The 67,163-nt window shown below is 40.5% G+C and overlaps 1 protein-coding gene across 1 annotated transcript; it reads right to left on the bottom strand.

Moving 5' to 3' along the window:
- Nucleotides 1-34,734: 34,734 nt before the first annotated feature.
- On the bottom strand, nt 34,735-36,384 carry LOC147887263 (polyphenol oxidase, chloroplastic-like). Its single transcript, XM_087394261.1, has one exon. It carries the CDS (start codon nt 36,382-36,384, stop codon nt 34,735-34,737), a length of 1,650 nt encoding a protein of 549 aa, XP_087250387.1.
- Between the last annotated feature and the right edge of the window lie 30,779 nt (nt 36,385-67,163).

Genomic DNA, 67,163 nt, shown 5'->3' with positions numbered 1-67,163 from the left:
ATGGAGAGTGGAAGCATGATTGACAATGTCCATTTTTGTAACTTAGCTCATTTGCCCTAGAGTTATGGCCAAATTGTGGTCAAAATACCTTTGAATAGAGGCTATGGACTATTAAGGTTTGAATATAAAGCAAGGCTATATTGCAAACTTATTATTTTAAAAAAAAAAGATCTTTAATAAATGATAGTGGTAGTTTTAGTTCCAATGCTAACAATGTAGCTAATATTATATGTAAAGAGTATCATTAGTACTATCTTAATGTGGAAACTATTAGAATAGCTTAACAATTTACTCGAACATTTTTGAATGTGTGCCCGAATGTAAGACACATGTGATATATAGGCATTGAGCCAAACTCTACAATCCAACAATGACCAACTTTATTTAATAGTCTTGTCTTAGTTCTCAAACCAAACTTTCTCAAGCGCCTCCATAAAAACAAGCACACTAGCAACATATGGGGTGATTTTCAACACTAATACCAGTGGAATTTGTGAATAATTTATTTTTTTCCAAATGTAGAAGCTCAAGATATCCATCATTGAGGAATTATAGGTATAGGCATTGGGCAATGGTGCAAAATACACAAAAAAATACTATTCGTATATTCATTGGGTACCGATGCTGTGGAATGTAAATTTTTGGTAGGGTAGAATGGAGATTTGGTACCCCCATTCTATTAACGTAAAATAAATAACAAATTATAAGAAGAACCCTCAAGGGGCATGAATATATATTGCAAAATGAGTTAGAAAAATTCCCTCGAAGGGGTATGAACATATAGTGCTCCAAGGCATGAGTACAAAAATTCCCTCTAGGGGGCATATATGTATAAGGCTACAAGAACAATTACTAGAAACCCCAAAAAGGGTTGCAAACTCATACTCTATACAAAAAAAGAGAGACATTCTTAGCTCCAATTTGGAGCCCTCATTAATCTCCTCAATCTGCATCATTCTTAGAGGTAGAAACTAGCCTCCACCTCCACTAACTCTAGATCACTCACACACTCCAAATCCCTCACCCACTCAAGATCCCTCTTCCTCTCTAGATCCCTTGTCCTCTTTAGAACTACGTGAATAGAAAATTTTATTATCATTATATAACTTTAAAGAAGCTAGTTATATTACGAAACTAAGAGTGGCCAAAGATCACCTTGAATGCATTTGCATCCTAATAGAGATGTAATCCCTTGCTCTCAAGCTTGTGAACAAGACCTTGAGTATTAACTGCATAAGCATAGGTATACTTGCCTTGGTTGGCATATGACCAACCATAGGAGTCTACAACCGCAAGGGTTGTCCATGAGAAAAAACAAGGGCAAGAATATGTATTAAAAAATGCACGTGCCATATGTTAGTGCTAGTTCCACCTCTCATGTCTCTCCTATTCTCATTCTTTGTCGAGTGTAAATCTTAATGACATACATGAGGAGGTTGTGGTAGTCTATCTTTAATTGCATCTCAAATCCCCAATTTGAGGTCATCACTCGTTGGATGTGGTCTAGCCTCCATAGAACGCTCTCTATGGAGTGCATCTATGACATAGTCCTTCTTATCAACAAGTTGATTTATCCAATCTTTAAATATATTCTTCTCAAAGAAACACTCACAATCTTTTGCATCCATGACATGCCATGAGACCCTCTATCATCCTCTATAATCTGCCTCATGTCATCCATAAAATATGTGGGACCCTTGCAAGAAGGGTGCCCGAAATGGTGTCCCCAGAACCATACTCAAGTTTTTGATGGATTTTGGGTGCCTTTTGGGTCATGATGTGCGACAGTCCCAAGGTCATGATGCATCAAGGGGTAGAGATGGGTGGCTATGTTAGTGGTGGCATGGCCATCTCACTTGTTGGTTGTGTATCATGGCCACTAAAATGCACATGTTCAACAAACCTAGTGGCCCCTTTGCAACAAGTGCAGGCCCTAGCTGTACTAGTCATCCTCTCATTTTCTCTATGATGACAATGTGGAGCACTCATGGATGACATCTTAGACAGAGGCATCTGACGATGGCAACCAACTCCTGTGACTTGAAGTGCCAATTCATTACTATAGAGATGCACAAGCTACTCAAGACTCATTTGAGACACACTGGATTGAATAGACAAAGAGGAGGACTCGGACTTAGATGACCTACAGGACGACATAGCTACACGTGGAAAAAATTAAAAAGACCCTAAATTAGCGTGTCTTTCTAGTGACAGAAACTTGATATGAGCTCAAGGAAATAAGCTAAAAAGGGAATCTGCACTTGCCGGAGAGTGAATATGAAGAGCCTCTTGAAACTGTGATAGAGAAATAGATTGAGATGCTTACAAAAGTACACAAAGGCATCCTTGCATTTATATAATGCAAAGAAGAAGGGAGGAGCATAGAAGAGCAAGCAAACCATGAATTGAAAGGAAAAAGGTAAGGCCTAAGCAATCTCCCTCTTCCTCCATCTCTTTTTCTCGTCCATATGTGGTTGTCTTAATGATTGTTTCTTTTACTATTTCATGAAGTACACAAAGATGTCCTTACATTTATATAATGCAAAGAAGAAGAGAGGAGCAATTGAGAAAGGTAAGGCGGCCTAAACAATCTCCCTCTTTCTCCATCTCATTCTCTCAGCCATATGTTCTTGTCCTAATGATTGTTTCTTTTACTATTTCATGAAGTACACAGATACGTCCTTACATTTATATAATGCAAAGAAGAAGGGAGGAGCATAGAAGAGAAAGCAAACCACAAATTGAAAGGAAAAAGATAAGGCCTAAGAAATCTCCCTCTTTCTACATCTCTTTCTCTCTTCCATATGTGGTTGTCCTAATGATTGTCTCTTTTACTATTTCATGAAGTACAAAGATGAGGGTAGCTCTCAAAGACAAAAGAAGAGATTCAAGATACGCAAGGTTCCTCTTTCTCCATCTTTTTTTCTCATTCTTGCATGGGAAGAGAAGAGTAGAGAAGCATGAAAAGGGAAAAGAAAGGACCTTTTTCACTAGTTTGTATTAAATGAAAAAAGGAGAGTAGATCAGAGATGTAGGGGGCATGGAAAGATTGGACAGCACCTCCTTACATTCTCTTTAAGAAGAAACCATAAAACCTTTACAAAACTTAAAAAATTCAAACAAAAAGAAAGTCCTTGAACCAAGCTCTAATCTTCTAAAAGTGAGTATTTTAAGGGTGGGGAAAGCTGAAGAAAACATGCGAGGGAGGAGAGCTATCAAAAGTGATATCTTTTTTCTATTGAAATCTTTGTCAAAATTCCTAGTAGATCTATTGATGTTTGTGTTAGTATATCCATAAAAAGACCTATATGCCGAAACTTGTACCAATGGAACATAACATTTGCTCTATTATTGTTGTTTTAAGGTGTCATTTCAAATGTTGACATATTTTTGGAATTGTGGCAGATTGTGTGTAGATGGATAGACAAAGTTCATCATCTTTATAGATTACAGTAGTCCAATTCAGTATGGGATACAATAGCAGATAGATACTGCCTCATAAAAACCCCCAGGGCGAAGAATATAGTGCATGGGAGCTTCATGAGAGGGTTGCATCTTTGTGCACACAATGTAGGCTACAAATTTGATGCGAGCATTATTTTGTCATTAAACACATCCGAGATTGTGGGAATTTTTGAGTGATGATTTTCAATGTTCGAAATGGTACTTTGGCAATAAGTGAGTTTCAAATTGCTGTCTAAATGCATACAGTTCCCATCTACATGCGTACTTATTTCCATCCTCTCTTTAACATGATATATCTTGTATGTTCCTCATTGTGGCACCTGATACACTCGTGTAGTCACATAGATTTAGGTAAGCTTTTAAGGATGTTGCTCGATTGTTGGGGATGGAGGGAGATCATGGCTGGAGCTAAACAAGGGAGATGACATCCTTTAGGACACACATGACGATAGTGTTTTTTATATTAGAGATGAGGGGGTGGAGGACATGATGGATGCAATCTTTAGTGGCACGAGTGTGCATGTACGTCATGCCTAGGTGGGAGTCCATGATGAGGGGGTTACAATCAACCCCCTTGTATGAGGTGCACCTATGTCAAAGCTATAGGCTTACCTAAACTTACCTTGTATGAGGTGCACCTATGTTGAAGCTACGGGCTTACCTTTTGATCTTGAACTTGCAAGCGACTTATCGGTGGTCATAGACTAGTGTCTCATCTTTATTGATGTAAGTTTTGAGTTTTGAGTTTACAACTTAGGATTTAGGGTTAAGATTTTACCAATCATTATCATCACATTACTAACATTGTGTGAGATTATGATTTGGTACGAGTTGCTCCAAAAGATGTTGCCAAACCAAATACTATGCAGTCAACAAGAGAAAGTAAAGAAGGCATTGGCAAGTATTGGCATGAGCTACAGGGGAGCTACAATACTATCCATGCCTTTCTAATGATTGCATGCTCTTTTAGCATGAGTTTGGGCATTTCGTGAGTTGTCCGGATTGTGGGGCTCTTCATTATAGGCATGACTTACAGGGCCAAACCATTCCAATAAAGGCATTGAGCACTTTCCTATCATTGATAGGAACCACCATATGTCCAAGTGCAATTACATAATAGAATTAATGGTATGGCATGCTACACATAGTTCCATCAATGATACTTTGAGGATTCCTACTAATTTTGCTGCATGAAAGCACATAGAAAACATATGGTTAGACTTTGCAAAGGAGCTATGTACTTGCATCTCAAGGTCACCATGGACTAACGTATACTCAACATCTTGGTCCAAAAGTCCTGTAGTTTTGGTGAACTACAACATCCCTCCATGGTGGATCATAAAGAAGGGATACCTTAAGCTTGTGCCTCGTATCCTAGGTCTATATGGCACCAGTATTAGAGGATACCCAAGCCCTAGGGAGAGGGATTCATGTCTTTCATAATCTCTAAAGATCCTTTCCAAGGCATGGTCATTATGTTTTGATTAGGGGAACTTGTGTATCATCATGCATGACTCCTAGGATATGGAGAGTGCTCAAGTGAGATTGCCTCCCCTTTTCATGCATGTGGTTATTATCATGGACCTCTCTCTCTCTCTCTCTATATATATATATATATATATATATATATATCTCTGTGTGTGTGTGTGTGTGTCTCTCTCTCTCTCTCTACCTCTCTCTCTCTCTCTCTCTCTCTCTCTCTCTCTCTCTCTCTCTCTCTCTATCTCTCTCACACACACACACACACACACACACACACACACACACACACACATGGACGCATGCACATGCACACACGTGCATGCATGCGTGCACACACACACACACACACACACACACACACACACTTGCTTCTCTTTAAGAGTGACAAACATAATGTATTGGGCATACAAATTAACCTTGAGGTATGTCGGGAAATATGAGTCAGAAAACACATTAAGCATAAAATTTGTCTCTTAGATTTACCTAAAGGATTAGACATACCCCTAAATTAATAAGGTATTCTATGTTGGGATTTGCACAAAATATTTGGAAGAACATAGATTAAAACCCTTGGCACATGGCTAGGGATTGCCTAAAAGGATTGATACACAAAGGAACCTCTGGACAATATGGAATGAAAGGCAACATTGCCAATGTAGTAGTTGGCATCAATAAGATCCAACACATACTTCATGTTTTATAAACGATAAATAGGCTTCACCTATTCTTTTGTACTAAGAGAGTTCTTTTGGCTTTCACAACTAAGAAGAGGAAAATTGCTTTTCAGCCTCCACCTTTTGTGTATATTCCCCCTTTGTGTATGTGAGAAAGTCGCAAGTGACACTCCTTCCTTCTCTCCCACTCTCTTCACAAGGAGGAGGGAGAGGGAGGGAGGGAGAGGGAGAGGGAGGAGGACGGAGGGAGGGAGAGAGGGAGGGAGATTCGAAATTTGAAATTCAAATTTTAAAAAGTGGCCCCCTCCCCTCATTGATGGGGGGAGAGGTAGGCTCAAATGTGGGCTTAACCCTTATGGGAGATTTGTGGTCTACAAAGGACCTCTTAAGGCAACTAGTTATAAAAGTTCATTAAAATTTGATGGGCATTTTGGACGGAAACTTTTGTAGCCATGGAGAACCTATTCCTAGAATCACCCAAATTTGTCAAACTTTATATTTTTAGAAGCGATAACATGTATTAGAGTTCTAATTTGAATCTTGATTTTGTGTGAAAGTCTATAACTTGTTCCACACAAGGTAAATTTTGCATCAATGTATCAATTTCAACGTCCTCATTTTCATTGTTTACATTTGGTATTTTATCGACTCTATTTTTATTTCTTTCTTTTAATTCTTTTAAGAGTTATACATCTTTTATAATATTCTATGTTATAGATATATTATTGCTTATATAAAATGATGTTTGTATAAATGAGTTCATTTCTTTCATTAAAATTGAAGGACAAACATTTCCAATACAATAGTTGAACTTGTATTCTAGTTTTTTCTTAATAACAATCATAATACAAAGAGCTTGGGATATTCATAGGAATTTTCAAGAAGATTGGGTAGCCAAATATCCTTGGTTAGACATAGAACAAGTGGACACTGGGGATGCACCAAAGTGGGCCATTTGTAAAGTATGCACATGGGCAAGGAAAAAGGAGGCATGGTTACAATTGAAGATTGATACGATTGAGAAGCATTGTGGGAAGGTTTACAAGATTGTAGAAGGTACAAGAAATGAAAAGAAAGTGATCAAAGAATGGGACAAGGAAAATAAGTGCCACTTAAAAAATGAGATTGAGTACAATAAGTTATTGCTTGCACAAGAGTCTAGCAGAAATAGAAGTGAAGGATCATTGAAAAAGCGTTGGGAATGTATCAATGATCAGGTTGATAGAGAAAAGATAGCGCAATTCTCAACTATCATGCAAATATTGAAGCAAGGCCACTCACTGATAGACTTCTCGGGTTACCAATCATATCTTCAATTTTTGGATGTTCCTAATTTGGCAAGCATGCATTGGTCAAGGAGTAGCACAAGAAATATGGCTAACCACATGAACCAAGTCATAATTGATGATTTAAAGGAGACTTTAAAACTTGCAGACTTTTTTTTTGTGTCATTAGATGAGTACACAGCTGTGGATACTACATTGTGGTTGGGAATGCATTTGTACGTGGTAGAAAACAATAAGAGAAAACCATATTTTTTACATGTACACAAACTTAATTCAGAATCCAATGCTAATAACTTAGTGCAAGTTTTGATCACAGATTTAAAAGAGTATGGAGGCATGACAGAGTCTGAGGTGGGTCAAGAAACTTGTTTGTTTTGCATGTGATGATGCTTCAGTCTTGCAAGGTTGTCGGAATGGTGTCTCTGTACAAATAGAAACAAAATATGCTCCTTATTGTGTTGGGATACATTGTATGGCTCATCGGACAAATCTAGCTTACAAAGTTGTGTCCACATTTCCATCAGTACAACGAATCGAGACGTTGGTTAAAAAAAGCTACTCTTACTTTTGCAAGAGTCCAAAAAGATACAATCAATTTAGAGTTATTGCAGAAGCACTGGGTACAAAAGGGAGGAAGATTTTGAAGAATGTGGATACTAGATGGATATCTTTGGTTCAGCCAATGAAAAGAATATGGGATGAATACAAGACTTTGGTCTATTTAATGCACATGGAGGCAGAAGAAGAGGTTGAAAAGGTAGATATTTTGAATCATAAACTGACCAACATAGATTCGATATTGGGATTATGTGGAATTATTCCACTTTTAGACAAAATGAATATGTTGAGTAAAATGTCACAATCAAAGGATATTTATATCAATGAATATGTCAAGGCAATAAAACTCACTAATTTGAGTATAACAATAGCATACAATAAGAAGTCAAGCTCCAGTTTTCAAGACGAGAAATTGTTTAAAGATTGGAAAAGTTTAATAGACCTAGATGGGGATTCCTCACTTTTAACATGTGACCAGGAAGGATATGTTTGCCTTCGTGTAAACAATCAGGTTTTCAGGATGATGAGAGAAAACAAACGACACAAAAGACTACAATACATTAAAAAAGAGGCTTTTTTTAAAGAAAGTACAAACAGTGAAAAATGCCCTTAGTGAAGTTGTAAGTGCAGTGGTAGATGAGATTAGAAGTAGGTTTCCACGAAATGACCTAATGGAAGCATTTACCATCATATTTCCACATTTTTGGGTCAATGGATCTCATGAAAGTATCAAAGCAGGTTTTGGATGCTCTCAAAAAACACTTTGGACGAGACACTGACATGGACAATATAAAGTACAATGGTTTGTTGGATTTTGGAAAGCTTTATTCACAGTCTTCCCTTTTTGGAGAAGTCATGCACCAGCAAAGTAATTTAATGGAAAATGTTTAAATGCAAGGTTCGATGGTTCGGCTTTGGAACGAGCTCTCTCGTAGTACATTCCTACAAGATAACATTTTTGAGTACTTCAAGCTTGCAAATTTATGTCAAACCTTTATTCTTGGCTCGGTTGAGGATGAAAGGTGTTTTAATACTCTCGGTTACTTGAAGAATAAGCTTTGTAATAAGCTAGATGATAACTTAGATCTTAGCTTGAGATTATACTCTTGTTCTTATGATGTTAATAGCTTTTCGTATGATAGAGCATTAGCACTCTGGAAGTCAAGCTGTAAAAGAAAAGGCTATAATTAGCTTTTTTGGACTATTTAAACTAGACTTTGAGAATTTTCTTCCCCCATTGGATTTGAAGGATATTCATTATCCTTAAACAATTTTATGTTTTGCACACTCTACAGTATCCTAAATGCTAGCTATTTCATGTATTTTGAAATTATGTAAAACGAAAAAGACAGAGTTTTCAATATCACTAGTTTTTAGTATATTTGTGAAAATTGAAAGTTTTTTAAATGCCCTAGAATATTTAGCCAAGTTTTGAAACAAGAATTATAACAAAAGATATAATTCGCCAATTCTTTGAAACTTTTAAAAATAATTTATGAAAAATTTCACCAGTATATTATAATACTATATTTCTATACCTTCGATAAAAACATCCCTGCTTGTAATGCACTAAAACCATTCAATGGAAGAACAAATAAAAAACTTCAATCCATTAGCTATGATAATGAAAGGAACCAATTTCATGGAGAGAAGAGCTAAACAGAAAATCATTTTTCATCATCTCAACTAAACTAGATATTTATGTTTTATGATGTCACAAAGGATGACTTCCCAATCCATGCCAATGATGCCAAATTTTTGCATGTGCAAAGATATTCACAATTGGTACATGGTAAACTAATGCTGCCCTCTCATCATAATATTCTTTGAGATAATGGCTACATGAACAACATCACTAACATGGCCAATACATAAGATTTTTTTGGATTTGGACATGTTACAAGCTATAAGAATGGGCTTAATACATGATTCTATAGTTTACACAAGCCTTATTTCTATAGCCTAATACCTGATTCTATAGTTTGACATATTAAACTAATGATGCCCTCTTATCATAATACTATTTGACATAATGAATAGATGACCAACATCACTAACATGGCCAATAAAAAAGTTTTTTTTGGGTGTTGTCTCTATGCCAACATGGACTTAGGTAGTATAGAATGTGTGTGTAGAGTAGTGGCAAAGCTCCGCTTGTACTTGCATAAGGCTAGGAATAGTCTCTCTTAGGAATCCTCAACATGCAAGTTCTACTTGCAACTCATACATGCATGTTCTACATGCAATTCCTACATGCAACTCCTACATGCATGTTCTACATGCAAGTTCTACTTGTAACTGCTACATGCATGTTCTACATGCAAGTCCTATATGCAATTCCTACATGCATGTTCTACATGCAAGTTCTACTTGCAACTCCTACATGCATGTTCTACATGCAAGTCCTACATGTGATTCCTACATGCATGTTCTACATGCAAGTCCTACATTCGATTCCTACATGCGAGTCCTACATGCAACTCCTACATGCAACATGCAACATGCGAGCTGTACATGTAACTTCTACATGCAACTTCTCCTATATGTAGAGAGAGAATGTCTTACAATTCCTACATGCAGAGAGAGAAGCTCTCCAACTTGGGGCATCGTGTTGAGTTCTACTTTGTTATTCCAAGCAATTGTCTCCAAGTGTCCATGCTTCCTTGCACTCCACGTCCAAAATCATGTCCCAACCTTGCAATTCCTCCTCCCCTCTCCTCCAACCTTGCAACCCATCCTCTCCCTGTCCTCTTCCACCCTCCTCGTCCTCCCTTCTCCACGCTTCATGCACTATGTTTGCCTACCACGCTTAAGCCTACATCTCTCAATGGACTATGACCTGTGGTCCTAAGCTACAGTTATACTACAAACGACAACACCGAAATATCTGTAGGTAACAAAAAGCCTCGGAACCTTGCATAGTGAGAATACCCTGCTCTTCCTGTGAAAGCCATGGGAAAGAGCCAACATTTGGTGCCACTATCGGGAAGACTAGCTTCTTAAGTAACGAGTAAACATATGCAAGTATGTGGAACAAAAAAAACCAACTACGAACTTTCACGAACATAACACTCAAGAACAAGGAGAGTAAAATTTTTAACCAACTCTAGCCAAACATACCTGCCCCAAGCATCAAACTTGGGTTACTACCTTAAGAAAATTTCTTTATTTCATTAAAAAGGATCCACTTGAAGAACAAATTAGGCTAAGTAATGGACACAAATGCGTAGAGCTTGCAATTTTGATCCATTTACCTTTTTACAAAAGAGCGATCCGAGCTAACCATGAAACATTATGGCTCAGGAAGAGTTTAGGGTTTGACCCTAACCCTACACCCATCCCTATAAAAAGCCACTCCACCCCCTCATTCTTCTTCTTTCATAGCTAGCCTCCATCCTCTTCCCCATTCCGAGCCCTACCCAAGACCCTCCTCCCTCTCCATCAACCACCACCCTACTCCCATCCTCACATGGTGAGTTATTTCGAGCCCTTCTTGTAGCGATAACCTAGCCATCCACACACCGTCCATTCACCCTCAACAATCTTGTTACATTGAGAAAGACTTGGAGAGCGTTAAGGTGACCGTCTCTTCCTCCCTTTGGATTTTTGTCAAATTTTTCCGTCCGTCAAGTTTCCTGCACCACCATTCCCCCCTCCCCCCCCCAACTTCCACCCACCCCCTCCACCCCCCTCCATCCCCTCTACCCCCCCCCTTCCACACCACCCCCTCACTCCCCCCCCTCCATCTACCCCCCCTTGCCCCTCCATTCATCCCCGCCCCCTGGCTCTCTCTCTCTCTCCCTCCCCCCCTTCCTTTTTTCCACCCCCCAGCCGGTCGCCCTCCTCTCCCTAACCTAACTAACTAAGGGGCTTTAGCCCTTACTTCCACAAAGCGCCCACCCGCAGCAGCAGCGCGCCTGCCCTACCTTGTTTGTGCTCGTGCCTCAGGGCCACTCTGCCTCTTGCGCCCCAGCCTTCCTTCCACCTCCCCTCCTCCCCATCCCATCTACTCCCACCTCCCCTCCCCTCACAGCCCCCTCCAGCCCCACCACCCCCTCCCTCCGTCGCCCCCCCTCGTTTTTTTTTATTTTAAAAAAAGAGGACCTAAATTAACCTAGGTTAGGTTAGGTTAATATTACTCTAGGTTAGTTTAACCTAAGGTCAGTAAGCCACAATTAGGTTTACTTAAGTAACACTTAAACTAACTAGTTAGGTTAAGTTAGTCTTAACTTAGGTCAGTTAACCTTCGGTTAGTTGACCCACATTAGGATAGGTTAATCCTACAACACTAACACATCTCTAAACCCCCTAACATAACTACATCAATACCCGCACTTCTGATAGAGACACCTGTTCCAGCTCTCGCTAAATCTGCATGTAGCTATGCTCCGGCTAATGCCTCCGACACCAATGCTCGCCAAATCTGCATACAACTCCACTGCGACCAATGCCTCTGACAATCCTCCACGCCATTTCTCCCCCTAAAATTTAGGAAATCCCTTTGACTCCTCCACGACACAACATTGCCGTCGTCGCGATGATGGGGATCTTGACCTTGATGCAGAGGGGAACAATTTCTTTAACAATCACAAAAATTTTGGCAATAATAATAGCAATGAAGGTAGGAGCCCCCTGGGCAAACTCAAACTTCCCAAATATAATGGTAGGGGCAATCCAGCCCGATTCCTCTAGCATTTTGATGCCGCATGCCGAGCGGGTGGAGATCAATCCAATGAAACCAAGGTCACCTGGTTCCCCATGGCCTTAACTGATGAAGCCTCAGAATGGTACCTAGACCTCCTAGTGGAAGAAAGAGCCACATGGGACCTGTTGCAAACAAGGTTGTCGAGAAGATGTACGCACGCACTTGGGCAAGATGAAACAATTAATTGCCAAATGTGACCCATGCCCCGATGCTAAGTACCTCACAGCCTAGTTCATTGCAGGCCTAAGGAAGAAAATCCACAAAGACATGAAAAAGATTAGCAGTTACGAAACATTCAATGCTGCTCATGCAGCAACCATTGACATTGAAGATGGCATGACAGACTCTGACACCAATAGTGATGATGGAAGATCTAGTGCACGAGATAAGTGCTCTAAAAAGGAAAAATCCAAGTCCATTGCCAAAACGTCTAATGAAGATCGCCTAGAGGCCATAACCATGAAGCTAAAATAAGAAATGATGTAAGCCATGGAACAGAAGCTTCACATGTCTCAGCCGCCACCTCAAACTTATCCATGGCGAGAAAATGTATGGTGCCCACACTACATGGCCAATCATATAGCAAATGAATGCCCAGTCATGTAAAAGCCAGGATCACTACACAAGCAAATCCACCGCCAAGGTTGTGGTGCCATATATGCATAGCCGGTGGCCATGATGAAAGTAGCAGCATCTTCAACATGCACAACAACCTGCCTCGACCTCAACAATACCAATCGGCACCCATACCAATGTACAGGCAATTGGCACTTGCACAAGCACCCCCAGCTCCAAGGCTGAATCCTGTTCCGTTCGAACACAAGTCCCACAATTACTCAAGAATCCAAATCCATGACCATATCCAAGAGCACAAAATCCAGCTCCTCCGACAGTTCCAATACAATAACTTCAAGCTGAGGAAGTGGATTCGCCATTCAAGTATGAAGCTGAGTACCCAATATACTATGTGGAAGGTGCAAAATGTTTAATACCGGTCTATGCAAATCAAGTTTGACCTAACACATATTGAGTGCCAATCAAGTGCTACAGTTGTGGAGAAAATCACTAGATTGTAGAGTGCCCTCATCATGGTATCCCTGCTACTTTCCAACCACTTTGTAGAGATTGTGGCATAGGCCATGCTTGTATGGATTGTCCCATGAAAAATAAGGTCCCACAACAAATTGAGGCTAATCTCGACATCCCAATTGGCATTATTGGGGTGGACCATCAAAGTTTGGGGCCGTGAAGCGTAATATCACAACCTATGAATGTAATTACATGCCAACAAAAAGATGTCACCAAGGACCCTAAATTTCCAATTCAATTAAGATGACTTCTTCAAAATAAAGCACAAGTGCCTCTACCTCCGCCAAGCAATGAGCAACCAAGCTCATCCACATCAGCTTCCGAGCCTCAAATAAAAGAAGCTCCATACTCGAGACTACCCATTCTACTTTGCCACTCGAATGATGCGGAGATCAACTATACCACCATAGAAAGAGAAGCCCTAGCAATGATGTAAAGTGTTAAGAAATTTCGGCACTATTTATTGGCAAATGATTTTGTCTTCTACACCGACCATCAAGCATTGCTTTATATTGTGAACCGTCCATGCACAATAGGAAGAATAACCAAATGGCTCCGCTTGCTTCAAGAATTCAACTTTAAAATAGTGGTCCACAAAGGTGTCCAACACTACATTTTCGATCACATCTTGTGTCAAGTTGGCAGAAGAAGCCATTGGAGTAGAAGATGACTTGCCAAATGCCACACTTTTCAGATAGATCCTATTCTAGATTGGTGTGTAGATATCATTGGGTACTTGATGGCAGGAAGACCACCCCCTGAAATGAAAGCAATGGATGCTAGAAGACTAATTTTAAAAGTTGCACCCTATCAAGTCATTGCGGACAACTATACAAGATGGGAAAGGACCATGTTTTAAGATGTGTAATGCCTCATGAGATCATGCCAATCTTGAGTGAAGTCCATGAAGGCATTGCAGGAGGACACTTCCAAGGGGAAGCCACAACAAGGAAAGTCCTCCTCGCAGGCTACTGGCGGCCAGCACTTTGGGCAGATGCCTATGAATATGTCAAAGGCTGTGATGTATGCCAATGGACTACTAAACCACAACACAAAGACTTCAATCCTCTAACAAAAGTTATTGCACAAAGACCATTTGAAAATTCAGGGATTGACTATGTGGGTCCCCTTGATCTAACAGCAAAGGGAACATCGGCACACTACATCATTGTGGCCATTGATTACTTTACCAAATGGGCTGAAGCTAAAGCAATCAGAAAGGTAGACGCCAGAAGCACATCAAGATTCTTATACAAGAATGTTATCACCCGCCGATTTGGATGCTCCATTGAAATTATGTCAGATGAGGCACAGATTTATCAATGAGGTAATCCAAGAACTCTTGTCTGGCTTTATGGTAATCCATAAAAAAAGCACACCCTACTACCGCCAAAGGAATGGACAGCCCGAATCCACCAACAAAATATTATGCATTATCCTCACCTAGGTAGAAGAACCACAGTGTTTTGATTGGGCAGAGAAACTAAATGCAGCCTTATGGGCATACCAAACCTCACTTAAGGTTAGTGCAGGAATACACCTTTTCAATTGGTGTATAGCCTTGAAGTTGTGGTCCCACTAGAATTTGTAATACCAAGCCTACGCATAGCAGTACAGGAATGCATGGGAGATCATGCATCCTTGAAAGAAAGACTCACTTGCATACAAATTGATCTACAAGCTCAATGATATGCATACAATTGCATCCAACATGTATGCAAGATAGCAAGAAATTCTAGCCTCAGCAATGAGACCCCCACCAAACCTCTTCCCAAGAAGGTTCGATGGCAGAGTCTATAGCCTCAGCAATGAGATCCCCTTTAGAATTCACAGCCGTCTACCCCTCCTCAAGAGGAGATAAGCTACCTAGAAACAGAGCAAAAATTGTATGATGCCAAGGCTTTACAGTAGCAGGATCGACTGGCATGACACAAGTTCCATAGCCACTAGATTACACATATGGCATCCCAACTCCATGATCACAATAAGCCATAACCCAAGGATGGGTAATAAAATGGATTCGAGAGTATGTTGTCTCTATGCCAACATGGACTTAGGTAGTACAGAATGTGTGTGTGGAGTAGCGGTGGCAAAGCTCTGCTTGTACTTGCATAAGGCTGGGAATAGTAGTCTCTCTTAGGAACATGCAAGTCCTACATGTAACTCCTACATGCATGTTCTACAATGCAAGTTCTACTTCCAACTCCCACATGCATGTTCTACATGCAAGTTCTACTTGCAACTCTTACATGCATGTTCTACATGCAAGTCCTACATGCGATTCCTACATGCATGTTCTACATGCAAGTTCTACTTGCAACTCCTACATGCATGTTCTACATGCAAGTCCTACATGCGAGTCCTACATGCAACTTCTATGTGCAAGGTTTACATGTAGAGAGAGAATGTCTTACAATTCCTACATGTAGAGAGAGAAGCTCTCCAACTTGTATAAATACCCCATAATACGTGCAAAAGCATGTCCTAACTTTGCAACTCCTCCTTTCCTCTCCTCCAACCTTGCGACCCATCCTCTCCGTCTCCTCGTCCCCCTTCTCCTCCTCCCTCCTCCTCCTTCTCCTCCTCCTCCTCCCTCCTCCTCCTCCTCCTCCTCCTCCCTTCTCCTCCTCCCTTCTCCTCTCTCTCCTTCCCCCCATGCTCTTACACCTTCTTCCTCTCCCACTCCTATACTCTCCTCAAACCCTTACTTCCTCAACCCTTGACCTCCATGATCCACGAGGGAGATGAGTACACCATCTACTATGACAAAAAGCCTTGGAACCCTACATAATACTGAGAATACTCTGCTCTTCCTGCAGAAGCCGTGGGAAAGAGCCAACATTGGGATTTTGACATGTTTCAAGATATAAGATTGTATAGGATAAAAGATAGATATAAGATTGTATAGGATGATTTTGTTCAAAATCACCGACTCCTATTCCTCTTTAGAAATTCTAGCATCACCATTCAAGTAATGTATTCACATCCAATCATTTGCAGCACATGGTCAAATGGCAAGTTCAATTCCCATGAGTTCCATTACATAGCATTAAAATCTCCTAAAACTAGGCCCTTTAAAATCAAAGGTTTACTACCAAGGACCAAGAAATGGATGATATAAAGATCAATGTGGAAATAAGTGATGATTAATAGTCTAATGTATAAGTTATGAAGCTACAATAGTAGTATGTGACATTACTTGTACAAGAACAAGTAATAAAAATTGAAGTGATGCCATATCTAGTTTTGGTAGTGCTTTCACACATCTCTCCCTTTTTCCTAATGAATCATTATGGATCTGTTGATACTATGTCACATTCCATTTCCCCCCTAAAGAGCTTAGAAGTGCTACCTACAAGGGTTCTTATGTAGGTCTTATGCCCCACAGGGTCAGCTATCCCCACAACATACCCACCCCATATCCCTCTAATATCCTTACCAAAAGATTATAGGATGAACTCTTTACACTCTATCGATCATAATCCAACTTTCCAATTCATAATAATGTATATGGACTATTTAGAGTTCTTGTTTACATCTCTCTAGGAAAATCCTTACATCCCAGCCTTTTATTTTAATTGAATTCTATTGCATGCCATAATGAATGTGAAGGCCAATGATTGTTTGCCATATGGGAAAAGCTAATAGCTTACAAAGGAATTAAACTTGAACAACAAAAAAATGGATTTTTAAAAAGGAGAAATACAAAGTTAAATGGAGGTCCAAACATTACAAATTGCCGTGGCTAGGATCTATCATGGCATATCAAAGGTGAAGGGGCAAAAGAGAAATGAGAGGGTCTAATAGTGTTAGGAGAGATATCACAGAATCTATCCAAAAGCTCAATATATTATAAGGAGAGCAAAAAATCATACAAGAAGAACTAAATGGCATGAAAGAACTGGAGGTTCAGTAACTTTTTCTATACAAGGAAACATTGGTCCCTTGGCCTTTTCCTCTACTATTTTGTCTACATCAAATTATACCTATTTCCTTTTTACATATTGCCTCAATGCTTGATGCTTGGGTTCTCATTTTTTTATTGGGGTAAGCCTCATATTTTGCTTCTTGCTCTACACTCGGTGTTGATGTGCGAGATGTTTCTTCACTTTGTGCTTGTTTAAATATGTCAGAGTTTTTTGCTTTTTGACTAGGAAGTTTTTTACTTGGGGTATCATTTTTGCATTGGGGTAAGCCTCATATTTTTCTTCTTGCTCTACACTAGGTGTTGATGTGCTAGATGTTTCTTCACTTTGTGCTTGTTTATATATGTCAGAGTTTTTTTCTCTTTGACTAGGGAGTGGATTTTGCAAAGCTAATTCTTTTTCCTCCTTGGGACACCACAGTTTGAGTCGCCATAATTTGGTTTTCAAATCCAATGATCACAAGAGTTACACTAGTTTTGCTTCATTTGGTTGTTGAGGTTTGGCTCTTAGTGGACAACCTATGCATTTAAGTCAAACTCCACAATCCCTACACACAAGACAATATGTGTTCAAGCCATCGCAGTGAGGGCACACAACAATTTGGTGGTTTTCTCCATATCAAGTTCATGGGTGCTTGGGATATAGTTGGTATGTCTTAATTTACATACAACAAGATAAGACCTGTATCTTCCATGTAATATAGTAGTTATGCTTATCTTTAAGTTAATTTCTTTCAAAATCAAGTACCAAATTGGAAAGGTGAATTTGCAATTGAAGAGACATGTTTGATATTTGAATTAAAAAACATGAGATTTGAACTTTTTAAATATGACCTTGAATCTTGAAAAATAGAATATTTAGATGTATTTATGTAATTTAAAAATTAAAACCCTCCTTTGGTACTTCGGCTCAAATTCATGTTGCATTTTATCTCTTTAGTTTGGACTTACTGTTGTAGCATGATTACTTGAACAACATTGGGAGATCAAGGCCTACTATGGAGAATTGGGATTCCTAAGAAATTTAGGAACTTGTATCCTCTGAGGGATGGAATATCGTTTTGGCATTTGTGTATTTTGCTCAACCCTCGATTGCATGCACATTGAATTGGTACTTTCTGATATTGTTGTGGTCTAAATTGTTCATTCAGATCTCATGTTGTGGAAACATGTATGATGTGTTCACATCGTGGACTAGAGCATTGTAGATTGGACACCATATCCTTGGGGGTTTGTTCCTTTTTGGACTAAGTTTGGTCATCAGCATTGGGCATTCATTTGCTATGTGGTGTTATAGGCAAAAAATTACCAAGGAAAATGATATAACTAAATGTGTGTGTGAATGTAAGTGGAATTAGTAGAATAAATATAGTGTGCTAAGGGCCCAAGGTTGAGGTGGCAGGGCAAGTCCATGTGCCACCCTTCCATGTAAGAGGACCCATAGGTGTGCTATACATAGTCCATGGCAAAAACAATATAGTATGATGAGTTGGTGGGGTATCCCATGTGCCACCCCTCCACCTAGGCAGTCCCATGCAAGCATTAATAAGTGAGATGTGGCCAAGGTCAATGGGATATATAATATAAAATTGGTGGAGGTGGCAAGGAATCTTGGACTTATCCATGTGGGCTGGTCCCATGAGGGTTGGTGGTGTATAGTCTAATAGATAATATTTCTATACGGGAAGAGTATGATGACATGGCAAGCATCTTTGTGCGAACCCTCCACTGGTCCTCCTAGGTATTATAATATCGAGAAGAAGCTAGGGGGCATCTTAGACTTAGGATAAGAAGGTTTGATTTGGAGAAAAGGAATTGTCACATGCTCTTGAGAATGCGTGCCCTCTAGCTCACATGGAAGATGCCTCCACACACACCATGCATATGGGAGGATGCATGTATTAGAGGAGTCCCCTCCCTTTGGTTATAAAAGGAGGGGCTATTTCTTGATGCGACACAATCACTCTTGTATAGCCACCACTCTTGTACTTTGATTTCCCATCCTTCTCCACTTTGAACAAAGTATGCCCCTCCTTCCTTGATGTACACATCTGTTAATTCCCTCTTGCCATGTATATTCTCCTCATCCTGCCTCTTGTGCCATAGCTCCCCTATTCATTTTCCCTCCATCGCTCCTCACTTCCCCTCCTATGTTATCACTTTCTCTCCCACCCTCTTTCCCATGCCTTTTGAGCATCACCAGGCTTTGTGCCTATTGGCTTGTGATGTTTTTTTCTTGTAATAACAAAAAAGTGGTGTGACTACTGGAATTTGTATCTCCATGGCTATGACTCTGGAAGATTGTCTCTCCATCGATACCTCTTTAGCACATGTAACTCATCAAGCCGCCTTCATATGAAAACAAAAATCTATTTTCCTCTCTCTATCAACCTCTTTCCATCGCCACCACCCTCTCTCCTCTCACTGCACGGTTATTTCCCCTTGCTCTTCCTGCTTTCTGTCTCCTATCCCCCTCATTTACACTCTCGCCTCCCCATGTGATTTTTTTTCTCTCCTCTCCCTACCCTCACTCTCTCCCTATGTGGCCCCTTTCTTTCTCCCCTTGCAAACTCACACTCTTTCTTCTCTCTCTCCCCCACTCTCTCTCCTCTCCTTGCTCTCTTTTCTCTCTACACTACTTCCTTTACTCTCTCTCCTCACCCTACTCTCTCCTCTCTCTACCCACCTTCTTTCTCCTCACTCACCCCCTCCTCTTTCTTTGTGACCCACCCCTTCTCTTCTTGCTCTCTCTCTGTCTCTCTCCACCCCCTCTCAACTTACACCCTCTCCCCTCTCTCTCTCTCTCTCTTCATGACCAAACCCTCCCCCCTCACTCCTCTCTCCGTCTTACTCTCTCTCCCTCTTATTCCCTCCCCTCACTGCTCTACTTTACTACTACTGCAGCTCGGTGCGGCTTTGTGTAGCTGCTTGCCACCTATGTGGCACCGCACCACATGCTTCCCATGCCTGTCGCTCCCCAAGGCCCTATCTACATGGCCGCCCGTAACTCCCACCCTTTACTCCCTGCACCCGCATGCCACTGCCAGCTTGTACGTGGCCCCAGGATCCCCTTCGTCTCACTTCCCTAGCTTGAGCCCACATGGCACCACAACTTATGTGGCCGCTTGCCACATGTCTCTCGCTTACCACCGTACACTACCTATGTGGTGCTACCATGTGTCTCAACCACCATCACCATACTCTACTGACATGGTTCCATATTTCCACGTGTATTGTCCTCCATTGATGTGGCACTGTACTACCATGTGTCACCCCTTGATGCTTAGTTGCTACATGGTGCTCACGTGGCAACCCATAGAGTGTTGATGTGGTAGCCATACACTCCCTCTCCCTTGCCCAAAGTATTTGAACCCTGGACAACTTTTTTGCAAAAGATATATTTTACCATTGGGTTAGCTAAAATTCCATGTAACTATGGTGGATAAGTTAATTATATTTTAATGTACAGTCAAAAGTTTTCGATGCTTGTATCTTTTGACTAGGGTGGAATTTGAGTATGCTGCAAAAAGGGAAAATTTTTTAGTTTTCTGAGCTCTTCAACTCTAGCTAGTCAAAGTCAAAAAATATCTCAAATGTGGCTGAGTTCAAACCCATTAAGCATCAGTTTGCTCAAACTCATGTTCTTAACCTTCGTTTGAGGTGCTGCAAAAAGCAAAGTTTCTCACTTCTCCGCACTCAATATTTTTCTCAGGTCAGATTCAGTAAGGGGGCTTGCCAATAGATCCAATTCAAAGCGATTTATGAACCAAGAACCGGGACCCTCCCAATGGAGATGAACGAGGGTTATCATCTATAAATATTGTGGAGGGTGTGGCCACCATGAGATCAGATGCTTTGAGTATCTCATACAGGTTCTCCGACTTCAGGAGGCAGTCATCAAGAAAGTTCTCGGTCAACTTTCCTAGAAGAAGAAATTAAAATGCTAGAATGCACCCTGTTAAAAGAAATCTCATGGAGACTGCAAGAGCTTGAAGAAGCCAAGGGTGTGATGTGCAAGCTCTCCAACTTCTCACTTTTATTATGACTTTCCTTTTTGCATTGATGACCAATTTGATGCAACACCATGTACCTCGACAATAAGCAACCTTGTATAAATTTTCTTTCCATTTTCTTCCAATCTCTCTCTCTCTCTCTCTCTCTCTTTTCAAATAATGGTAGACATCCCAGTGTTTTGTGGTCGGATGGATGAGAATCCTAGATATTACCAAGTGTCTTTCAAACACAAATTTATTTGGACAAAGCTAGCCACACTTGACTACAACACTGGTCGAGTATTTCAGCAAGGGTGAGAAGCCCAAGAATGTTTATCTATTGATAACCAAGTTGAGGAAAAAAGAAGGGGAGACATCATGCCAATATGTGGATCCAAGGACTGGGCTCTTGGATTGCCAAATAGCTATGCAACCATATAATGAGGGGTTCATTGTTGGAATGACTGAGTTTGTGTTGAGCCATATGGTGTTTGGGTAGCAAATGAGTTTTTCTTGAAGCTGAAGTGGAAGAGTCTGACAACCATGGAGAACACAAAGGCAATTGCAGTGAAGTTTGATAGAATGTCTAGTGATCGAGTCATCATTCCTCCTTCCCCTTGTGTAACGAATGTCAGTGAAGTTTGATAGAATGTCTAGCAATTGAGTCATCATTCCCCCTTCCCCTCGTGTAACTAATGTCAAAGTGGCTCATGGTGGATTTGAATTAACAAAGCCTCTTCTTACCCTATCTTCTCCTTCTCCTTGAGAGTACGCATCCCCTGCCCCTATTGATGATCCTTTAGTTCTTGATCTTATGAAGTCCATTGATGAGATCTATGGGGAATTGGTGGATTTGAAAATTAAGGCTACTACTGGTATGTCATGGTTGCAATCAAAAGGGGCACTACTAGTTAGAGTGTCCAAATATCCCTCAAGCCATCTCATCAAGACTTCCAGCTCAGTTATTGGGGGGGTATGATGACGGTGAGATAAAATGTGATAGTGGTTATGAGTCACCTCCCCTTGAGAGTTGTAGTGGATCTATAGATGATGATGAGCCATAGATTGCATTCACTTCTTCAAGTTCTCTTTCTCTTCCTTTGGATATTTATTATGATAAAGAATTTGATGGCCTTGATGGATTGTTTGATAAAGAAAGTATTGATGAGCTTGAAGTCTTGGTAGTGGGTGTGGATGACAGTGAGATCCTTGCACCTTATTCTCCCCTTGATGTTGTGAGTCTCTTGGAATCTAATGAGATGCTATGTGGTGAAAGTGGGCTTGAGGTGTTTGAAATATTCTTGGAGGATGCTATGATGGACATGGAAGACCAAGGCAACCAACTATGGGCTAAACTTTTTAATGAAGAAGTCATGGTCCCAGATGAAGTGTTGAGCATTAAGGATGATATTGAGGCCGAGAAGTTGATTGATGTGATGCCTTGTAAGGAGGTCTTAAATGTATTTCTTGATGATTCCACAAGGTGCAATCCCTTGATTAATTTGGAAAGGAACTTGGACTAGTTCTTATACGAGTTAGTGTGGGATGATGATTTCAAAGGAATTATAGATTCCCCTGCATATGGGGGGAGGATATGTTGGAGATCTCTCCTCTCTAAAATAATCAAATAGAGTTACACTTTGGTCACCACATAGTTTTGAACCAATGTTCTCTTGGAGATGGTGTGGTTTACATATACACCTTCATGGTGTAAAAATACACCGTTTAAGTGTAGGCCTTTTTCAATTACATTTGGATGCTTGCTTATTTAAACCAACTTTATGATGAAGGGGGGGGCTTGTCCCCCTCTATTGTCACTGGGGAATTGAAGTGGAAGAAAAAAATGCATGTAGAGGAGAGAACTTTTTGTTTTATATATATATATATATATATATATATACACATATTATAAATTTGATATCTATTATCAAAAATTTCAAAAAACAACCCAAAAAATGTAAAAATTTTCAAAGTTTTTATTTTTAAATAAAAATTTCTCAAAAACATTTTTCCCAAAGATTGTTTTTTTGGAAAAATGATTTTAAAATATCAATGTAAGTTTTGCAAATTAAGAAGCTCATCCAAAAAAGGGCAAATTTTTGATATATATTATAAATTGTTTTCAAAGATAACAAAAAAAATGAAAACTTTTAAAAGTTTTTATTGATTTTTAAAATTTCCCTAGAATTTTGATCTTCTAATAAACATTTCTCCAAAAAGAAATTTCTCAAAAAAAAAGCTATATATTTTTAAAAAATGTTTATTTTGAAAATCAAACAAAATTTTACAAATTAAACAATTTATGCAAAAAAGCATACCCACATGTAGTGTGCCCCGCATGCTGGGGGAGAACCCCGACATGCGACATTTGCCACATGTGGGGAGAGGGAGGGAGTGAGGGGGGAGTAGGAGAGGGAGCAGACAAGAGGAGAGAGAGAGAGAGAGAGAGAGAGAGAGAGAGAGAGAGAGAGAGAGAGAGAGAGAGAGAGAGAGAGAGAGAGAGAAGCCCTTGCCCCCCCTCTCATAGTCCCCCCAACGATGTGGCATGAACTAAATGTGCCCCCCCACCCCCACCCCCCCAACATGTGGCTTGAGCCACATGTGCCGCTCCGCCCCCCCCCCTCCCAAACATGTGGCATGAGCCAAATATGCCCCCCCCAAAAAAAAAGGGCTTTAGTTTTTTTTTTTGTGGGCGAGGCAAATATACGGCATGTGCCACATGGTGGGTGGGAAGAGAGGGGGGGATTGGAGAGAGAGAGAGAGAGAGAGAGAGAGAGAGAGAGAGAGAGAGAGAGAGAGAGAGAGACCCTTTACTTTCCCCTTCCTCACCCTCCCTCTCCCTCTCCATACTCCCCCGGGCTCACCCCTCCCTCTCCTTACTTCCTTCTCCCTCACCGTCCCTCTTCCCTCCTCTTTGCTCTCCCCTCTTCCTCTCCTACTCCATAGGACTCCCTCTCTCCCTCTCCCTACTCCCCCCTCACTCCCTCCTTGGTCCCCTTATTATATGCACATGTGTTGTTTGCCCTCCCCTCCTCTCTAATTTTTAAATTTTTTCGTATTTCTAATTTTTAATCAAATCTATACAAAAAAATGAGCATTTTCAAACCATGTCCCAATTTGAATTTTCTCTCTCAAATTAATAGCATAAAATTAGAGTTTCTCAAAATAGTTCCTAGATTTTAAATTTTTTTGCTTTTTTTCCCCCAAAAATATATTTTTGCATTTGAATTTTTTTTTCCATTTTGTACCTCAAAATGGGAGTTTTAAAGAACAATTGTTCACATTTTGATTTTTAAAGAAATTAACAACAAAAAATGGGGATTCCAAAAAAAAAAGCTTTTAGAATTTGACTTTTTCTCAATTTTATGCCATTAAATTAGGGTTTAGGGGTTAGATCTTAAACAAAGGAACTTATTTTACATTTAGGGTTTAGGATTTAGCTTTTAAGATTTATTTTTTAGCATTTAGGGTTTAGGGTTTATGGTTTAGGATTTAGGGTTTAGGTAAGAAAACAAGAAAATATGCATGTCCAACCAACGATATCCAAAGGATATGATGCTTAGCACAAGACTTAAACTTACTTAGATTAAGGCTTGTGTAAAGTATTATGCCTATCAAAGATGGGTCCATAGTCTAGAAGTGCACTTATGCATATTTTTATAACACTCATGCATGATTCATTGTAAGTATGATACTTTGTAGAGCCCTGAATCTCACTTACATTAATGTTAGTACAAAGTATCAAGCCCATTAGAGACACACACATAAGCTGGAAGCATAGTTATGCATATTTTGTTTGGTTTCCTATTTTGAGGGATGGTTGCTTATTAAGTAAATTATTTTAGAAGAAATTAAATTCTACTTTTCGTTTCCATTTCTAACATTTGTTTATTTTAAAACAGGATTTCACTCTACATGAAAGTTTAGGTGTGCATCAATGGGCTATTAAGTTTCTAATTGTGCATCAATGGGGGGGCTGCTGTAACGTCTGATGACTCTGGAAGAGATTTAGAGGCATAAGTTAAGATATCTTATTCATTTTTTCAAAAAACAGTGTATCTTTACACCACCTCTATGTTGATAGCAATAACTCTTGGATTATCATATACAAGTTATCTAATTTATTTACTATTCAATTAATAAATTATAAGAAATTAATTAGTAAATGATTAAGAATATTTTTTAAAGAAGTTAATTAGTAAATATTGTTAATTAGAAAATTAATTAATAATTAATTACAAAATTAATGAGAAGATAAAATTGATTGGAAATTATGCTTATCTCTTTGAGCTTATGTACTTTGTGATTTCTGGTTATACGTTAGTAATAACCCCCAATTCTTTACATTCCCATGTTTACATCATAAATTTCACTAGAAAATTTGAGAATGTAGTCATGTTTGTTGTAAAAATGATTGGAAAAGGGACAATGAGTTCATTTATGACATCAAATGTGCAAAATGCTATACTAAAAAGTCAGTTTCCTTCCCCTCACATTCTTTTCCCTACCCACTAGATACCTCTATTCTTGTTTTGTAGGCCATAGTTGTGTGTAGGTGAATATATGTAGTGCTCTAAAAATACCCATTTTTGAGTGTACTAGGTGAATATGATGTGGAGGTGACCGGTTTGGAAAATAAGTCCAAATTACACTTACACTTATAATGACATTCCAAAAGGAAAGTCCTTAATGGGATCCCTACCTTTCTCAACACTTTCAGACGATGGAAATTTCTATTAAAGTTTTGTGACCTTTGTGTGTGATCTATGTCCATAGATGATGGAATTGGCTATAAAGAAGGCAAAGTTGGAACTTTAGAAATTGATTTGTTCTTTGTAAACTTGATGCATTGTGCAATGAATAGAGCTTCATTGAGGGTCTTGGGACCCCGATCCTCAGTTTGCTAGGACACTTCTAAGTTTAGTCTTGGACATAAAAAGAAAAGCTTGAGATCCTCCATGCCAAACTATGAGACTAATTCATTTGATTGTTACAAATCTTGAAGTTGTGTCAATGCCTCCTTGATCATGTCTATATTTCCAAAAGCTATGGTGAGAGCATTGTGCAGATGCGGCTAGGAGTGTTTCGTGCTATAGTCTAGCTGGTGGTTTCAGGCTATAGCTTGACCTTGAAAAGATGATTGATCTCCTCTATCTTCTGGAAATCAGACCAATGATGATACTTGAACAAGTTAAAGAAATGATCTAGCCATAGATACACATCTTCATTTGGAGTTCTAGATAAAGGTTTCGGCATGACTCATGAATCGTGGCCCCCAGGCCTCTAGAGACTTGCCTTGAGGTTAAAGGATCCTCACCTTCCCTCTCTCCTCCTCTCTGTTCCCCCTCTCCCTTTCTTGCTCCCTAGTACTCCCCCTCTCCCTTTGCCTACTCCCCCCTCACTCCCTTCCTCTTCCCTAATATTATAACCACATGTGTCGTGTGCCTTAAACCCCAAGTCTCCTAGCCTCTCTGCCCTCCCCTCCTCTCTATTTTTTTTTTCACAAGTCAAAATTTTAAATGATCTATACCCTAAAATGAGAGTTTTTGAAACATTTAATTTTTTGTCAAATTGGAAGATATCTTATGCATCGTTTTCAAAAAATTGTGTATCTTTACACCACCTCTATGTTGATAGCAACAACTCTTGGATTATCATATACAGCTTATTTAATTTATTTACTACTCAATTAATAAATAATAAGAAATTAATCAATAAATAGTTAAGAAATTATTTAATAAATAATTGAGGAGATATTTAGCAACAAAAATTGTAGAACAACTAGGTTTACAATTAATTAATGATTTATATTCTTTTAAAGAAATTAATTAGCCAATATTGCTAATTAGAAAATTAATTAAGAAAATTTTGGGAAAATAAAATTGGCTAGAAATTATGCTTGTCTCTTTGAACCTATTTACTTCGTGATTAACATAACCTTCAATTTTCTAGAAATGTGAGAATGTAGTCATGTTTGTAGTCAAAATGATTGAAAAAGGGACAACGAGTTTATTTTTAACATCAAATGTGCATAATACTATACTAAAAATATTTTTCCTTCCCCTCATGTTCTCTTCCCTACCCACACCTTTATTTTTGTTTTGCAGGCCATAGTTGCGTGCAAGTGAATATATGTAGTGCTCCAAAAACACTCATTTTTTAGTGTACAGTTGTGTGCAAGTGAATATATGTAGTGCTCCAAAAACACCCATTTTTTAGTGTACTAGGTGAATATGATTTAGAGGTGATCGGTTTGGAAAAAATGTCCAAAATAAGAGAAAAAATCTCAAATTTTCCCCAAAAAAAATTGGTTGCACAATGAGAAACCTAACCGTTTGAAAAATTCAAACAAAATGATCATGCATGGGAAGGCATAACAACTTGATTCAAATAAAATTCTGATCTCTAAAGTTGGTTGAGCAAGCTAATATTGCAGTATAAAAAACTCTATTGCAAGAAAGTACAATAGAAGTAAGCAAATAATGGCTAGTAACATAACTAGTTCTTACTCCATAATCATAAGGAAAGGCAACTAAGACTAAAAACTGTACTAAGATAGAGTTCATACAAAAATTCTCAAGGGGGTCACTTATAAATATGCTTGGGGTGCAAACTCCCTTTAGAAAGAAAACCTATCAAAATCTTGAGTATGAGATGAATTTAAAAATATGTCATGAGTAGAAATTAGTCAAATTAACATGATTGTGTTCTACACTAAAAGAGCTTCAAATATGTATTTACATCTTGAAATTTAGGTAACACATGAAAAAGTAACATTAATTTGAAGGAGATTGGTTTTCATATTTTACTCCCCCTCATCCAAAAGATCCCCCCCCTTGGGCCCCACATATTATGAAAAATGTGTACAAATGTTAAAATCTTGCATATTATACCTTATATTTTATGGGAGGGGGGACATGAGAATTTCATTATTTTCCCTTGCATATTTGAAAATTTAAAGGAAAACCATGCATATTCTATATGGACCTTGTCCACCTAGACCCTAGATTTTGGACGAGGGTAGTAACATAATACATATTGAGTTGGTGCCCTAGGTAAATATGTAGGCATAGCACGTGGGTACAACAGAAGGAGTTTTTAAAACCCCCCTTTTACACACTTTTTACATATAGAAGGGTATAGTATAAAGGGGGCATTCTATATGGACCTTGTCCCCCCATACCCTAGATTTTGGATGAGGGTGGTAACATAATACATATTGAATTGGTGCCCCAAGTAAATATGTAAGCATAGCACGTGGGTACAATAGAAGGAGTTTTAAAAACCCCCTTTTAATTTTTACATATAGAAGGGTATCTTACTTGTTTCTTAACTTATTTTTAATGATGTTTTGAATGCTAAATCCCCTTTCACAAATAGTTGTGCTACTACATTGCAACATGACAATTTCTACAACTTGAAGAAGCATGGGACACTTCTCACACAACACTTCATTTCTACTAATGAAGCACCATGTGTCTTTCAAAACTTTGCCTTTCCAATCTGATGTTGCTCGTATCGTGAAAATGTGATATTCCTACTTCAAAGCTTTTCCATTAGTCACACATTGTACATGCATACCATTTGCTAATGTGGCATCATTCCCATACTGTTGTGCCAACTATCCTAGTTCTTGTCCTCCATAGCTTTTGAGCTCTTCAGTTGAAGGACACGTAGAGGGAGCAAGGACTTTGAAGCTCTCCAATATATCATTTTCAAAAAATCTAGCTTACAAGTTGCTTCTAACCTTAGCACAAAATGCACATTGAAATAAAATAGCTTCTACAAGGTCACTTCCAATAACACATCCATCTATTCTCACTCCATAGTACATATTACCTTTTAAATCCCTCCTCATTGTGCATAACCACCATCTTGACAACAAAATTCAGATATAGAAGGAAAGCCACACCCATCAAGACCTTGCATGTTCATATCATGTCTTGAGCACCCATGAAGTCCATCTCTATGATAGCGATTGTAGAGGCCACAAGGCTAGGAATAGTTATCACATCCATGTAATGCTTCTAAAAAGTATATGTCAAGCTTGCAAGATGATCCATAATGTCTCCCAAAAAGTGTAGCATGTATATGAACTTGAAATTTGCTAATATTTTGAAAACTCACACTTTCTTCATGCAAGCATACCAAAAGTGGTTCCATAATTTCACAAATCTTTGATATTACCTTGAATTGGCTCATCCCCCTCATCTTATGTATCTTCTCCATCCTTAAGCTTGGACAATCAAAGCGTGAAGCCAACTCTACCAATCTAGATGACCATTTAGAGCTTTTATTTAACGAGTCTTTAACAACATGGCAATCTCATTTAACAATGAGTCCACAAATTGGGCATCAACATTATGCTTGAAAGCATTAGATACACATAAATGAGTATGGTGTGCAACATAATGAATCAATGTCATAAAGGGGCTTCTTTTATTTAATAAATTAGCCAATCCATTTGTAGAACCAACCATAACTGATGTACCATCAGATCCAAAACTAACCATTTTTCTTGCATCAACACCATACTCTATAAATAACTTTGTTATTACAACTTCCAAGCCCTTTGCTATCCTGTCATGTACTTCAAGCTCACTTCAAGCAAACCCAAGAAAGTCACTCGAGGCTCATTATCATACATGTAAGTGGCATAAACAATCAGTGCTCAGCATAAACAATCATTGCTCAACAACTGAGATGTTAGTGGATTCATCGACCAAGAGACCAAAAAATGAAGAGGCCTTCAATCTTTCTACTGTTACATTAGATATGGACTCATTGATATATATTGCAAATTTTGTTATAGCTTTCTCATTGTGCTATAAATCCCTTGGCACTAACACACTACCACACAAGCTCATTAGTTCCAAAATTGAATTGAATTTCACAAATGCCATATCCTCTTTGGCAGCCTAATAGGTTGCATGAAATAAATTTAAAATTCATGCATCCACATTAGCCAACTGACATTGAATACCATCATGAAGAGCCTTCTTTCCATAGTTTAATGAATAAGATATACCTTTATGTTGCTTTGATGAAGCATGACATCTAATTGCACTCAATTGATTATTAACTAATCCACAACTGCCAAACTCACTATGACACTTTCTCATTTTTTGACAAGTAGTACAAAAAACATGCCCATTCAAATGACATTTCCCAAGACTCACTCCAAGAAAGATAAGTATCTTCATCATAAGGACCTAGTATCTCTTCCACATCTGAGTCTGCAACCTCATGGGTTACTTGAGATGATGAAGTGACATCTGACAAGGACTTCTTCCTCTCTTTCTTTTCATTGGAGAAACCAATCTTGTCATCCCAAGAAAAGCAAACAAAGCTGTTTTCCTTTGAGTCATTATTTGTGGTTGATTAGTAAAACACATCCATTATATGAGAAGATTGTCCAAAAAGCAATTCACCCTTCAAAATTAGAAAGTACTTGGAAAAAGGTATTGAAAAGCAATGGACATTCATAACGTATATCCACAAACTATCGAATATTAGATTGCTGGAAATTTGTTTATCTTGTTGTAGCTATAACTACTTCATGTGAACTTAGTTGGGAAGATTGCTGCTGATAAACAACATTGAGAAATAGAGAAGTGAGGATAATGGGAGGTGACAAAATGAAGCACGATCTTTAAAGAATTTGGTTAGAATAAAATACAAAAAAATACATACATTACATAGAGCTTCCAACAACAAAAAGTCATAAAATGTGTGGTCAATGTTTGTTTTCTCTAGAACGATATTGTTTGCTCCAGCATGACCACTATTAAACACAAATTCAAAAGAAACGCTTGATTCAAAAGCTCTAAGATGCCCAACAAGAAAAATTAGGAGATGAAGCAGCTGATAGTGATCACAAACGCAGAATGGATATTAAAAATTGGAAGAAAAACGACATTTGCTCTGTAAAGGGTCTATTGTTGTCAATTTCATTAAAGTACGAATGTTCATCAGGTGGATTGCGTGTGCACATGACATGCACTTCTACACCGAGTTGGAGAAAAGAACCCCTCTCTTGGATTTGTGAATCATAGGGCCGGAGAAAATTGTAACTTCACACGAATTAATTGTTGATTCGATTGTAAAATACTAGGCTGTAGTGATACTGGATCTAATATGTGGAGTTCTTGCCCCTGGTCCACCTGGTTCGGCTCCATCGAGATCGATTACTTCAAAAAGTCCAAGAGGAAGTGTAGTAATCTCTATGGATGCTGCTGCCAAGCAACAACATCTTCAATTAGCTATACTGGATCATCTTAAACTCCCATGACTCCACGTCGAGGCCTGTCGTCATCGTCGGCTATCATGTAGGAAATGCTATGGTTTTGTTGTTGCTATTGCTATTGAAGCCATCGGAGCTAGAGCCTCTAGGGCATGGAATTCCTCAACTAGTTCTTCTTCACCAAAGCCCACTTCGGAACCATCAATAGCATCTACCATTCCCAAAACTATGAATAATTCCCGCCATCAATCGGCTATCATACTAATACAGTCTTCCCTACCGACCATTGCAGGGAGTGACCCTCGGCTTCAAGAGAAAACAAGAAGCTTCTTTGTCGCAAAACTAGCTTCTAAGATGACACTTTGAAGGTGTGCGGCCACATGGTTTGGAAGAAATCTAATGGCAAAGTTCTTTCGTTTGCTTGTCATGGCTATCAAGGCATGGCGAGGCTCGATGTAAAAGGATTTATAGATACTGTGGTAGCTAAGAGTGGACAAGGGACTATCACTACATGAAACACTGGCTCAGCAAAAGACTCTGAGGAGGCAAGAACATAGTCCGAGATATGGACCAAATAGACGCATTGCTTTGACAAGCAAATGAGAAATTGTAAAAGGAAGGAGTCAAGCCACTTACCAGTCACATAGAGCTTTCGAGACAATGCATACAAGGTAAGCCATCCATCCAGATTAGAGGTTCCATGTGAACATGGAAAGTGAAAGCGTTAGAGGGGATTGCAAGAGTGGTGCCACAAGAACCCTTAACAGCAAAAGCCTTAGCATCAGTAGAAGCTTCACATTATCAAGAGGCACAAAAGCAATGGGAGGAGGGAGTGACAAATTTAGACGAGGTCTAGGGGGAGAGAAGAAGACATGGCAAAAGCCTATAGGCTACCAAGGATATGAGCTTATCCCATAATCTACCATGTAGCAGATATACATGTCCATCCTTTCCACGTCTTGCTCGTATATACATATATTACAATACATGCATGCTTTTTGGAATCCTAAATGCATGCTAAGTGTTTTAAAATCATGCATTGTATATGCCCCATGCACATAAAAATCCTTCATTTTCTATTCTTATCCACTAAAAAATGCACATGTTTTATGATTGGAAACTACTAACATTCATAAATTCAATCTTACCAGTCCAAGCCCTATAAAACCCTTTCAAGTGTAGTTTTCATAAACTTCCAAAATAAAAAAATCAAGTCAAACTTACACTCATAAATTTTGCAGTTTCGCACTCTTAAATGGCTATGTGTAATTGGATTGCACTAAGAGCACCTCCCCATGCTCTCCCCAATGCTGGCATTTGGATGCTTTACTAGCATTTCGAATGGTATGTCCCCAAGAAGGCTTGTGGGGTTGGAGACTTTGATTAATGCTGGCCTGGTAATGAGTCTGCAGGTTCTTTCAATCAACCCTGAGATAGTTAAGGTCTATGGACCGATCAGAGCGGCTAGACATTGCAATGCTAGACTAGCACAACTTGAAATGGGGCTGCAGGGCTGGCATTGCAATGCAACTGAATAAAAAGAATCTCAGGCAGTTGAACACTCGTGGGGATGTGCAATCGAGGTGCCCAGTAAGAGTATGTTCTCGCATATAGCCAACGTAACGTGCAGTCGTAGGCAATGGCAAATGTGAGCAGAGAGGACTGATTGTTCCCATCCCAAGGCCTACTTGTTGGAGAACTCATTCGTTAGAGATATGGGAACTTGCTCCCTACCTGAAACTCCCAAAATAAAGGTGCAATGGCTACACGATCTAATTAACCCATTTTACTATAATGCCCAGGCAGCAAGAGAGATTTGCCATCTCCAACGGGGCATGAAAATGCCACATTCTAGCTTCTTGTGTGGGAACCATGGTGGCAGAGAGAAGTCAGAGCATTTTTGTTGTTCAAGCATTCCACGGGAACATCCTCTATGACTTTCCCAGCCCTACTAGCATCGTGGGGAGCCACTCTAACTCAGACAGCAGGGTTCTTGCATCACATGCTGGCTTAAAGGTCATGTTTATTCACTACATGATTGACCGACGTCTCCAGTGTCCACCAAAAGAGTACGTAACAACTCAAAAGGTGAAGAGTAGAGAACAAGAAGATAGACTACCTATTTCCATGCAAGGCTAAATGCCCGGATTCAAGTGAGGGCATGGAGATCAATGGGGTTCCCACGTGAGGTTGCCATTTGAGCATCCTGTTCAAACATTTGGATCCACCAAAAATTTATGGACTCCTTCTACCATATGCTGCTGAAACCAGCACCGAACCTCCCTATGTGGAAACATGGTTGAGAGAGCATCCGAGTGTGCTCGAGCTTTGGTGCTCTCTTGTTTGGTCATAAACGGCCTCTTGTCAAAGTTAGAGGTGTTTCTAGTAATAAGATTTAATGCGCCTTTCTTGTGTGCAAACCTTTTGCGATGCGAAGATCCACTATGAAAGCATGATCTACAGCGCCTTGCTAACCTTTGACATGAACCTTATCACTACGAGTCACAACCCACCCGCGAATGCATGTCATGATGTCTTGCACATTATTAATTCATTCCTTTCTCGGGAATTTTATTAATTCATTCCTTTCTTAGGAATTTCTAGGATGAAGATAGATTTAGGGGGGTTTGGTTTGTCACTAGGAGATGTGAAGGGCCCGACATTGCTGGAGCTCTTTTACAATGCTGGCGTGACTAGAAAAACTACTTATAAACATAGGTATATAATTGCGCTACATTTGTACATAAGCGTATGTGTATCTTGGTGGTAGAGCTCGGTATGACTGGGTTCGATCCCCAAATGTGCATAGACTTTTGTTCATAAGCGCGCACAGCTTTTCCGGCGTCGGAAGGGTGGGTCCACTCCTCTTCAATGTTACAGATAGGGCGTTGCAAACCAAACACCCTTACATCTATCCCCAGGCGAATTTCTGGGTGTTGTGATTCGTTTTACGACTGTGAATGAGGGTCAGTGTGGAAGGGTGGGTCCTCTCCTCTTCAATGCTACAGATAGGACAAACCAAACGCCCTAGGCGAATTTCTGGGTGTTGTGATTCGTTTGACGACTGTGAATGAGGGTCAGTGTGGAGCGTAACCTGATTATAGAACGTAACATGTGGCCGCTAATGTAAAAGAGGACGGAGAATCCCCACTTCCGATCACGGTCCAGCCATACAACTTCAAAAAACAGTATCAGTATAAGTGAAGTATATCTATTTCGGCCGGCAAAAATCTGCGGACCGCAGCAGTTCGGCACGACTTAGGGAAACAGTTCTTACTGAAGTGCAAGAAAAAGCTAACTAGCCCGTGGCTGTTGTTAAACGGACCTCAGAGATTGGCTCCCACGGTCGAAGGAAGTTGCAATCATGGAGGCGCTTTTAGCAAAAGAGGACGTGAGCTCGTACTCAATCCAGATGCCAGAGATGGAGACAGACCCAAATGGTGAGTGTGTATTGGGCACGATGGTAATGACGATATTCTCCTCTGCAGCGAGGTCCAGTTGGCGAATGTTGTAGCTAAGACCGAACCGGGCTGAAGTGCGCAAGAGAGTGGAATTGTTGGAAGAAGCCTGCAGCGGCTGCGCCATAGCTGAGAAACGGCCAGCGTATTCTGTGCAATTGGGCATAGTCGAAAGGTCGGCTGTGGGCAAGTTGACGAAAACCTCGAATTGAGCAGGCAAGGAGACATCGCCCTCGATGCCGTCCATAACTAGCGTTTCTTCTCCACCATTGTTTGCTGAAGAATTTCTGGATATGAGGAGAGAGCAGGGCTCGAACAAGGGCTCGCTGAGGATGCAGAGGTTTGCATCTTCGGAGAGGCTTGCAGTCGCGTTGCTGATGGAATTGAGGGTCATGTCGAGCCAGAGGTTGTCCACCTGCTCGTAACTGTAGCCCAGCTTCTCTATATCGAACGAGTCACGGACCTTCACCTTGACGAGCTCGGCGTCTTCGTTGTAGAAAACGAACTCAGAGTCGAGGTAATCCGGGTCGTCGATGTCTCCTCGGCCGAGAGATCTCCAGACCTCCCAGAGGCGATCCAAGTTGACGTGATGGATGTAGAAGATTGGATCACGAGCCGCAGCGTACAGGGCACCCATGTCCTTTTGGTCGGTATTAAACTGGTCACCCGTCCAGCCATGGATGCTGTTATGAGGCATGGTTTCGATGGTGCCATAGCCTGGCTGGGGACCATCACCGGCGCGGTAAGGCTGGCCGTAGAAGCGAAGGTTGGTAGTGGGGCCAGAGACGACTTGGCGGAAGACGATGGCGAGGTTGGCAGCGATCTGCTCTTCGTGGGTGCGGATGGAGGCGTTCTTGTAGTAGAAATCGAGCATGGCAGTGGAGGGGGGGAGGCAAGCGGGGTCACGGTTCTGGTCACGGAGCTCAGGGGAGTTGACGTAAGGGGGGGGGACGGACATACCGTCGGGGTGGTCGTAGTGCCAGAAGGGGAGGGAGAAGGAGGGGTCATCGTCGAGGAGCTTAGCGAGGATACGTTCATGGAAGTAGACATACCAGCGATGGAAGGCGAAGAAGAGCCAGGAGCCATGGATTTGGAGGGGGGTGAGGGAGGAGGTGGTGAAATTGCCACCCTGCTGGTAGGCGGCGCTGCAGTAGGCGCAGTGGATATTGGCCTGCTGTTCGTAGTTGCGCGGGTCGGCGGCGGGGAGGGCGCGCATGCGGGCGTACGCTTCGGAGAGGCGGGCCACGTCAGCGTCGGAGAGGGAATGGGCGGGGCGGCGCACACGTGGCGCGGCGGGGGCGGCCGCCGGCGGGACGAAGTCGATCGCCGGCCTGTCCCAGGACGGGGCGCAGCACGAGAAGGGGACCTCGTCGTCGGGAATCGTCACCGGGATGTGGCAGATGCGCAGGTCCGGCGCCAGAACCGGCAGCGCCTCCGCCCATTCCAGCACCGCCAGCGCAACCGCCACATCCCTCAGCATCGCCCCGGCGGAGAATCGTCGCCCCATTTCTTATTACCATTCTGAATCCTCGGCCCTCTCATATATATAGGATCAGATTCTAGCGCCCACGTCTCTCCTCGTGCTTCCTTTACTATACACTTGTACGTCTACGTGCCTGCCCACGTGTCCGAGTTGACATTGCTGTTCCACACCGCTATGGTTTTTACTTTTATTTATCGGAAATGCTATGTTTGAGTGGCTCTTCGCACTGTAATAGCAACAATCACGAATACAGTTTATGCATCGAATTAAATGTCCTTCAAGTTGTCATATAGACAAGTACTCAACGCGTTGCACTGGCAAAGATGCATGACCATTCTCAACCACTCCCCATGTGAAGGTGGATCTTTGATTCTTAAATTTTGGCTATGTGTGACACCCTTCCATCTCCTCCTTTCATTCCATTAACCTTCCATCTCCTCCTTCCTCCCCAAGGTGACCGTCCATCTTCTCCATTCCATTGCCCCTAAAGCTACCTCTTGTCTTTCCACCTCCAAGCCTCCATCCAAGAGCTCCTTCTTTGTGACATGTGGCAGGCTCTTCTCCTCCAAGCTGCCATGTGTCCTCTCTTTTAAAGGTTAAAGATTCTTAAGATGGAATCCTTCCTCCCAAAAACTTAAATTAACTTTTTCTCTTTTGTTGCATCCTTTGAGGAGCACCCATTAACATCGTGAAGATGGAAGAAAATAAGAGTGAAATTCTCTTCTCCTCCATTTTCATAACCTTGCAACTAACCATAAGCTCTACTTCCACCTTCAATTTGGCGAGATTGTAGCTTCGCAAGAACTGATTGTATTCGAGTTCTCACGCTACTTCTTATTTCACAAGCTAAAACTTCTCAAACCTTGGGTTCCCCATCGTGGGAATGCCCTCTAAGGAAGAAACTCCATGATGGATACACTCACCTCGATGGGCTTGTTTCCATGGGACAGATGTGCGATACAAGTTTGAGCACCAGTGGGAGAAGGGTACCCCTACGGGCACCTAGCATTCAACTTTCAAGCCACATGCTCTAAAATTGGAGGATTGGCACTCGAAGGTAGATAAATATGTGACAAAGTGTTCGGAAGCGGAAGCAGAGAAAGGGCTAAGGAACCCAATCACCCAGGTGATTGACTGGAGCATCGCCATCAATTGAGGTAGTACCTCGGTGCCAACAAAATCCACCATATTTGAAAATGCTCTGCCACCTAGGCATGCAAATCTACCCTGCCATCTCCACGTTTTAACACATGTGAACTAAAGCTTAGGGGGGTGCATCCAGTAGAGCTGGGTGACCACATTCACCCCCTGTGGAAACACGCACTATTAAGGGTGCATAATGCCAGGAAGAAACTCCATCCTTCATCTATCATTTTATCCAAATGCCTCTTAATATTAAATCTCATCTTATAACACTCCCCTCTTCTATGTCTAGCTTAAATTTCAATTGTGGCTAATTATTGTCATGTCTCAACAACCTAGAAACGTAACCAACATTAAATTTAATTGTGGATAATCATTGTCATCTCTCTGTATGTCTCAACAACATGGATTCAATGTAAGGTTCTAGTATTTTTTGAGTCTCAATAGTTTATTACCTAGAACAACTGCCAACTCCCACTTCTTTAATATTGTCATGTCTCAACAACCTAATATTGTCATGTCCTACAAGAATGTCTAGCCTAAATTTCAATTGTGGCTAATTATTGTCATGTCTCAACAACCTAGAAACGTAACCAACATTAAATGTAATTGCGGATAATCATTATCATCTCTCTGTATGTCTCAACAACATGGATTCAATGTTAGGTTCCAATATTTTTTGAGTCTCAATAGTTTATTGCCTAGAACAATTGCCAACTCCCACTTCTTTAATATCCCATATCCAATCAAGATCTAAAGGTTCCTTCTATTTCAACATTTGCAATAAATGTACACAACCAAACTCTAGCTAACTAAAACCATTTATGCTCATGTGCACACTTACTTTAAAGAAAGGAGGGACCTCACAAAACCAAACACAAGTAATGAGCACCCTAACAAAAGTGTTATTCTATCAAAATGTTGCCCATTAGTATAAACTAATTAGTTGACTTAATAACAGGCAGATCATTTTCATGAATCCTTGTTTTATCAATGCATATTTAGACCCTAATTTCAAGTTTTTTGTGCTTCCTCTTTAAAAAGATTTTTAATACAATTGAACATTAGTTCACTAATGCATATTAGGTGTCAAGAACTGTGGTGTGTTTCCTAGATTCCCTTTTAAAAGTGTGAAATTCAACTGTACAATTTTTTCAATAAGATGTCTTCTCTCTCCTTCCTCACCCTAACTGGAGGCTTGGACTCACCTGATGATGCTAATTGTAGCTTCCTAATCACTCCTCACTTTTCAATTAATTAATTACTCATGCCTCCCCCTTTTATCCTTAATACACTCAATTAACCTAAGCTTGCAACTCAACTACACCCCTTTGCCTCCTTCGCTCCACCTCTCCGTGTCGCCTCACTTCCCTCTGTCCTCCACCTTGTCGCTCGATGCCTACACTCCCTCCACCCTTCGCCTTGCCTCTCCTGCAACCTCCCTCCACCCTCTCTCTCTCAACATGTCCCCTCCACCCACCTTGAACTCCCTCCACCCTCTTTGCCAGAAGCAATGCTTACTCCCTTGGTCCAACTCCCTCCACCCTCCACCCTTTGTTTCCCTCCAGCCTTCGCATGGCTTCATAGTATTTGGCAATGCAGAATAATTGTATTGTTGAGATCCTTTCCCTCTACCTCACACAACAAGCTTCCTTTGTGTAGCTTGCAATTCAATCACCTAGTACTCGCCATGCACTCTACGCTACCATGGAGCCTCTCCCCCATTTCTTGCAGAACCCTGTCTGCGCTTCTTTGTCTCTGGCTGCCATCGCTGCACTTATTGGTGCCTCTACCTGCTTGCTACAGTCCTCCATTATCCTCTCTCCAATCCTGTCCACCTCCTTGCCAATATCCTTGGCCAGCTTTCACAGAAGATAGAAGGCAACTTCAATAGCTCCAATGCCCTTTACTATCTCATCTCTTCCTATCCCATTGCTTGCTCCCCTTAGATCCTCTCTTTGATTCACTAAATTTTTACACAACAAAGGGAATTCTCCATAATGGGTTTTCATCGCATACTACGTCTGTTGCTCTCTCACCCTCTCAATGTAGTTCTGCCCACGTCTAGTGTTGAATCTCTAGACAAGAACGAATTGAGAGGTTTCAAAGATGGAATGCGAGGACCTTAGAATGTGCTTGATGTTGAGAGGAAGAGAAAGAGGAGAGAGACAAACACAAGAGTAGCTCCCAAGTAAGTGATTCTATTCATAGAGCATAGGCATCCATGTACACGTATTTCTTTGATTGAGTATGCCCAACGATGCTATTCAATCATTATCATCCCTTTCTTCACTTCATGTCTGACATAATGGTAATGAACAACAATATGCTTGGATTTGTTATGCTGAACATAGTCTTTAGCCAAACGAATGGCACTTTAATTATCACATCTGATGATTGAACACTATCCCACTTCTCAGATGATTGTAGATATTCTCACTAAAGGACTTAGTGAGGCATGCTTCACAATGCTACGATTAGAACTTGGAGCTCTTGCAGCTTCTCTCTTTTAAGATGAACACACCTATGGGTGACCTTTTGTATATAGATGCACATCTGCATTACATACTTGTAAATAATTGTACAAATGATCAACTTGTATACTTGTATATAGGAGCTGCTCGGGTTTTTCCCTTGTGCTCCCCAAGGGTTTTCTCATCCGTAGCTAGAGACCTTTGTTTGAGTGGGGGTGTTAGAGCTATACATAGCTCGCCCTAACTTGAACTAGGTCTCACCTAAATATGTGTAACTAGTGATCAATATGAATTAGTCTTTGGGAGTCTATTTGGTATGTCTATCGTCTCTTCTTATTCTCTCTCAACATGGACAAACACAAGAGTTGCTCCGAAGGAAGTGATTCTAATCATAGATCATAGGCATATATATAGTTGAGGACTAGGCTGAGTTAGGGCAAGTTATATGTAGCTCTAACACCCCCACTCAAACTAGGCCCTCTAGCTATGGTGAAAAAACCCTTGGGGAGTACAAGGGAAAAACCCGAGCCACTATATATGTCTATGTAAAAATATATACACAAAGAATGGCCATATGCCAATTTGAAAGATACAGTGTAATGTTGAATGATACAGTAGTGCAACTTGCATGTGGATAGTACAAAGGCATTGTTGAGATATCGAGCTCCACTCGAGATATGCCAGGGTGACCGTTGTGTACTTATGTCACCGACTTGTTAGCTGGAGATGCGGTTGGTACACCGCCCACGAATAATAGCTGGATGACAGCTATCCTTATCTACTATAGTTTGTGGCTCAGTTAGTATGCCACCTTAGTTAGTTGAGTTTGGTTTGAGACCCACATATAGGGTTCTTCTATTTCTTTGTACTAGTGTTCTTTTGGCTTTCACAACTAAGAAGAGGAAAACTGTTTTCAGCCTCCACCTTTGTGTGTATTCCCCCATTTGTGATTGTGAGAAAGCCGCAAGTGAGACTCCTTCCCTCTCTCCCACAATCTTCACATGGTATCAGAGCCTTGTTCGTGGTAAGGAGCTCAAGAAAGCAAGCCAAGTTCGTGGTGTCCTGGTAAGAGGACAAGTGTTGCTTTCCTATTTCGAGTTTGGGAGCAAATCTCTGCAGGTAGCACAGCCAGAAGTGCAAGAGTGCACTGTTTCAGATTGAGACGCCCTTCGCGGTGTGGCGAGAGCGCAATATATGCTGCGGGAGAGGCCAAAGCCCTTAGTGACTTTATTTTTCTGATTTGAGGCCGTTTCGGGGCCCGTTTTGAAGGCGGAAGTTCTTCGCAGGCACTCAGAAAAAGGCCCTGTTTTTTGCTGTGCGACCACTGCGCGGCTAGTCGGTGGAAAGGTGCCGCGGAAATTGCATCGTATGCCTGTGTGCAGAGATATTGGGAGTTGCAGATTCATGCCTGTTGCCTGTTGATGCAAAATCGTCACTAGGAAGTGACTGTGTGGTGAAATACCACTTTCGTCAGTTTTGCAGATCTGCCCGTGTGAGGCAAAAAGCTGTGTTTTTTGCAGTGACGGAATATTTTGCAGTGTTCTGTAATGGCATCTGATTCTCTTTCACAGATTGTCACTGAAAAGCTTGACAAGAACAACTTCCAGGCATGGAAGTTTAGAATGACGAATTTCTTGATGGGAAAAGGCTATTGGGAATTCATTACAGGAAATGAAGAAGAACCTGTTCTTCCTAATGTTCCCAGTCAACAGGAAATGCAGGCATTCAAAGGATGGCATGAGAGAGCCAGGAAAGTTATGTACTGGCTGTCTATCAGTATTTCGGACTCCATGATTGTGCATATTCAGGATGCAAATACGCCAAAGGAGGCATGGGATACTTTGGCAAAAATGTATAGCACAAATACGCAAGCAAGGAAAATGCAACTCAAAGAGGAGTTGCACAATGTGCAGAGAGAAAATTTGAGCATAAATGACTACCACATGAAAGTGAAGAAAATTGCAGATGCACTTGCTTCCATTGGGTCGCCAGTGGATGATGACGATTTGGTTTCTGTGACCTTGAATGGTCTAGGAAAGGATTATGCACAGTTCCGGACATCCATTGCCGTCCGTGAAAACTTTCCTGATTTTGAGGAGTTGATTGCTCTTCTAATTTCTGAAGAGCAGAGAAATGGGGGTGCATCTTCTTCAGCAGGAACTTCAAAAGAAACTGTCTTCTACTCAAATGCTGGCAGAGGTAGAGGCAGAGGTAGAGGAGGCCGATCTGCAGGCGGTTGTAGAAATCAGAATATGCAGCAAACGCAAGAAAACCAGTCCTATGCAGGAGGACGTGGGAACCCTAGAGGCAGGGGGAGCCAAAGAGGCCGTGGTGGATGGCAGAGAGGCCAAAATGCAAACAGCAATATTGAATGCTACTATTGTGGCAAAATGGGTCATATGGCTAAGGACTGCTATAAAAAGCAGAATGACATTATGAATGGAAAATTGCAGCAAGGCAATTATGCATCCTCTAGTAGACAGGGTGATGACAGAAATGAGCATTTGTTTATGGTGCAGCATATGACAAATTCTGTAACAAGTGCAGAAGAAAGCAATGATGTGTGGTATGTTGACTCGGGTGCGTCAAACCACATGACAGGTCATGCTGAATGGATGCAGGATGCAAGAAAAATGGAAAAACCAGGATTTGTGGAGACTGGTGATGATACTGCACATCCTATTGTGCAGATTGGCAAAATTCCTTTGTCTATGCAGGATGGGAAAAAGAAATACTTGTCTGATGTATTTCATGTCCCGAACATCACCAAGAACCTGGTTTCTGTTGGTCAAATGGTTGAGCAGGGCTTACAGGTTAGATTTAATCCTCATGGATGCTTTGTTGAGGATATGAAAAATAATTGTCGCTTGATAGCAAAAGGAAAGAAGAAGGGCAGGATGTATACGTTGGATGTAGACATGCCTGAATTGAGTGCAGCAATGTTTGCACATGGGACCGGTGTAGTTGCAGATATTGATATCTGGCACAAACGCATTGGTCATGTTAATATACAGCGACTAAAATCAATGCAAGCCCAAAATATTGTTGCAAGATTGCCTAAATTCAAGGTTGCAGAAATGCACAAGGTTTGTGAAGCCTGTCAATTTGGGAAACAGGCAAGGAAACCTTTTCCTAGGCATGTTCAAGAGAGTAAAAAGCCATTGGAATTAATCCACTCTGATGTGTGGACTACAAAAGCTGCATCTATTGGAGGCTGTCACTATTTTGTCACATTTATTGATGACTTCAGCAGAAAACTGTGGGTGTATTTTATGAAAAAGAAAAGTGAAGTGTTTGGGCACTTCAAAGCTTTCAAAGCTATGGTTGAAAAAGAAACAGGCCTGCAAATAAAATGCCTAAGGTCAGATGGAGGGGGAGAGTACCTCTCAAATGAGTTTGCAAGATTCTTGCAGGAGCATGGTATAAAGCAGCAATATTCATGCAGTCATACCCCACAGCAAAATGGAATTGCAAAAAGAAAAAACAGGCATATTGGAGAGGTGTCTCGGGCTATGCTAAATGAAAAAGATCTACCAGATTTTTATTGGGCTGAAGCAGTTGCTACAGCAGTCTATATAATGAACAGGACTCCCACTGCAGCAATACATGGCATGACGCCAGAGGAGATGTATACTGGTAGGAAACCAGATATTTCTCATTTGAAGATTTTTGGTTGCATTGCTTATGTCCATGTGCCAGATGAGTTGAGGTCCAAGTTGGATCCAAAAGCTGAGAAGTGCGTCTTTATTGGTTATTCTCTGCAGCAGAAAGGGTATAGATGCTATAACCCTTCTACACGTAAGTTCACAGTGAGCAGAGATGTTGTTTTTGATGAGATGAGCAGCTGGTATAAACCAGTAAATGTGATGATTGATGTAGATGCACAAAATGGTAATGCTGCACAGAATTCACAGCAGCAATCACAAAATATCAGTGGACCTGCAGTGTCCTCTAGCAGTGGTTCACATACTTCACCATGGACAGGTAGATTGAGATCAGGAGAATCTCCTCAAAGCAATGCAGATAGTGGTACGCTGGTATCACGAAAAGGAAAAGAGAAGGTAGATCAGCCCATGTTTGATGTGAATGCAGGTCACTCTTATGTGGATGGTGAATCCAGTGGCTCAGAACAGAGCATGGATGATGAGTTGGGTATTCCTTCTGTTGTTACACCTGGAGTAAGGAAGACCAGGGATGTTTTGAGAGCACCTGGAAGTGAGCCTATTTTGCGCAGGTCTACCAGGGTTAGGTATCCTGTGGATAGGCTGAAATATGATGGATTTACAGCCATTCACTATGCCTATATGGTCAAAGTGATACAGGAACCAGAACCCACTTCTTTTGAGCAAGCCATGGGAAATGAAAAATGGGAGAAAGCCATGGATGAAGAAATGGATGCCTTGGATGCTAATGCTACATGGGAATTGGTGCCTTTGCCTAAAGGCAAGAATGCAATTGGTTGTAAGTGGGTTTATAAGATCAAGCACAATGCAGATGGTTCTGTGAATAGATACAAGGCAAGATTAGTTGTCAAGGGGTATGCACAGACATATGGCATTGATTATGAAGAAACTTTCAGCCCGGTTGCAAGGATGGCAACCGTAAGAGTAGCCATTGCTATGGCTGCATCAAAGGGATGGTCTTTACATCAGATGGATGTAAAGAATGCCTTCTTGCATGGTGATTTGCAAGAAGAGGTCTTTATGGAGCAGCCAGCAGGTTATGTTCATGCTACTCATCCTGAGTTTGTTTGCAGGTTGAAGAAAGCCTTGTATGGCTTGAAGCAAGCACCTAGAGCATGGTCTGACAAGATAGGACAGTATCTTGTCACTATTGGCTTTCAGATTTCCAAGGCAGATTTCTCACTCTATGTGAGAAAAACAGAGAAAGGGATTATGCTGCTGGTCATTTATGTTGATGATTTGATCATCACAGGTGATAGTGATGAAGATATCCTTCATGTGAAAATGCTATTGAGGCAGAAGTTTGAGATGAAGGATTTGGGAGAGCTGCGTTATTTCTTGGGCATTGAGGTGATTAGATCACCAAGTGGGATACAGCTCTTGCAGAGGCAGTATGGATTGGACATGCTGTCCAAATATGGGATGACAGGCTGTAAGCCTATTTCAGTTCCTTTGGAGCAGAATGTGAAGCTGAGCACAGATGCAGGTGAGCTTCTGGAAGACCCTACTATGTACAGACGCATAGTAGGAAGTTTGATTTACATGACTATTACCAGGCCAGATTTGAGCTATGCTGTTGGGTTGGTAAGTCAGTTTATGCAGGCTCCAAGGAAACCGCATTTGGATGCGGCTAGACGCATACTCAGGTATGTGAAGTCCACATTGCAGTATGGACTCTTTTATGAGGCTGGGGTTCAGATACAGTTGCATGGATACACTGATGCTGATTGGGCTGGTAGCATTTCTGATAGACGATCTACCAGTGGATATGTGTTCTCTTTTGGGAGTGCTGCAGTCACTTGGAGCAGCAAGAAATAGCCTACAGTTGCCTTGTCGAGCACAGAGGCTGAGTACAGGGGTGCAGCAATGGCTGCATGTGAGGTAGCTTGGTTGCATAAGCTACTCTATGATATGCATCAGTCTACAGATGGGCCGGTTGTCATTTATTGTGACAACATGAGCAGTATACACTTGGCAAAGAACCCAGTCTTTCATGCCAGAACAAAGCACAGTGAGGTGCATTATCACTATGTGCGGGAGAAGGTTTTACTAGGTCTTATTGATCTAGTTTATGTCAGCACAGAGGATCAGGTAGTTGACATATTCACGAAAGCATTGGGCGCAGAGAAGCTCTGCAAGTTCAGAGACCTGCTTGGTGTGCAGGATTTGGGATTGAGCTCGAGGGGGAGTGTTGAGATATCGAGCTCCACTCGAGATATGCCAGGGTGACCGTTGTGTACTTATGTCACCGACTTGTTAGCTGGAGATGCGGTTGGTACACCGCCCGAGCACCGCCCACGAATAATAGCTGGATGACAGCTATCCTTATCTACTATAGTTTGTGGCTCAGTTAGTATGCCACCTTAGTTAGTTGAGTTTGGTTTGAGACCCACATATAGGGTTCTTCTATTTCTTTGTACTAGTGTTCTTTTGGCTTTCACAACTAAGAAGAGGAAAACTGTTTTCAGCCTCCACCTTTGTGTGTATTCCCCCATTTGTGATTGTGAGAAAGTCGCAAGTGAGACTCCTTCCCTCTCTCCCACAATCTTCACAGGCATAAGATAAGCACTTGTCCATAGTACAGTGCAAAGTATAGGCGCTATGTTTGGTGCATGATACAGTGCAAAGTATGTGTGAAAAATAGGGAAAAAAATGATCTGCTTGGAAATCTCAACTTGTTTGACATATTGATGATACATAATCAGGGCTTGAGATCTTCAAGCTCGATGTTTGAGCTCTTCATCTAAATAGTAGAGCTTGTTGTCTCCAAGCTCAATCTGGTAAAACCTCCTCAAACCTTTATAATCATGCCTACATGTTTTGCACAATTCATCCACCTAAAATGACCGATTTCATGTAGTGTATATGAACACAACAAATATTCAAGTGTCCTTTTCTATTGTACCAAGGATGAATGTATGAGGAAATTGCTTCGATCACTCCAAAGATGAGTGTGGAGGGGCGATTTGAGATGTCCACAAAGCTAGGGCTAAAATGTCTCTTGCAGAGTGTAAGAAAGTTCGTAGCAACACAATAGGAAGGTCCATAATGATCCTGCAAATCAAGAACCAATAATCCAAAAATACAATGAGGGTCCAGACATCCGTAAGTACCAAACAATTGGGCATTCGAGAAGTACCAAACAACTGGGTAGTCGGAAGTACTGAACAACCCAAAATACAAAAAATTGGGCATCCCAAAAGTACCGAACAATTGGGCAGTCGGAAGTACCGAACAGCCAAAAATACAATGAAAATAATCCACGCACGTATGACAAGAGGCAAGCTAGTGTGGATGAGACACAGCTTTCATAATCATAGGCGAAAATGAAATAACAACCTCCTCATCTGAAAGTACCAAACAACCGGAAATACGACGAGCATAAGCCACACACGTATGACAAGAGGTAAGCTAGTGGGGATTAGACATAGCTTACATAATCATAGTGAGAATGAAATAACAACCTCTTTGCATTCGGAAGTATTGAACAATCGAGAAGACGAGCATCCGAGATTATAAAGAATATCCAGAAGTAACCAAGAAAATGGGCATCCAAGAACGGTGATCACGTCCAAACTAGTACTCAATAGTAATTCATATGTGCCACATCCAAATGAGTACTTAACAAATAATCCATATGTGCCATGTCCAAATGAGTACTCAAGAAGTAATCCATATGTATTCATCTGAAAGACGTTGAACCTTGCCATGTCCAAATGAGTATGCAATATGACCATGTCCAAATGAGTACTCAATAAGTAATCCATATGTGTCCATTGTGAAAGCCAGATACATATGTGTCACATCCAAACGAGGACCCAGTAATAATCCATGTACCACATTCAGACGAGTAAATATGTGTCACATCCAAAAGAGGACTCAATAATAATCCAAATGAGTATGCAATATGACCATGTCCAAATGAGTACTCAATAAGTAATCCATATGTGTCCATCATGAAAGCCATATAAATATGTGTCACATCCAAACGAGGACTCAGTAATAATCCATGTACTACCACGTGTAGACGAGTACATGAGTAGTTAGCCATATGCCACATCCAAATGAGTCTCAAGCAATTAGCCATATCTGTTCATTTAAATATTGTCACCTGAAAGATGTTGAACCTCACCACATAAAGGGCGAAATAAAAGTATGCCTTGCTTGAAGATATAAGGTGAACCAATAAGTAAATACATACCATAAGTCATCAATAAGCTAACTAACAAAGAAGAAACAAACTGCTAGTCTAACAAGACCTTGCATGCACTTGTAAATATAGATGAGTATGAAAAACAAAGTGGATGTACTCATCTTGTAGGTATCAAATGTGCATTTAGTCCATTGGATTGTATCTAGGCATCTGTGCAAACATGCATTTACTTGAAGACACAACTAAGTGTGATGAAAGAGAACATATGAGGTCACTCTGGAAACAAATGAGTGCCTTGAAAACAACAACAAAACATGTGAGAAGCACCATAAAAAACGTCCTAAAAAGGCATTTTTCAATCATATCAATGATGCAAAGTTGTTAGTCGCAATAATTCATTGCATCATAACATCATGAGAAGGGCCTCTTATAAGAATATTGTATCTCAATTGTATGTCCATCTCAACAATACAAAAAGGGGGAAAACAATTAAACCTTTCTTGCATACAAGTGTATGCTTGTTGATAAGGTAACTTCCGTTTCATTTTCCAAGGATTTTGCAGTAGAGCTTTGCAAGCCTCCAATAAATGCCACCACCAAGGAAGCTTTCACGATCAGGTGGGCTGAATTCATGAAAAGGGCGGTGTGCAATGTGGAGTAGCAAGGGAAGTTGGAGTAGAAGTTTAGTGTATCTCCACTGTATGTTCATCTTGACAACACAAAAAGGGAAAATAAAAATAAAACCTTTCTTGCATATATGTGTATACTTGTTGATAAGGTATTTCCATTTCATTTGCCAAGGGTTTTGCACAAGCCCGCAATAAAGTCCACCACCAAGGAATCTTTCCCGATCAAGTGGGCTGAATTTGCAAAAAGGGTGGTGTGGGTGGTGTGCAATGTGGAGTGGTAGGGGAAGTTGGACTAGAAGTTTAAAAGATGGTCCAAAAGGAAAAATATTTCTATAACCTGGTGACGCCAAAATTTATATATTTTTATTTGGCATTGGTATTGTTTTCTTCTATGTTTGATAAGAGTTTAAGTATCAAAGTGATAGCCTAGTGGCTCTCACTTATTTCTATTTTCTAAGATATTGTATGGGATTGAGAGGATGAGTGGAATGGATCATTGTTGTAAACACCATGTGTATGAATGATAAATACCTTGGTATGGGGTGAGAGTTATTTGTGTATGGGATATTATGGGGTTTTTAGAAAATAGGAAGAGTGAGTCATATAAAGAGGTGGACTCATGTCCATGTGTTCCAATAATATAAGAGAGGCCACATGCCAAGCGTGTGGAAGGCATGTGGAGGAGTGTGGAGTCAAGAGGAATCCTTCTAGAATTCCTATGTGGAATAAGGAGGATGTGGACATATGGAAAAGAGAGGGTCCCTATGGGCTCCATGTGGGGAGACTCTTGACTTTCTCAATATTTTAAGAGTCTTGAGCATCTTTTGATGGGACGCATGGAAAGAGTAGCCAAAAAGGACATGGATGGTGACATACATGCTTATGTGATTGATGGGGAAAGGAATCTACAAGCAACAATTGTAAATGGGTGAACGAGGGTGATAAAATCTCTATAAAAGGAGCCCTCCTCTCCCTTGTTCATCATCTCTTCCACCATTAGGCCTCATGTTTTTGTAGCTCTAGTCTCCTCAAGCCTCTTCCATGAGCCTTCTTTCCCTCTTGTAGATATTCTCTTATGTAGACTCTTGAGTCCATCCACGGGGGGTTCACTCATAGTAAAGAAGACATGTCACCTGCATGCAAGTACTTCTAAAAAACCCCCTATTTATGAAGCTTGTGAGACTAATATATCCCCCTATTTAAGCTTATAAGATATATACATGTATGACTTTTTATGTATCCCCTTTCTTAAATGTAAGTCTTCCTAGAACATATACTAACTTTCTTTTTAAAAGTTGTAATTATCCTAAGCAATTAAAATTATCAAAATGGTCATATCACAAAGTGATTTATGTATTGGCACTAGAGAACGCATAAATATGTAACCTTATAGTAAACTTGATGATTAAAGGTGTATTATATCTTAGAATAATATGAAAGCTAATCTTCTCTAATTAGATGACAAATATGAGAATTCACTTTCACATGAGGGAGGGAATACAATAACGAGATGTCTTAGTAATTAAATTCTTAAATGACACCCTTCAAATGACAAGTATTCTTTCAAAATAAAAGGGATTTTTTTCTCAATAAAACTATCACAATATACTAGCAATATTCAAAGTGGTAGTCTTCTAAATTATCACATTGATTAAGACAAAATCCAAGTATTATCTTAGACAATGTCACTAATACATAAATTACAAAAAACTTTGTTCATGTATGCTATTAAAAAGACCACATTTCTTACTATCATGTACAAAGTGAAAAGCATCTTCAATGATAACATAAAGACCATCCAAAATTAAAATAATCATGAATCTAGGCAATTTTCGATAGGATAGTAGATAGGAATCAAGCTTGGATGATGTAACCTCGAATAAGCTCATCTCCAACATTGTGATTCGCAATCTCTGACATTGTTGTCAATGGTGAGGGCCCCACACTACAAGATCACAAAGAGCACCAACACCAAGATCATAAATCATACTACAAAGACTTACATTCACATATTAACATTATATTCAAAAATCCATTAAATCAACTCAATTGCAACAACTAAACATTGGATAATTACCATGATGATATTTTGGATACCATCGAAGTATGTGTTGCAATGTTTTTGAGTGCCCGTGCCCCTTTACCACATGAGGAGAGAGAGTAGGGGAATCGAACCCCTTTACACTTAAAGTGGCTACACCAAGCAGATACCAAGCTCTCTTTGGGAGAAGGGGAGTTGGATCTCTCTACCAAAACCATGGGAGAGAGCCGACTCCCCCTCTCCCACACTACGGTTAATACAAATCAATAAAAAAAATCAAACAAAAAATAAAGATTTAATGTTTTGCTCTAAGAAAAAACTTGGGTTTAACCTCTTACCAAAAATCTAATTAGTAGTCACAAATTACAGTACACATGAATGAGTGAACTTAGCAAAAAGTAGCAACAACACAAGCATCACATGTATGTGTTTAAAAGCCCTGAGGCATTGTACAAAGAGGAAACCATGAGAATTGACATGGGATTTTTTTGCAAAAAAGAATTGACATGGGATTATAGAATGACACATTAAAACTATTATCATTTTGGTATTTTACTCTATGTGATTCAAGTTACCTTATGTACTCCACTTTTTACCCTTGTTAATCTATCCTTTGATAACGTTGGATTTCCATTCAATTGGCTCACAAGTGTGCTCTTGCACAAAGTCTTCCCATCAACTTCCACAAAAGGTGATATTTGGCTCACCACATTCTCCTCATTGTCAACTATAGAATCCATGCCAATGGTGATGCTCACTTTGTGCAATTGTATCCTCTTCTTCAACATCCAATACTGTATCCATGATTACATCTCCAACAAAATCATCCAATGAAACTTCTTCTTCTTCAAGATTGTCATGTGCATTGTTTTCAAGATGCTCTAAGATATCTTTTTCTTCCCATGAGGCACCCCATGAAGCTTCACCTTCCATACCAAGATCGCGACACATGACCTTTTCTTCTACTAAACCCTCCTTTAATGCATATACAATCTGCTCATCAGTTTTCACAATCGTGTAGTCATTTAAATATGCCAAAGGATAGCCAAGCATATGATTCATATCAACCCATATATTTTCTTGCTTTGAGTGAGCTGCCAGAAAACGTAGATTTGAACTTGCTTGAAACTCTAAAATTCTATTCAATGCTCATGCACTACTCAACAAGTCACAACCATCATAACACCTCTCATTGCTAACCATTCCACCTACTTTACTAAAGAAGTTCTCACAAGCATCAGATCCTGTAGAAGATAAGGGAACTGCCAAGTGATATATCTGTCTCTGAAGATCTTTATGAGAAGAACCACAAAGTGACATGACAATTGGATGTCCATGAAAGTTTCTCTAATAGTAGATCTCTGTTTGAGCATATATACATCATGCTTTGTGATCCACATGTGCCAACTCCTAATAAAACATCATAAGTCACTTGTTTAATAAGACATAATGGTGCTACAATAGCAACAACATGAACATACAATATCAATTAATTATTTATATATGTTCAATAGATAACATGAATTCTGTACTTAAAAAAGAAGGATACCATTCCGACAGCTTTCACACGCTCATACAAGTTGAGCGTAGGAGATAGAAAAATATCAATGTATGCTGCCACCATTCAGAGATACACCTTTGTACCAAGTGTTCGCTCTTGATGATGACTGGATCCCATCTACAAGAGCTCTAAACAATTTTGAACTTTACGCTCGGCTATCCTTTGTGCTGGTCTCCAATTTTGTCTATCTTTTCTCTCTATATCTCCTTCTTGCAAACCATGATCATCAACCTTGAAACTTTGATATACCAAGGCTACATGATTCAAGGTGACAAGATCATTACCAAGCACTAATCTTTTAGATGCATTATCTAGAGGATTAATCATCTTCTTTCCATTGTGTATATAATCTTGGTCATGTAATCCAATGATGCTTCCATCATCTTCCATAGAAGTTATGAATGGCCAACTTTTCCAAGGGATTGAGTATCAAACACTTGCAAGAGAGCTATAATCTTCAACCATAAGCTTTCTTCACCTTGAATCTCCATCAAAAGCATGACCAAGTATTGGTCCAATCAAATCCTTCACATACATATTCCAATGCAAATTGACTTCTTTCCATTGCTCCTTGATGGACAGAGTCAAACCTATTACAAGTTAGTTGTATAAGAAGAACTAACTTTGGCAAGCATTCAGCAAGAGGATTTGCAATCAATACTCTTGCATAGTGGGCAATCACATTATGCTCAAATGCATGAACAATTCTATGATAACCATTCTCACCATCTCCAACAAGCAGTACGAAATTTGAAATGCATGTATGATCCATCTTCTTCTCACAAAAACCAACAAGTTGGTCATTTCTTGCTATCCACCTCACCATCCTCTTGATCATAGTCTCATCTTCAGTAATAATGATAGGTACGCTTCCCATGCAAAGCCCATTTTTCAAAATATGATGCATATATGTTTCTACCACATGCTTGAATACATCCTCTCTCAATCCAGTCCTATAACAAAGAGCTTTTCTCATAGCCCGAGATGTAGTTGAAAGATGTGGACCTTGAAGATTCATGGAGAGAAAGTTATGCAATCTTGTATCTCCCCAAATCTTTACAGCTTCAAAGAGATTTTTTGTTGTATCAGAATATCGCTTTCCTTGACCCACTCTTCCTATGTTTTGAGAGATGTCAATGAAAAAGTCCCGCAAAGTTTTCTTCCCCTCAAATAAGCCAAGCTTATGTGCATTCACAATATCAGTGCAAAACTTCTTTACATCTCCTTGTACCAAGGCTTCAGAAATACTTTCTTGAAGACACCTCACCTTTACACTCAAAGTAGCAACCTTTGTCCTTGTGAACCATATTTCTTTTTTGAGTCACCGAACCATTATGTTTTTAGTCCTAGCAATTCTCAATATCTCAAAATGAGTCAAGTAATCCAATCTTCTACCACCTCTAGTGTCTCTTAATCCTCTTTCCCCTCTAGAGTGCATGTCTTGATACACACGCATGCAAAAGTCTCTCTCCTTGGGAATGGATGCACATGATGAGCATTGGAGATTGGAGAAGGAAACTCCCTCCAAACTTGCTTGTAATCATTGTGACGAAATGTGCCATTGATCTCAATAAGCTCTGTTCCCAATAAAATTATTGCCTTTGTGCCTGGCTCGCAAGTCCAATGCACACCTCCTCTACTATCATCCAAGAAACACTTTACATTGATCATGTGGTTTCTAAACTTATATGATCCTTGCCAAAATCCCCAACAAAGAGTAGCAAGCAAACTCTCCTCTGCACAGTACATAAATTCTATTGTTCTCTTAATAATTGATTTTTAAAAGAAAGACAAAAACAAATCCATAATGCCAAAAAATACCAAGACTTGTTAAAGCTGTATACCTGAAGGTCTTTGTGGCAACTTTGGACCTGGTGCATTAGAAGCGTCTACATATCAAACATAGTGAAAACTATTAGTTACAAAAAAAATTTCATTATAAAAAAATACAAATGCCCTTTGCTTGAATTAAGTACCTGTGGATTGGATTGGTTTAAAAAAACCAATCAGATTTCTTTGATTCTTGTCCAAGACCATTGCTTTACTTGGGCGGCCTACTTTCTTAAGCTCATCACCATCTCCTTTAGTAGCGGCTTTCACATGAAGCTTTGACTTCATGTGCTCTATCATGCACAATCTCAAAGAACCTATCTTTGGGAACAATGGTACCTACTTATCATCCAATGGAAACCTTATAAAAACCTTTAACAAGATAGTTTAGTCCGATAGTTTCAGGAATAAGTTGAAATTCTAGATCATTCTCACTTCCAAAAGAAGAAATCTCAAACATTGCTTCATCTATTTTTTGTTTGTTTTGTGTCTTTATCTCCTCCAATGATGGTGTGACTCCAAGCATGTCATGCCTTTGCTTCCCTTTCTTATCCAAGCCAATAGCTCGTAAATGAGATAATGACTTGATATGCGAGTGTGTGAAATTGTATAGAGTATCATGCCCTCCTTGACCATAAGAGCAATCACACTCCTCACACCAAATTTGAAACAAAGCTTTCCCTTCCTTATCCTTAGACATAAGCTCAAACCTATCATGTCGACCCATGGATTTTAGCTTTTCCTTGGCATTCTTGATATCCCTATCCCACCTTTTTATCTCAGATGATATGGCAAGAAGACTTTTGAGTCTATTTTTTGGAACACCTTGGACAACACTCACATCATCCCTTGTCGACTCCATCCCATTGCTAGATACATGAAGATCACTAGCTCTAGCTTCCATGGATGGCTCCGGCTCATTGCTAGCCCCCTCTAAATTCACTCTTTGATGCTTGCATGGTGACTCACTCTTCTCTCTCAATTGAGTAGTGACCTCTTCTACATCAACTGTCCATCTCTCCTCTTGCTTTGCTCCAGGAGGAAGCATTCTAAAACCTCCCAAAAAGACAAAATCATTTGAGATGAGACTATCAAGGACAAGCTCCTCTTGTAGATCTTTATAGGTTCCTCCTTCTTTGAGAAAGACAAATCCCAAAACATGGCTTTGATCTGTACCCTCATTTAGAAGAATCAATATTTCCTTTCTTGCCATACTTATCCAAGATCAGCAAACCACAGAGAAAGAGATTCCAAAGTAGCCCACTTTGAATGCTGCATAATCAATGTAGACAAACCAAGAAAGCAGCTATCCACTCAGGATACAACACTGGCACAGTGCTAAGGGGTTGTTCCTGCCCATAATAAGCTCGAAACATAAGCATAGAAGCTGAAAACACCTACCCAACAAAAAAAGGGCTGGTGACTCAAAATCATAAATTTCTAAAGTGGAGACAAGTGAGTACCTATGGGGTAGATGTGTTAGTGGTTTTTGTTGGAGTTCCCATCTCCCATGTGCCCATGTCTGACATGAAACTCAAGAGCCACCAGTCCCAAAGCTCCCTGCCCAACCACTACAGAAGAGGCCTGTAGAAACAACCCACTTAGATAATGATTAGAACACTTAGATAATGATTAGAACACATAATTGCTTGCTGAATTTTGTGTCATAATTGGAACATAATTAGAACATAATCAGAAATATTGGAACATAATTAGAAATATTGGAACATAATAAAAAATATTGGAACATAATTAGAAATATTGGAACATATAAGAAATCTTTCAACTCTTTGTCTGTAGTACTCAACCTTCTTTGTTGCTCCAATTTGCTCCTAAAATGGATCTCCCCTGAAGGGATGCTTTTAGAGGCCCCGAGGGCCCCAAAACCAACCGACTATGGTCAAGTTCAAATTGGCCGACCCAATTAGGTCTTCTCCCAGTTTGTGTACGCAATTGGTAGGGCAGCTTCTTTGCTATCTCACAGGTCCCACCATCTTGCAAACCTATCACCATGTAGCTCCAATCATCTTTCCTGTTTCCTCCATATGCACCTGCCCTAGATCCATTGCTCCAGCTCCATACAGCCACCTATACTGATCCATACAATGGGTGCCACTTGTCCTAGCTTCTTCTGTGAAGACTTTCCAAGCTCCATCTGCTCCAAACAGTCCATGTAGCCTGCGAGAACCATCCCGGTTCTATTCTAGTCCTTTGTGCCAGGTCATACAGATGCTGAGCACTCTCAAGAATCTGCAAAGTGTCAAGTGCCCATGCATCGGGGCTACTCCAACTCTTCTCCAAGCTCTTCCATGCAAGTAGGTACTTTTCTTTATGCTGCCCATATATCAGTCTATGTACTACCCATTTTGGCAGCCCCATGCCTTGTCTCTTATATGTTGTATGCTGCCCACAAGCCAATGTGCTGTGTGGTAGTTTTATCCTATTCTGGTCCACCTCCCCCATGCTCACCTCATATAAGGGTTTACAAAAGGAGAGGTGACCATGTAACTCCAATACATATGTAGCAGTAGGTCAGAGGCTGACAGCAGAGGCTGACAGCAGAGTACATAAGGTACTAGTCTGTAGGAGAGTAGGTAATGGTTGACAGGTATAGCACGAACTGGGCAGAAGGTATAGCAAGGATGGTGTCTAGTACAAGGCAGATGGGCTTGGCAAACAGCCAGCAAAAAGCTTGCATGAAGAGCCTTATATAGGCCCAGGAGTTGGAGCACTAGGTCGGCTGACCTGGCTGTTAGCTGGCTACCTACAGACTAGGTCAGCCAACCATGGTCTGTGAGGCCTACAGACTAGCCAATCGGCTAGGTTTTTGGGGGGCATACAGTCCTATAGATAGCCTTGTGGGGGCTAGTTTACTACACTAGATACAGGAGTAGAACTCTAGGAAATCCAGAGTACACCTAGGTGCATACCTACACCTGTAGCAGAGCATAAGAAGGCGCACAAGAGCGAGCTTTGTCAGCAGTGAACTCAGGACCGGAACTTTGTAGGAGAGTTGTACCTTTGAGTAGCTACTGAAGCCTACCACAGAGGCACATGGCATTAATTCCCCATTCATCATCACAAAGATGTCAAGTTGACTAGTTCTCCAACTTGGGATGATAGAAATCTGGTGATTCCCATGACAAGAAGGGCTTACAAATCCCAAAAAAAGGTCATTTAGCCAGCAATAATGTTTATTGTTGGGGTAAGTATGATCAAGGGCTTGCTCTATGGTGCATGTGTGCATCTAGGGGAGTCACATGTGTGTTTGTGTGTGTTGTAAAGGCACATCAAGTGCTATGATGTGTCTAGTGTGTGACCTAAGTGATGATGTAAGACAAAGGCAATCCCACTGATGTAGGGATTGATTCCCCACTAATGTAGGGGCTGATTGCCACTATGTAGGTAAGGTAGTACCTTCTCCTCCTTTTTATAAGAGAGAGTCCTCTCTCTCACAATCATAATAGAGATCTACCATCTTTCTTTCATTGTGCTCTCACACCTCTTGCAAGATGCATCTATTCTATCCTATGGGATCCTACAATTGGTAGAATATAGTCATCTCCTAAGCCAAGGGCAATGATGCCATAGGCTTTCTCCTCTCTAGCAGGATCTCTTGCCGGATGTGTCGGAGCTGAGGATTCTCCAGCATTAGAGGCTATTGAAGAAGTAGTTGAAGCAGGTTTGACAAGCCCCCAGAGGTTTTCCCTCATCAATGCAAACTTAACCTTCATCTGCCATGTGTGAAAGCCTTTACCATTGAACTTATCCATATTCAAGATGCCATGAGAGGGTCTAACCCAAAATGGGCAGTGTCTACTCTCTTACAAGGCTAGAAAGAGTTGAAGAGCTTCAAAATACAAGCATTTAGAGTAGCAAAGACTTGTAACCAAATTCCATACTATAAATCAATGATGGTTTCACTTGCATGCTTCATAGAGGTGGCTAAATGAAAGTATTCCAAGAAAATCTAGGTATAGCAACTTAAAGTAAAGCTATAGCCATAGTTTTACTAATGCTATTCAACACTTTAAAACATCAAAAATGCTAAAGTAGCATCTAATGTAGCATCAAACTCACAACATTGTCAAAACTATCCAAAACAGAGACCAGAGCTTGGAGGGCTTGTATCTCACTCTTCAAAGAAAAGAAAAGAGGGCTTTCTAGTTAGAAACAAAGCTGGTATACTAGAGAAGAACCACTAAGGAGGAGAGGCGAAATGCTGCGTCACATCGCCATAGCTAGCAGCTTGAAAGTCGACTGGTTTTTTTGCTGTTTCTCCCTCCCTGGTGGACCATTTCCCTTCAAATCTGGACAGGAGCTAGCTCATACTATTGTGCAAGCTTGGTAGAAGCTTGAAATTATTTTTGGTGCTAGCTCTCACATCTCAAAATTGTCACTTAAGATTGCTTTCTTTGAATTGAAGATGGCTGGTGGCACTCCTTTGGCTGCCCATGTCAATTATATGCGGAGTCTCATGACTCAACTTGCTTCTATCAACTCTCCAATCACTACAGATGATGCAATGGTAGTATTGCTCAAAAGTATGCCTAAAGATTATGATCATGTTGTTACCACTCTGAAAAATCTTCCTAATCCTACTCTTAAGGTCTTATTATTGCTCTTCAAGAAGAAGAAAGGCACATGGAACTCCAAAGAGGCAATGACACAGCCTACCAGAGAGGCAATGACACAGCCTATGCCATAAAAATTCAGAAGGGCAAGTTTTCACCTTGCAAACATTGTGGGAAGACTAATCACCTCTCAAAAGATTGCTTCAAGATCATGCAAACATTGTGGCAAAAACAATCACCATGAAAAGTATTGTAGAGCCAAAAAGGAAGAAACTACAAAGTCAGAAACTACCAATCTACTTTCATTTAATGAGTCTCCACATGATGAAGACTATGCTTTTTAGGCACTTTGTCTTTTTTGTTTATCATCACTTGGTCAAATTTTGAGGTTCTCTGCCTGGAGTAGTACTCCAAAAAGAATTTGTTATGTAAATCACCTTTGGTCACCATATGATGTAGGCCATGTGATATGTGTTTTGATAATCCCATTTTTGTGAACCTCACACCCTTGGGAACCCTTGCTAGCATGAGATCCTAGCCATAGATTAATCCTTGACCACCATGAGATGGCATGAGAAACTATGAGACTAGATGTATCCTTGACACTGCAAGAGGCAAACCCTTGAGGGAGGGTTTGTTGGGGTAAGTATGATCAAGGGCTTGCTCTATGGTGCATGTGTGCATCTAGAGGAGTCACATGTGTGTTTGTGAGTGTTGTAAAGGCACATCAAGTGCTATGATGTGTCTAGTGTGTGACCTAAGTGATGATGTAAGACAAAGGCAATCCCACTGATGTAGGGATTGATTCCCACTAATGTAGGGGCTGATTGCCACTATGTAGGGAAGGTATTACCTTCTCCCCCTTTCTATAAGAGAGAGTCCTCTCTCTCACAATCATAATAGAGATCTACCATCTTTCTTTCATTGTGCTCTCACACCTCTTGCAAGATGCATATATTCTATCCTATGGGATCCTATATTTATATACTATAATAAGGAGGAGATGAAACCTAAGTAATGCAACTCAAACTATTCTTGACATTCAATAATGGGCATTGCAACCTAATAAGCATCCGCTTGGTATGGAGATATGGTGATGCTTGAACCATGAGAAGCTATAGTAGCTTGAACCGTGAGCATATAGAGCCAGCTTAGTTGAACTGTGAGAGTACAAAGTTGGTGCAATAGCTTAGAACTTGATGCAGGCACACAGAGCTAGCTTAACTTGAACTTCGGGGAAAGCCTAGAGAAGAAGCCAAGCTTCTATAGGTAAAATACAACTCTTACAACCTCTTATAATAGTGCTTGCATTGATCAACTTACTATGCCCACTAACCTATAAGTTCGACAAAGTATTTAAATCACTTCAAAGAGAGCCCATCCAGATATGTCTCTCAGCTAATTGGAAGCTTTTGGAAATTGATCTCAAATCCAAGAGAGGGCAAACTAGATTTCACATATGATAGACACAAGCAAAGAGCTAACACATCCGGTACAAGATTCAATATCCGATTGTGAAGGAAGAAGCCTAGAACCACTAGTCGAATAACAATTGTCATATGGTATGGATTGATCTAAGCAGACGGAATTAGAACTTTTTGAGATAATGGCTGCCTTACCTCATCCATCTTGAAGAAAAGAAGCCATGGCAGAGAATTAAGTGGTATTCATAGTAGAGATATTAGTTGACATAGACGCAAAGTGAAGTCTCAACCCCACTACAAATGCTACTCATTCATTGCTTGAAGACTAACAACAGAATTGCTTACATAAGGTAATGAACCGAATTCTGTAGACTTACATAGGCAGATCAGGATGCTCTCCATTGTCCCCATCATTTCCCCCTTTGCCTCCAGCTAAAGCCTGGCATCCATCAATCTTCATCACATATAGCTTTCCTTGCCTGGAGCTCTAGTTCTCCACTCTCTCCTTCCAAGTGATGCCATATGCTACTGCCAAGTCGTTGATTGGATTCACTTGTCATGGTTATACTGTGAATCATACCAAGAATTGTGCTTTTTGGTGGATAGGCACGAAATCGAGAAGTGTGTATGCCCATACGAGGCCCGTACCTGGGACATTTGACTCTAAATAAGGAAGATATTGAATTTGTTTTGCCTCACCTCCAATGTATGGAGGAGCCCCTTATGCATGTTGATCCCGGTGGAATTCCAGGGGACCCTAGCAATCTAACAAAATAGATAAAAGAGTGCAACGAGTGATAATGAAAACAATGTGCAAAAAAGCATCCACAATAGATCATATCTATAATTGAGAATTGCTTGTAGCAACAGTGCAAGAGCTTTTCAATTGGGATGACGAGTGTCACTTACAGTTGGCCCGTTAGTGGGAAGAGGAACCATAGGTGGTATTGTTTGCATCCTATGATGCATTTCATCATTAGTAGCACGCCCATAGCTCATATGCCCTTGTTGTACTCTTTGTGATAATCAAATTCAATTTCCAAATCATCTCAGCATAAAAAAGCTCTCTTATGAAGGGAGTGACATTATATGAAGTTTGAAGACAAGATTACTTCGAATGCTACATACTAGACTCTATCTTTGAAGTTTTGAAAATATCAACTTTGTGCACATAACACCACTGTGAAAGCTAGATCTATCGTGTTAGAAAAATTTAGCAAGTGAAAAGGGGGAAGCAACCCTTTGAGCCATTTGTATCTTGTCTTACACTCTGATTCCCCTCTTTACGTCCATACTATGATAGGACCGGCAAATAGGCAAGAAGCATTTATTACAGGCAACGAAAAGTTTAGTGTGCAATGTGAGCCAGACATCGTTACCACAAATTTGATAGACCTTGATGAATGTAAAAGTCATCACAAGAGAGAGAGCTCGAGAAAGTAGGGGTATACTGAGAACATGCCTCTCTCCAATCCTTGTCTCCCAGAGTGCCAATGTGTGAAAAGGATGAAGAATAGCAAGCAATGGTTCAGTCTGAGTCAAGGGTCTTTTCCTGTGATGTCTTCACCAATGATTGAAGCTTCACTATAGAACTTTGTCATAGAATGCCTGCAGAAACAAAGGAGTGAAGAGGGCGATCTCTTGCATGCGAGAGAGCTGGGATGAGAGCCATTGATGGTTTCCTATTTGAGCTGAGGCCTGAGTCTACAAGTGACGTCAATGGTGGTGTCAAGGATGATGGAGGTGCCAAGGAGACTGAACAAGAAGTTCATTGGGAAGATGAACCTGCCAGAAGGCAACAAGCTCACAATGGTTCCAAGCAAGGTGCAATGTTTCACAATTACATTGTGCCCATCGAGAAAGATTCAAACTTTAGGTTTTTTTGGCAATAAGGTTAAGTTGAATATGTGGGAAAGTATAATGTCTATTTGGCAAGATCCCTAAAGTGATGAAGGTGAAAATCCATTGACTGTTATGCGATGAATTGACAATTCTTAGATGCATGGAGTTGTCAAGGTCTCTTGCATGCCATGGAAAAACCAATCTATAGAGAGTGGTGATCAAATGGATCCCCCCCCCTCTTTTTTTCCCTCTACCCTGTCCTTAAATTTAAGTTCAATATAGGAAATTAAGAGGGGTCTACCTCTAATGTATATGCTTAAGTGTCCCCTTCCCAAAACCCCCCTCCCTTACACTCACGTGATACCATACAACATCTGTAGTGAACCCCCCGGGAGTCCATCTCTCTCTAGTTCATTCTCTCTCAATGAGTAGTCTTGGAGCTTTTGCTCCCTCTTGTGCATATGAAACCTCTTCTTCTCCCTTGTGTTTATAGTATTTTGAGTTGCATTAGAGTGAAGTCTCACTCTATCAGTAATGAAGGTCACTTCAGGTTCTCTCTCTTGAGTGTCTCTTCCCTTTTTTCCATTGCTTTCTCTTCTAAAGTGCTCAGAAGTGTTGTCTATTTGGTTGCTCATTGCACATACATGGTTTATCTATTTCCCAAGCCACAAAGGGGGATCTTGCTTCCCTCCTAGGCAACCTCTATGGGACTTGGATCGTTGACGAAGTCTAAGCATGGAGGTAGTATTCTCCCAAGTTGGCACCAGTAGAAGGAGTAGGTGTTTTTCATGACAATTTGACCCCCTATCGATATTTTGCTCAACTTTTTGCTTGGTGGTCCGATTTGGGCGAAACTTATATCAGCACAAAGATCTTTTCAAGGACCATCATCCTATGACTTCATTTATCGTATTAGAAGTCAAACTAAAAATCTATGACTCTCTCTGTGTGACTGTTTTTTTTTCAAATAGTTTATACCCCCGTATAGTAAACTGCCCATATCTTTCTGACGCTTCTCTGTTTCTTATGAAACTTATGTTAGAGCCAAGCCCATTTCAAGATGCATCTTGTTATGTTTTTGAATATTTGATATCATGTCTCTACTAAATGTTATAGGCCTCTGTGTCTAATGATAGTTTGCAGAGTGTTTTGAGCTAATTGTAAAGGTATCTATGAAGGAGGTGCAATGTTTCCTCAGAACCTACCCATCCGACCCAATCATCCCCTTCAAACTCCTTGATATATATCAGTTAATTCATGTTGAGCTGCAAGATCTTCTTTCAACAACGTATCGCTCTTCTCTTTGGCACAGATCAGTTGGCACAGATCAGCTTGTTGAGATTATGGCCTCCGCTGATCCTTTCCTTCTCCCTATGCTTGAGTACAACATCACTTGAGATGTTACCATCTTCATTCTCATATAAGGGAGGATAGTATGGTGTGGTCTCTTGGTATAAAAGCTTATTTTTAATGTCCCTTTCCTAGTGATGAATATCTCTAGCACTCAGTTCAAAAGTAGTAGGAAGTGAAGAGGTGCGTGAAGTTTATTACCCCCAACTTCATCTCATGTCTTTTTGGTGGAGACGTCGGGTACATTTGGTATTGGATTCATCCCACCTTACTAAATGGTCTCAGGTGTACTTGATTGCATGTTATGCCTAGTATAGGCATGCGTTTTCTGATGTGATAAAGAAGATGCATGGAAGAACTCCGTTAGAAGAGATTGTAGCCCGTTTAAGAGAACTAGAAGATTATGAAGGTGATGCTCAAGCTATTCGCATGGTCATTATGATCATATCCTTTATGTTTGCACTCTTGAATATGTTGGTAAATTGACAATGCCGACAGCAGGCACAATGATAGATTCGGGATTGTTTCATGCACTAGCAGCTTCGTGTGAAGAAGAGTTGAGTCTTTGGGTAGTTTTTGACTATAATAGTGGAGTGGTGATTCTCAATGCTTTCAACTTCTTTTGCTATGCAAATGATGAAGAGTACAATATCTTGAAGCTATTATGTGCACTTCCAATTGTGAGAAGGGTGACTCTCGAATGCATGTATACACAATGTTTTCATCTTGCTGGTTGCTCACTTATTTTTGAAGATTTTATTGAGGATCACATTGTGGAGGGTTTTCAACAAGTGGTTATGCATAATAAGTTGGTCTTGGTATACTAAGGCTCCGTGGGATCTTGTTTGGGATATTATTTGGATCTTGGTGTTTCCCTTTTGTGTTTCATCATGGTCAAGATTCCAGTGTTTTGAGGGACCTAAGGGGAAGACCTGAAGTCTTATCTTTAAGATTTTGTTCGAGGATGCTAGCTTTCTAGATGGTCCACAAAGGATCGGGTGGAAATTTTGCCTGTTTTTCTTGAAGGTATAGCCTTAAGTTGGCATGAGGCCTTTCCGGACTCTACCAAGGAGGACTGGGACCAAGTGGTGGCTGCAATGAAGTAGAGATTTGGGACAGTGGAGTTGCCAAATGCTTTGATGTTGTAGTTGGACCGGTTCTATCAAGGAGAGGGTGAGATGGTCTCTACGTTGTCAATCGAATATGAAACTTTATGGACAAAGTATGAAAGGGCAGCTTTGCGAGCTGTGGCATCTACATCATTGGCCCCTCAAAGTCTCATAGGATGGAGCACTTAAAGATGAGCAAATTTGTTATGGCTTTGGGGCCTCATCTTCGCTCGAAAGTAATGAGTAAAGATCCAACAATAGACGTGGAGGCACTTTGCATTGCAACCAAGAAAGAAGCTTCTCTAAAGATCAAATCCTCTTTTGTGTCTTTAACAGCTTCAACGTCTAAGTGGAGGTAATGGGCACTCCTTAGGTACTAAAGTCCTCTGAGTTAGATCATAATATCTCCCAATTGATGGCATAGTTTGCTAATTTGAAATTGGATTTCGTTAATGCACGACAACCTAGAGCACCAAAAAGTGAAGATAGGCCTCAAGATAAGAGTGGGGTCACTTGCTATGAATGTAATAAAAAAGGTCACTATCGCCCCGAGTGTCCTAGATTGAGAAAGAAAGAAGAAAAACAAGGATATAATAAAAAAGGTCACTATCGCCCCGAGTGTCCTAGATTGAGAAAGAAAGAAGAAAAACAAGTATCCTTGTTAGAAGCTTCTTTAGGGGATGAGGAAAGAGAGGTACTGATGGCTAAACGGGGGCGTGGTAAAGCAAAAGAAGAAGAAGAAAGCAAGGAAGAAGTAGATGAGGAATATCAGGAAGAGGAACACCGTATTAAGAAAAAGAGGGCATCTAGAAGGAGAATTAGCCAGTCAAACTTTCCTTTAGGACAACACATTGGAAGCTATGACTTGTTGTCTAACCTTAAAGAAAAGGAAGCTCATATCACCTTTGGTCAATTACTTGCTTTGTCTCCAAAACTACAGAAATAATGGGGAAAGCTAGCAAGCACAAGAGTGTCAAATAAGAAAAAAAAGAAAAGTGCCATTCCTGTCATTAAAAGGTAGATATAAATGTTGGTGATGATGTACCCGTGGTTGATGTGATCATTGATGGTCAAGTGATTTCTAATGTTTACATTGATGGAGGTGCATCGACTCTGCATCGATTAATGTCATGAGTGAGATGACCATGATAGATGCTGATTTAAAATACTCTAGTACTACCTCTACTTATCGCATTAAATTAGCTGACAATACTAGGGTAAAGACCTTAGGGGTTGTGAAGAATCTAGAAGTGGATGTATGTGGAATTTCTGTGCTGACTACTTTTTAGGTGATCCCTACCAAGCTAGATGCATGTGCCTATCCATTGATTTTGGGAAGGTCTTGGCTACGCAAGGTGAAGCCTGTTCAAAAGTGGGATACTGGAGCATTGATTTTGCAGGAAAATGATAAGAAGGTGCACTACAACATCAGAAGTTGCAAAAAGGAAGTTATCAAGGAGGAGTTTTCAACATCAGACAGTTTGAGCTTTGACTTTGAGCTCTGACTTAACCGATGAATAAGAAGAGACAGGGTGTAGCTTCGAGGAGTCCAACTCAGAGGGTGAGGTGGAAGGAGTGGCCTTTGGTCTTTGTCTTACTATTGATCAGGATGAGGTCAGGAGGGAACAAGGTGGTGGTACAAGAAAATCTTATAGAGACACTTCATGCGGAGGATGTGGAGCACACTAAACGATGCCAACGCAATGAAGAACTTCTTGGTGATTCTCTATCATGTAGTGAGAAGCTCCAGTACTTGGATATGTTGGGGCATATTGTGTCTAAAGAAGGCATGCAAATGGATCCTGACAAGGTTCAAGCAATCATGGCATTGCCAAATCCTGAGAGTGTCACTTGTGTTTGCAAAATTCTAGGAAAGAGCAAGTATTATCAACACTTTTGTGATGATTTCACATGGATAGTGCATCCCATGAACTTATTGACAAGAAAAGGAGTTTCTTTCCAATGGGGTGCGGAGCAACAAGAGTCTTTTCAGCAACTTAAGGAGGCCATGAGTAAGGGCCCAATATTGAAGCCCCCTAATTGGTCTCAAGACTTTTATGTAAATCCAAGTGTATCTTTGAATTCAATTGGTGCTGTATTGCTACAAAAAGGAGAGGCAGGTAGAATGCAACCCATCTATTATGCCAGCCGACAGCTTACAGAGGTGGAAACAATGTATGAAGAAATGGAGTAGCAAGCCCTCTATTTGGTGTTTTTAGTCAGAAAGTTTCTCTCCTATTTATTACCTCGGCCATTTTTCTTCCTTACCTCTCAGTTTGTATTAGCATATCTAGTTCGCAAGCCTAATCCTGGGGCGAGATTTGCAAAATGGTTGTCAGAGCTTCAAGAGTTCTCTTTCTCTTTTGTCATTGAAAATACCACTAGGTCCACTATGGCAGATTTGCTCACAGAACAGCATGATCTAAGAGAAGAAAAGAAATATAAGGAGGATATTAATGATGAAAGGGAGACACCGCCATCTTTTGCCTTGTATTTTGATGGGGCTTTTAGTCCTTCACACCAATAAGGATCCGGGGGGATTGTCTTGATGAATTTTAAAGGTCAAGAGGTGTGGGCAAGAGGACAAGAGCTTCCAGGTATCACAACTAACAATGCAGCTGAGTGTAATGCTTTGATTTTTGGTTTGGAGGGTTGTCTTCAAAGTCAAGTTAAAGTATTGGAAGTAAGAGGAGATTCTTAGCTTATTATAAAGCAAATGCAAGGGCATTACAAGACAAGAAGTCCTTATTTGAAGGAGCTTAATCAAAAGGCTATGGCACTATGCAGTCAATTTGATTTTTGCAAGTTTGTTAATATAAAAAAAATAAAAAATCAAAGGGTAGATGAGTTAGATACTCAAGCCATTTTAGTACAAGACCGGAGGGTGGTTTCTTTGGTAGACATTGGATGGCCAAAACTACAAGATGTTCAGCAATATGTGAAAGAAGGCATGTTCCTCGAGCGTTAACTTCACAACAAAAGCAGAGATT

This window comes from Dipteris shenzhenensis, chromosome 23 (genome assembly GCF_047967505.1).
Source record: "Dipteris shenzhenensis isolate YYH24624 ecotype China chromosome 23, Dip_SZ_1.0, whole genome shotgun sequence".
In the NCBI taxonomy this organism is placed as follows: Eukaryota; Viridiplantae; Streptophyta; class Polypodiopsida; order Gleicheniales; family Dipteridaceae; genus Dipteris; species Dipteris shenzhenensis.
This window is presented reverse-complemented; position numbering and strand designations above follow the sequence as displayed.

Excerpts from the sequence above, each read along its gene's own strand:
- LOC147887263 (XM_087394261.1), bottom strand. The coding sequence starts at position 36,384 with ATGGGGCGACGATTCTCCGCCGGGGCGATGCTGAGGGATGTGGCGGTT.